Genomic DNA, 72,089 nt, shown 5'->3' on the forward strand with positions numbered 1-72,089 from the left:
TGGTCAATTACTATTTCAGTGTGTTCCTGTTCTCTGGAAGTGGTTGGAGTCACTGGTTCATTTGGAACTGTTGACTCAAGATTGTGTGAAATGAAATCAACAGTTCGTGAATGTATTTTTTCATATGTGGTGTCTGTTCTCTCCACAGGTGTTTTATCTTCTGGTGTTGATAAGTGGATTTCTGTTGTCACTCCTGTTTCTTGGTCAATTACTATTTCAGTGTGTTCCTGTTCTCTGGAAGTGGTTGGAGTCACTGGTTCATTTGGAACTGTTGACTCAAGATTGTGTGAAATGAAATCAACAGTTTCTGACTGTCTTTCTTCATATGTGGTGTCTGTTCTCTCCACAGCTGTTTTGTCTTCTGGTGTTGATAAGTGGATTTCTGTTGTCACTCCTGTTTCTTGGTCAATTACTATTTCAGTGTGTTCCTGTTCTCTGGAAGTGGTTGGAGTCGCTGGTTCATTTGCGACTGTTGACACAGTATTATCTGAAATAAAATCAACAGTTTCTGACTGTCTTTCTTCATATGTGGTGTCTGTTCTCTCCACAGCTGTTTTGTCTTCTGGTGTTGATAAGTGGATTTCTGTTGTCACTCCTGTTTCTTGGTCAATTACTATTTCAGTGTGTTCCTGTTCTCTGGAAGTGGTTGGAGTCACTGGTTCATTTGGAACTGTTGACTCAAGATTGTGTGAAATGAAATCAACAGTTCGTGAATGTATTTTTTCATATGTGGTGTCTGTTCTCTCCACAGGTGTTTTATCTTCTGGTGTTGATAAGTGGATTTCTGTTGTCACTCCTGTTTCTTGGTCAATTACTATTTCAGTGTGTTCCTGTTCTCTGGAAGTGGTTGGAGTCACTGGTTCATTTGGAACTGTTGACTCAAGATTGTGTGAAATGAAATCAACAGTTTCTGACTGTCTTTCTTCATATGTGGTGTCTGTTCTCTCCACAGCTGTTTTGTCTTCTGGTGTTGATAAGTGGATTTCTGTTGTCACTCCTGTTTCTTGGTCAATTACTATTTCAGTGTGTTCCTGTTCTCTGGAAGTGGTTGGAGTCACTGGTTCATTTGGAACTGTTGACTCAAGATTGTGTGAAATGAAATCAACAGTTTCTGACTGTCTTTCTTCATATGTGGTGTCTGTTCTCTCCACAGCTGTTTTGTCTTCTGGTGTTGATAAGTGGATTTCTGTTGTCACTCCTGTTTCTTGGTCAATTACTATTTCAGTGTGTTCCTGTTCTCTGGAAGTGGTTGGAGTCACTGGTTCATTTGCGACTGTTGACACAGTATTATCTGAAATAAAATCAACAGTTTCTGACTGTCTTTCTTCATATGTGGTGTCTGTTCTCTCCACAGCTGTTTTGTCTTCTGGTGTTGATAAGTGGATTTCTGTTGTCACTCCTGTTTCTTGGTCAATTACTATTTCAGTGTGTTCCTGTTCTCTGGAAGTGGTTGGAGTCACTGGTTCATTTGGAACTGTTGACTCAAGATTGTGTGAAATGAAATCAACAGTTTCTGACTGTCTTTCTTCATATGTGGTGTCTGTTCTCTCCACAGCTGTTTTGTCTTCTGGTGTTGATAAGTGGATTTCTGTTGTCACTCCTGTTTCTTGGTCAATTACTATTTCAGTGTGTTCCTGTTCTCTGGAAGTGGTTGGAGTCACTGGTTCATTTGGAACTGTTGACTCAAGATTGTGTGAAATGAAATCAACAGTTTGTGAATGTATTTTTTCATATGTGGTGTCTGTTCTCTCCACAGGTGTTTTATCTTCTGGTGTTGATAAGTGGATTTCTGTTGTCACTCCTGTTTCTTGGTCAATTACTATTTCAGTGTGTTCCTGTTCTCTGGAAGTGGTTGGAGTCACTGGTTCATTTGGAACTGTTGACTCAAGATTGTGTGAAATGAAATCAACAGTTTCTGACTGTCTTTCTTCATATGTGGTGTCTGTTCTCTCCACAGCTGTTTTGTCTTCTGGTGTTGATAAGTGGATTTCTGTTGTCACTCCTGTTACTTGGTCAATTACTATTTCAGTGTGTTCATGTTCTCTGGAAGTGGTTGGAGTCACTGGTTCATTTGGGACTGTTGACTCAAGATTGTGTGAAATGAAATCAACAGTTTCTGACTGTCTTTCTTCATATGTGGTGTCTGTTCTCTCCACAGCTGTTTTGTCTTCTGGTGTTTGTAACTCAATTTCTGTTGTACATTCTGTTTCGAGAGACTCAGTTGTCATTATTGTCTCTTGTCTGGTCTCTGCGAAATCTTCTGCATATTTTGTGGAAGTTGTTGGAGTCACTGGTTCATTTGGAACTGTTGACTCAAGATTGTGTGAAATGAAATCAACAGTTTCTGACTGTCTTTCTTCATATGTGGTGTCTGTTCTCTCCACAGCTGTATTGTCTTCTGGTGTTTGTAACTCAATTTCTGTTGTACATTCTGTTTCGAGAGACTCAGTTGTCATTATTGTCATTGGTCTGGTCACTGTAAAATCTTCTGCATATTTTGTGGAAGTGGTTGGAGTCACTGGTTCATTTGCGACTGTTGACACAGTATTATCTGAAATAAAATCAACAGTTTCTGACTGTCTTTCTTCATATGTGGTGTCTGTTCTCTCCACAGGTGTTTTGTCTTCTGGTGTTGATAAGTGGATTTCTGTTGTCACTCCTGTTTCTTGGTCAATCACTATTTCAGTGTGTTCCTGTTCTCTGGAAGTGGTTGGAGTCACTGGTTCATTTGGAACTGTTGACTCAAGATTGTGTGAAATGAAATCAACAGTTTCTGACTGTCTTTCTTCATATGTGGTGTCTGTTCTCTCCACAGCTGTCTGGTGTTGATAAGTGGATTTCTGTTGTCACTCCTGTTTCTTGGTCAATTACTATTTCAGTGTGTTCCTGTTCTCTGGAAGTGGTTGGAGTCACTGGTTCATTTGCGACTGTTGACACAGTATTATCTGAAATAAAATCAACAGTTTCTGACTGTCTTTCTTCATATGTGGTGTCTGTTCTCTCCACAGCTGTTTTGTCTTCTGGTGTTGATAAGTGGATTTCTGTTGTCACTCCTGTTTCTTGGTCAATTACTATTTCAGTGTGTTCCTGTTCTCTGGAAGTGGTTGGAGTCACTGGTTCATTTGGAACTGTTGACTCAAGATTGTGTGAAATGAAATCAACAGTTTCTGACTGTCTTTCTTCATATGTGGTGTCTGTTCTCTCCACAGCTGTTTTGTCTTCTGGTGTTGATAAGTGGATTTCTGTTGTCACTCCTGTTTCTTGGTCAATTACTATTTCAGTGTGTTCCTGTTCTCTGGAAGTGGTTGGAGTCACTGGTTCATTTGCGACTGTTGACACAGTATTATCTGAAATAAAATCAACAGTTTCTGACTGTCTTTCTTCATATGTGGTGTCTGTTCTCTCCACAGCTGTTTTGTCTTCTGGTGTTGATAAGTGGATTTCTGTTGTCACTCCTGTTTCTTGGTCAATTACTATTTCAGTGTGTTCCTGTTCTCTGGAAGTGGTTGGAGTCACTGGTTCATTTGGAACTGTTGACTCAAGATTGTGTGAAATGAAATCAACAGTTTCTGACTGTCTTTCTTCATATGTGGTGTCTGTTCTCTCCACAGCTGTTTTGTCTTCTGGTGTTGATAAGTGGATTTCTGTTGTCACTCCTGTTTCTTGGTCAATTACTATTTCAGTGTGTTCCTGTTCTCTGGAAGAGGTTGGAGTCACTGGTTCATTTGGAACTGTTGACTCAAGATTGTGTGAAATGAAATCAACAGTTTGTGAAAGTATTTTTTCATATGTGGTGTCTGTTCTCTCCACAGGTGTTTTATCTTCTGGTGTTGATAAGTGGATTTCTGTTGTCACTCCTGTTTCTTGGTCAATTACTATTTCAGTGTGTTCCTGTTCTCTGGAAGTGGTTGGAGTCACTGGTTCATTTGGAACTGTTGACTCAAGATTGTGTGAAATGAAATCAACAGTTTCTGACTGTCTTTCTTCATATGTGGTGTCTGTTCTCTCCACAGCTGTTTTGTCTTCTGGTGTTGATAAGTGGATTTCTGTTGTCACTCCTGTTTCTTGGTCAATTACTATTTCAGTGTGTTCCTGTTCTCTGGAAGTGGTTGGAGTCACTGGTTCATTTGGAACTGTTGACTCAAGATTGTGTGAAATGAAATCAACAGTTTCTGACTGTCTTTCTTCATATGTGGTGTCTGTTCTCTCCACAGCTGTTTTGTCTTCTGGTGTTGATAAGTGGATTTCTGTTGTCACTCCTGTTTCTTGGTCAATTACTATTTCAGTGTGTTCCTGTTCTCTGGAAGTGGTTGGAGTCACTGGTTCATTTGCGACTGTTGACACAGTATTATCTGAAATAAAATCAACAGTTTCTGACTGTCTTTCTTCATATGTGGTGTCTGTTCTCTCCACAGCTGTTTTGTCTTCTGGTGTTGATAAGTGGATTTCTGTTGTCACTCCTGTTTCTTGGTCAATTACTATTTCAGTGTGTTCCTGTTCTCTGGAAGTGGTTGGAGTCACTGGTTCATTTGGAACTGTTGACTCAAGATTGTGTGAAATGAAATCAACAGTTTCTGACTGTCTTTCTTCATATGTGGTGTCTGTTCTCTCCACAGCTGTTTTGTCTTCTGGTGTTGATAAGTGGATTTCTGTTGTCACTCCTGTTTCTTGGTCAATTACTATTTCAGTGTGTTCCTGTTCTCTGGAAGAGGTTGGAGTCACTGGTTCATTTGGAACTGTTGACTCAAGATTGTGTGAAATGAAATCAACAGTTTGTGAAAGTATTTTTTCATATGTGGTGTCTGTTCTCTCCACAGGTGTTTTATCTTCTGGTGTTGATAAGTGGATTTCTGTTGTCACTCCTGTTTCTTGGTCAATTACTATTTCAGTGTGTTCCTGTTCTCTGGAAGTGGTTGGAGTCACTGGTTCATTTGGAACTGTTGACTCAAGATTGTGTGAAATGAAATCAACAGTTTCTGACTGTCTTTCTTCATATGTGGTGTCTGTTCTCTCCACAGCTGTTTTGTCTTCTGGTGTTGATAAGTGGATTTCTGTTGTCACTCCTGTTTCTTGGTCAATTACTATTTCAGTGTGTTCCTGTTCTCTGGAAGTGGTTGGAGTCACTGGTTCATTTGGAACTGTTGACTCAAGATTGTGTGAAATGAAATCAACAGTTTCTGACTGTCTTTCTTCATATGTGGTGTCTGTTCTCTCCACAGCTGTTTTGTCTTCTGGTGTTGATAAGTGGATTTCTGTTGTCACTCCTGTTTCTTGGTCAATTACTATTTCAGTGTGTTCCTGTTCTCTGGAAGTGGTTGGAGTCACTGGTTCATTTGGAACTGTTGACTCAAGATTGTGTGAAATGAAATCAACAGTTTCTGACTGTCTTTCTTCATATGTGGTGTCTGTTCTCTCCACAGCTGTTTTGTCTTCTGGTGTTGATAAGTGGATTTCTGTTGTCACTCCTGTTTCTTGGTCAATTACTATTTCAGTGTGTTCCTGTTCTCTGGAAGTGGTTGGAGTCACTGGTTCATTTGGAACTGTTGACTCAAGATTGTGTGAAATGAAATCAACAGTTCGTGAATGTATTTTTTCATATGTGGTGTCTGTTCTCTCCACAGGTGTTTTATCTTCTGGTGTTGATAAGTGGATTTCTGTTGTCACTCCTGTTTCTTGGTCAATTACTATTTCAGTGTGTTCCTGTTCTCTGGAAGTGGTTGGAGTCACTGGTTCATTTGGAACTGTTGACTCAAGATTGTGTGAAATGAAATCAACAGTTTCTGACTGTCTTTCTTCATATGTGGTGTCTGTTCTCTCCACAGCTGTTTTGTCTTCTGGTGTTGATAAGTGGATTTCTGTTGTCACTCCTGTTTCTTGGTCAATTACTATTTCAGTGTGTTCCTGTTCTCTGGAAGTGGTTGGAGTCACTGGTTCATTTGGAACTGTTGACTCAAGATTGTGTGAAATGAAATCAACAGTTCGTGAATGTATTTTTTCATATGTGGTGTCTGTTCTCTCCACAGGTGTTTTATCTTCTGGTGTTGATAAGTGGATTTCTGTTGTCACTCCTGTTTCTTGGTCAATTACTATTTCAGTGTGTTCCTGTTCTCTGGAAGTGGTTGGAGTCACTGGTTCATTTGGAACTGTTGACTCAAGATTGTGTGAAATGAAATCAACAGTTTCTGACTGTCTTTCTTCATATGTGGTGTCTGTTCTCTCCACAGCTGTTTTGTCTTCTGGTGTTGATAAGTGGATTTCTGTTGTCACTCCTGTTTCTTGGTCAATTACTATTTCAGTGTGTTCCTGTTCTCTGGAAGTGGTTGGAGTCACTGGTTCATTTGGAACTGTTGACTCAAGATTGTGTGAAATGAAATCAACAGTTTCTGACTGTCTTTCTTCATATGTGGTGTCTGTTCTCTCCACAGCTGTTTTGTCTTCTGGTGTTGATAAGTGGATTTCTGTTGTCACTCCTGTTTCTTGGTCAATTACTATTTCAGTGTGTTCCTGTTCTCTGGAAGTGGTTGGAGTCACTGGTTCATTTGGAACTGTTGACTCAAGATTGTGTGAAATGAAATCAACAGTTCGTGAATGTATTTTTTCATATGTGGTGTCTGTTCTCTCCACAGGTGTTTTGTCTTCTGGTGTTGATAAGTGGATTTCTGTTGTCACTCCTGTTTCTTGGTCAATTACTATTTCAGTGTGTTCATGTTCTCTGGAAGTTGTTGGAGTCACTGGTTCATTTGGGACTGTTGACTCAAGATTGTGTGAAATGAAATCAACAGTTTCTGACTGTCTTTCTTCATATGTGGTGTCTGTTCTCTCCACAGCTGTTTTGTCTTCTGGTGTTGATAAGTGGATTTCTGTTGTCACTCCTGTTTCTTGGTCAATTACTATTTCAGTGTGTTCCTGTTCTCTGGAAGTGGTTGGAGTCACTGGTTCATTTGCGACTGTTGACACAGTATTATCTGAAATAAAATCAACAGTTTCTGACTGTCTTTCTTCATATGTGGTGTCTGTTCTCTCCACAGCTGTTTTGTCTTCTGGTGTTGATAAGTGGATTTCTGTTGTCACTCCTGTTTCTTGGTCAATTACTATTTCAGTGTGTTCATGTTCTCTGGAAGTTGTTGGAGTCACTGGTTCATTTGGGACTGTTGACTCAAGATTGTGTGAAATGAAATCAACAGTTTCTGACTGTCTTTCTTCATATGTGGTGTCTGTTCTCTCCACAGCTGTTTTGTCTTCTGGTGTTGATAAGTGGATTTCTGTTGTCACTCCTGTTTCTTGGTCAATTACTATTTCAGTGTGTTCCTGTTCTCTGGAAGTGGTTGGAGTCACTGGTTCATTTGCGACTGTTGACACAGTATTATCTGAAATAAAATCAACAGTTTCTGACTGTCTTTCTTCATATGTGGTGTCTGTTCTCTCCACAGCTGTTTTGTCTTCTGGTGTTGATAAGTGGATTTCTGTTGTCACTCCTGTTTCTTGGTCAATTACTATTTCAGTGTGTTCCTGTTCTCTGGAAGTGGTTGGAGTCACTGGTTCATTTGGAACTGTTGACTCAAGATTGTGTGAAATGAAATCAACAGTTCGTGAATGTATTTTTTCATATGTGGTGTCTGTTCTCTCCACAGGTGTTTTATCTACTGGTGTTGATAAGTGGATTTCTGTTGTCACTCCTGTTTCTTGGTCAATTACTATTTCAGTGTGTTCCTGTTCTCTGGAAGTGGTTGGAGTCACTGGTTCATTTGGAACTGTTGACTCAAGATTGTGTGAAATGAAATCAACAGTTTCTGACTGTCTTTCTTCATATGTGGTGTCTGTTCTCTCCACAGCTGTTTTGTCTTCTGGTGTTGATAAGTGGATTTCTGTTGTCACTCCTGTTTCTTGGTCAATTACTATTTCAGTGTGTTCATGTTCTCTGGAAGTTGTTGGAGTCACTGGTTCATTTGGGACTGTTGACTCAAGATTGTGTGAAATGAAATCAACAGTTTCTGACTGTCTTTCTTCATATGTGGTGTCTGTTCTCTCCACAGCTGTTTTGTCTTCTGGTGTTTGTAACTCAATTTCTGTTGTACATTCTGTTTCGAGAGACTCAGTTGTCATTATTGTCATTGGTCTGGTCACTGTAAAATCTTCTGCATATTTTGTGGAAGTGGTTGGAGTCACTGGTTCATTTGCGACTGTTGACACAGTATTATCTGAAATAAAATCAACAGTTTCTGACTGTCTTTCTTCATATGTGGTGTCTGTTCTCTCCACAGGTGTTTTGTCTTCTGGTGTTGATAAGTGGATTTCTGTTGTCACTCCTGTTTCTTGGTCAATTACTATTTCAGTGTGTTCCTGTTCTCTGGAAGTGGTTGGAGTCACTGGTTCATTTGGAACTGTTGACTCAAGATTGTGTGAAATGAAATCAACAGTTTCTGACTGTCTTTCTTCATATGTGGTGTCTGTTCTCTCCACAGCTGTTTTGTCTTCTGGTGTTGATAAGTGGATTTCTGTTGTCACTCCTGTTTCTTGGTCAATTACTATTTCAGTGTGTTCCTGTTCTCTGGAAGTGGTTGGAGTCACTGGTCCATTTGGAACTGTTGACTCAAGATTGTGTGAAATGAAATCAACAGTTCGTGAATGTATTTTTTCATATGTGGTGTCTGTTCTCTCCACAGGTGTTTTATCTTCTGGTGTTGATAAGTGGATTTCTGTTGTCACTCCTGTTTCTTGGTCAATTACTATTTCAGTGTGTTCCTGTTCTCTGGAAGTGGTTGGAGTCACTGGTTCATTTGGAACTGTTGACTCAAGATTGTGTGAAATGAAATCAACAGTTTCTGACTGTCTTTCTTCATATGTGGTGTCTGTTCTCTCCACAGCTGTTTTGTCTTCTGGTGTTGATAAGTGGATTTCTGTTGTCACTCCTGTTTCTTGGTCAATTACTATTTCAGTGTGTTCATGTTCTCTGGAAGTTGTTGGAGTCACTGGTTCATTTGGGACTGTTGACTCAAGATTGTGTGAAATGAAATCAACAGTTTCTGACTGTCTTTCTTCATATGTGGTGTCTGTTCTCTCCACAGCTGTATTGTCTTCTGGTGTTTGTAACTCAATTTCTGTTGTACATTCTGTTTCGAGAGACTCAGTTGTCATTATTGTCATTGGTCTGGTCACTGTAAAATCTTCTGCATATTTTGTGGAAGTGGTTGGAGTCACTGGTTCATTTGCGACTGTTGACACAGTATTATCTGAAATAAAATCAACAGTTTCTGACTGTCTTTCTTCATATGTGGTGTCTGTTCTCTCCACAGGTGTTTTGTCTTCTGGTGTTGATAAGTGGATTTCTGTTGTCACTCCTGTTTCTTGGTCAATTACTATTTCAGTGTGTTCCTGTTCTCTGGAAGTGGTTGGAGTCACTGGTTCATTTGGAACTGTTGACTCAAGATTGTGTGACATGAAATCAACCGTTTCTGACTGTCTTTCTTCATATGTGGTGTCTGTTCTCTCCACAGCTGTTTTGTCTTCTGGTGTTGATAAGTGGATTTCTGTTGTCACTCCTGTTTCTTGGTCAATTACTATTTCAGTGTGTTCCTGTTCTCTGGAAGTGGTTGGAGTCACTGGTTCATTTGGAACTGTTGACTCAAGATTGTGTGAAATAAAATCAACGGTTTCTGACTGTCTTTCTTCATATGTGGTGTCTGTTCTCTCCACAGGTGTTTTATCTTCTGATGTTGATAAGTGGATTTCTGTTGTCACTCCTGTTACTTGGTCAATTACTATTTCAGTGTGTTCCTGTTCTCTGGAAGTGGTTGGAGTCACTGGTTCATTTGGAACTGTTGACTCAAGATTGTGTGAAATGAAATCAACAGTTTCTGACTGTCTTTCTTCATATGTGGTGTCTGTTCTCTCCACAGCTGTTTTGTCTTCTGGTGTTGATAAGTGGATTTCTGTTGTCACTCCTGTTTCTTGGTCAATTAATATTTCAGTGTGTTCCTGTTCTCTGGAAGTGGTTGGAGTCACTGGTTCAATTGGAACTGTTGACTCAAGATTGTGTGAAATGAAATCAACAGTTTCTGACTGTCTTTCTTCATATGTGGTGTCTGTTCTCTCCACAGCTGTATTGTCTTCTGGTGTTTGTAACTCAATTTCTGTTGTACATTCTGTTTCGAGAGACTCAGTTGTCATTATTGTCATTGGTCTGGTCACTGTAAAATCTTCTGCATATTTTGTGGAAGTGGTTGGAGTCACTGGTTCATTTGCGACTGTTGACACAGTATTATCTGAAATAAAATCAACAGTTTCTGACTGTCTTTCTTCATATGTGGTGTCTGTTCTCTCCACAGGTGTTTTGTCTTCTGGTGTTGATAAGTGGATTTCTGTTGTCACTCCTGTTTCTTGGTCAATTACTATTTCAGTGTGTTCCTGTTCTCTGGAAGTGGTTGGAGTCACTGGTTCATTTGGAACTGTTGACTCAAGATTGTGTGAAATGAAATCAACAGTTTCTGACTGTCTTTCTTCATATGTGGTGTCTGTTCTCTCCACAGCTGTTTTGTCTTCTGGTGTTGATAAGTGGATTTCTGTTGTCACTCCTGTTTCTTGGTCAATTACTATTTCAGTGTGTTCCTGTTCTCTGGAAGTGGTTGGAGTCACTGGTTCATTTGGAACTGTTGACTCAAGATTGTGTGAAATGAAATCAACAGTTTCTGACTGTCTTTCTTCATATGTGGTGTCTGTTCTCTCCACAGCTGTTTTGTCTTCTGGTGTTGATAAGTGGATTTCTGTTGTCACTCCTGTTTCTTGGTCAATTACTATTTCAGTGTGTTCCTGTTCTCTGGAAGTGGTTGGAGTCACTGGTTCATTTGGGACTGTTGACTCAAGATTGTGTGAAATGAAATCAACAGTTTCTGACTGTCTTTCTTCATATGTGGTGTCTGTTCTCTCCACAGCTGTTTTGTCTTCTGGTGTTGATAAGTGGATTTCTGTTGTACATTCTGTTTCGAGAGACTCAGTTGTCATTATTGTCATTGGTCTGGTCACTGTAAAATCTTCTGCATATTTTGTGGAAGTGGTTGGAGTCACTGGTTCATTTGCGACTGTTGACACAGTATTATCTGAAATAAAATCAACAGTTTCTGACTGTCTTTCTTCATATGTGGTGTCTGTTCTCTCCACAGGTGTTTTGTCTTCTGGTGTTTGTAACTCAATTTCTGTTGTACATTCTGTTTCGAGAGACTCAGCTGTCATTATTGTCTCTTGTCTGGTCTCTGCGAAATCTTCTGCATATTTTGTGGAAGTTGTTGGAGTCACTGGTTCATTTGCGACTGTTGACTCAATATTGTGTGAAATAAAATCAACAGTTTCTGACTGTCTTTCTTCATATGTGGTGTCTGTTCTCTCCACAGCTGTTTTATCTTCTGATGTTGATAAGTGGATTTCTGTTGTCACTCCTGTTACTTGGTCAATTACTATTTCAGTGTGTTCCTGTTCTCTGGAAGTGGTTGGAGTCACTGGTTCATTTCGGACTGTTGACTCAAGATTGTGTGAAATGAAATCAACAGTTTCTGACTGTCTTTCTTCATATGTGGTGTCTGTTCTCTCCACAGCTGTTTTGTCTTCTGATGTTTGTAACTCAATTTCTGTTGTACATTCTGTTTCGAGAGACTCAGTTGTCATTATTGTCATTGGTCTGGTCACTGTAAAATCTTCTGCATATTTTGTGGAAGTGGTTGGAGTCACTGGTTCATTTGCGACTGTTGACACAGTATTATCTGAAATAAAATCAACCGTTTCTGACTGTCTTTCTTCATATGTGGTGTCTGTTCTCTCCACAGCTGTTTTGTCTTCTGATGTTGATAAGTGGATTTCTGTTGTCACTCCTGTTTCTTGGTCAATTACTATTTCAGTGTGTTCCTGTTCTCTGGAAGTGGTTGGAGTCACTGGTTCATTTGGGACTGTTGACTCAAGATTGTGTGAAATGAAATCAACAGTTCGTGAATGTATTTCTTCATATGTGGTGTCTGTTCTCTTCACAGGTGTTTTATCTTCTGGTGTTTGTAACTCAATTTCTGTTGTACATTCTGTTTCGAGAGACTCAGTTGTCATTATTGTCTCTTGTCTGGTCTCTGCGAAATCTGCATAATTTGTGGAAGTTGTTGGAGTCACTGGTTCATTTGCGAATGTTGATTCAATATTGTGTGAAATGAAATCAACAGTTTCTGACTGTCTTTCTTCATATGTGGTGTCTGTTCTCTCCACAGCTGTTTTGTCTTCTGGTGTTGATAAGTGGATTTCTGTTGTCACTCCTGTTTCTTGGTCAATTACTATTTCAGTGTGTTCATGTTCTCTGGAAATTGTTGGAGTCACTGGTTCATTTGGGACTGTTGACTCAAGATTGTGTGAAATGAAATCAACAGTTCGTGAATGTGTTTCTTCATATGTGGTGTCTGTTCTCTCCACAGGTGTTTTATCTTCTGGTGTTTGTAACTCAATTTCTGTTGTACATTCTGTTTCGAGAGACTCAGTTGTCATTATTGTCTCTTGTCTGGTCTCTGCGAAATCTTCTGCATATTTTGTGGAAGTTGTTGGTGTCACTGGTTCATTTGCGACTGTTGACACAGTATTATCTGAAATAAAATCAACAGTTTCTGACTGTCTTTCTTCATATGTGGTGTCTGTTCTCTCCACAGGTGTTTTGTCTTCTGGTGTTGATAAGTGGATTTCTGTTGTCACTCCTGTTTCTTGGTCAATTACTATTTCAGTGTGTTCCTGTTCTCTGGAAGTGGTTGGAGTCACTGGTTCATTTGGGACTGTTGACTCAAGATTGTGTGAAATGAAATCAACAGTTTCTGACTGTCTTTCTTCATATGTGGTGTCTGTTCTCTCCACAGCTGTTTTGTCTTCTGGTGTTGATAAGTGGATTTCTGTTGTCACTCCTGTTTCTTGGTCAATTACTATTTCAGTGTGTTCATGTTCTCTGGAAATTGTTGGAGTCACTGGTTCATTTGGGACTGTTGACTCAAGATTGTGTGAAATGAAATCAACAGTTTCTGACTGTCTTTCTTCATATGTGGTGTCTGTTCTCTCCACAGCTGTTTTGTCTTCTGGTGTTTGTAACTCAATTTCTGTTGTACATTCTGTTTCGAGAGACTCAGTTGTCATTATTGTCTCTTGTCTGGTCTCTGCGAAATCTTCTGCATATTTTGTGGAAGTTGTTGGAGTCACTGGTTCATTTGCGACTGTTGACTCAATATTGTGTGAAATAAAATCAACGGTTTCTGACTGTCTTTCTTCATATGTGGTGTCTGTTCTCTCCACAGGTGTTTTATCTTCTGATGTTGATAAGTGGATTTCTGTTGTCACTCCTGTTACTTGGTCAATTACTATTTCAGTGTGTTCATGTTCTCTGGAAGTGGTTGGAGTCACTGGTTCATTTGGGACTGTTGACTCAAGATTGTGTGAAATGAAATCAACAGTTTCTGACTGTCTTTCTTCATATGTGGTGTCTGTTCTCTCCACAGCTGTTTTGTCTTCTGGTGTTTGTAACTCAATTTCTGTTGTACATTCTGTTTCGAGAGACTCAGTTGTCATTATTGTCATTGGTCTGGTCACTGTAAAATCTTCTGCATATTTTGTGGAAGTGGTTGGAGTCACTGGTTCATTTGGAACTGTTGACTCAAGATTGTGTGAAATGAAATCAACAGTTTCTGACTGTCTTTCTTCATATGTGGTGTCTGTTCTCTCCACAGCTGTTTTGTCTTCTGGTGTTGATAAGTGGATTTCTGTTGTCACTCCTGTTTCTTGGTCAATTACTATTTCAGTGTGTTCATGTTCTCTGGAAATTGTTGGAGTCACTGGTTCATTTGGGACTGTTGACTCAAGATTGTGTGAAATGAAATCAACAGTTCGTGAATGTGTTTCTTCATATGTGGTGTCTGTTCTCTCCACAGGTGTTTTATCTTCTGGTGTTTGTAACTCAATTTCTGTTGTACATTCTGTTTCGAGAGACTCAGTTGTCATTATTGTCTCTTGTCTGGTCTCTGCGAAATCTTCTGCATATTTTGTTGAAGTTGTTGGTGTCACTGGTTCATTTGCGACTGTTGACACAGTATTATCTGAAATAAAATCAACAGTTTCTGACTGTCTTTCTTCATATGTGGTGTCTGTTCTCTCCACAGGTGTTTTGTCTTCTGGTGTTGATAAGTGGATTTCTGTTGTCACTCCTGTTTCTTGGTCAATTACTATTTCAGTGTGTTCCTGTTCTCTGGAAGTGGTTGGAGTCACTGGTTCATTTGGGACTGTTGACTCAAGATTGTGTGAAATGAAATCAACAGTTCGTGAATTTGTTTCTTCATATGTGGTGTCTGTTCTCTCCACAGGTGTTTTATCTTCTGGTGTTGATAAGTCAATTTCTGTTATACATTCTGTATCATGTTGCTCTGATGTCATTCCTGTTTTATGGTCAGTAACTACTTTAGGATGTTCATGTTCTCTGGATGTTGTTGGCATCACTGGTTCATTTGTGAGTGTTGTGACAATTTTGTCTGAAATGAAATCAACAGTTTCTGACTGTCTTTCTTCATATGTGGTGTATGTTTTCTCCAAAGGTAATTTAACTTCTGGTGTTGATAAGTTGATTTCTGTTGTAGATTCTGTTTCAAGAGCCTTTGTTGTCATTCTTCTGTCTTGTTCAGTCTCCATTAAATGTTCTGCATATTTTATGGATGTGGTTGGTATAACTATTTCTTCTGATCTTGCTCCTTCATTTGCAAGATCTTCTGACCTAAAATCATCATATTCTGACTGTATTTTTTTATCTTTATTTGTATTTGTGGTGTCTGTTCTCTCCAACAATGTTTTATCCTCTGGTGTTTGTAACTCGATTTCTGTTGTGCATTCAGTTTCAGGAAACTCTGTTGTCATTCCAGTCTTTTTTTCTTTCCCTCTGGAGGTGGTTGGTGTTACTAGTTTATGTTTTCGTGGTTCACTTTCGTGTTCTGTACTCTCTGTTACACTTGATTCTGTTGTTTTATCCTCTACATTATGTGGTTTTGTAACAGTTTGACTGAGTGACTTGGTCAAAGTCACCTTGTTATCACCTGCTTTATAGTCATCATCTGTTAAGACAACCGTTGCACTTGGTTTCCATTTGCTTCTTCTTCGCCTAAATGTTTTCAGTGGAGCTTGTTTTCTGTGTTTTGATTCATTTGCTGATGCCATGATACTGTTTTGAACTGAGGCGTTTGTTAGCATTCCATCTGTCACTAACATCTTAGCATCTGACTTATCGTCTAATGTATCTGTGCTGTCCTTTGCTTTCGCTTGGAAAATGTATTCTTTTCTGAGAAGTCCCATTCTTAAAAACTGCAGTATTTTTTCCATATGGACGACAGCATCATTACTGGAATTGGATGCAATTTTCATAGCACTTTCCACTAACTCGTTCATTTTGATTTCTGCTCCCATGTGCTGTGGTGAATATCTTGTAGACTGATGTATGGGACAGATGGTTGAAGCCTTTTGATTAAAAAACACTCTCAACCGTGTGGCAGATGGGAAAGTATTCCTTAGCATCTTAGCTAGATCTGACACCTGTTCGCATAAACTTTTTTCAGGGGCGTTCCCTGGAAATTCATCTGTGGTTTGAACTGAATGATGGTCACTAGTCCAGTAAATAGGTTTTTCTTTTGACTGCTTGTTCAGTTTTGTGACGGTTTTTCTTTTAACATGGAATACACCAATTATAAGACAATTTTTTGAAGTGATGATGCCTTGCTTAGATGAATGTATCTTCCCTCTTAGCAAGCTCCTAATAATCTGTCAGGAAAATTTGAAAATATAGTGTGAGTTGGAATCTTTTTTTCTTTTTCTTTTTGCTCAATAGAAGCATTGAGAAAACCTTATGTAACTGCATAACAAAAATGAATTCCAATCTCATGTTAATAGATGGCGGTAACACTTTAGAATACTGTTCCTTCATTAATGAATAACTACACAGGAACAAATGAGTAATGCATTAGTAACACTCTAGTAACTACTATTAACTAACAAGAAACTCTGATTAACGAATTAGTAAGTAATAGTGCACAGTCGAATGTAGTAGTTCATTATTAGCTAATCAATAACTACTATTTTTCATACCTCACTGAAGACTATAAGAACTACTATATACAGGTTAATAATTAATATTTATAATGCACAATGTTTAATATAAGGTAATGGTAGCCCATTAGTAATGAATCAATTGTTACTACATCCTTCTAAAGGAACTACTAATAATTTGGATCAGTATTCTAGTGAAAAACATGATAAATACCTAATATTGACTGAAGTCATTGTAAGTTTTAAGGCTTTTGTAAGGTTTTGGATAGTAATGAATCAAGTGTTACTACATCTTTCTAAAGGAACTACTAGTTATTTGGATCAGTATTCTAAAGTGAAGATCATGGGAACACACTAGTAATGACTAAAGTGTTACCAAATCCACTGGAAGGAATTACTATTCAAAATCTTACAAAAATCTCAAAAGCTTACAATGACTTCAGTCAATAGTAAGTTGTTATCATGTTTTTCACTTTAGAATACTGATCCAAATAATTAGTAGTTCATTTAGAATGATGTAGTAATACTTGAGTCATTACTAGTGGGTTACCATTACCTTTTATTATAAATTATGCATTATTCATGTTAATTATGAACTTGTAGATAGTTGTTCTCTGGGAGGTATGAAAAAAATAGTAGTTCCCTTTCGAGGGAACTCGAACTGCGTCGGTGACGACACTAGGGGAACGCCCTTCAGCGTAGCGCGTCTGAATTTATGAATGAAACTAGTCCAATCCTATTGGCGTTGCGTGATGACGTAGCGTGTGACGGCATATACGGATGTGTACATAAGCACGCCGGCACACAGAGAAGTCAGCTTTTTGCTATTCAGCAAGCGCTCTGTGTGTGTGTGAGAAGTCTGTTCTATTTGGTGTTGTATTGTCTGTTGCAAAGCATTATAATGGCAAGTGAGCAATTTAAAAAATGTGTGTTTCCCTGCCCGCGCTTCATTACGGCTGGGGACACACACGAGATGTGTGTGTCTTGTCTGGGAATGCAGCATGCCCAGGCAGCTCTCGAGGGAGCTGCTTGTGGTCATTGCGAGAGACGACACACTGTCCCCTGTGGTTCTCCCTCACGCATCCAGCCCCGCTGGGGTTGGATGCCATGGTACAGACGTGGCCGAGGCTACGTCTGTATGCTTTTCCCCCGATTGCTCTGCTCCCGGGAGTTCTGGAAAGGGTCCGTCGAGACGGTGTCAGCCTACTATTAGTAGCCCCGTTGTGGCCGGCCCGAGTATGGTTTTCAGACATAATATCACTCCTGGCAGGCCCGCCATGGCAGATCCCTCTGAGGAGGGACCTGCTGTCCCAGGCAGGGGGCTCAGTTCTCCACCCTCGGCCCGAGCTGTGGAAACTGTGGGTCTGGCCCCTGAGGGGGCACAGTACCTAGGAGCCGGCCTGTCTGCAGGAGTAGTTGAGACTATTCTCAGTTCCAGAGCTCCCTCCACGAGGAAGTTGTACGGCCTGAAGAGGAATGTTTTTTCCATTTGGTGCAGAGAGCGTGGATTGGACCCAGTTAACTGCCCGGTGGCTTCAGTACTGGAGTTTCTCCATGACCGCTTTTCTGCTGGACTTACCCTGTCCACACTCAAGGTTTATGTGGCTGTCATTGCGGCTTTCCACGCTCCTCTGAGTGATGGGCCTCTGGGGAGGCATCAGCTGGTCGTACGCTTTCTACGTGGGGCCTGGAGGATGAGACCTGTGACTCGCACCAGGGTTCCCACCTGGGACCTGGCAGTGGTCCTCGAAGCGTTGGTTGAGGCCCCCTTCGAGCCGCTGGAGTCGGCTGAGGCCAAGAACCTGACTTTCAAGGTGGCTTTTCTCCTTGCCATCACCTCTCTTAAGAGGGTGGGAGACCTCCAGGCACTCTCGGTATCTCCTCAGTGCCTGGAGTTTGCTCCTGGGAGAGTCAAGGCCATCCTGCACCCCAGTTTGGGCTATGTCCCTAAGGTACCAACCAGTATGGCTAGGTCTACGGTTCTGCAGGCGTTTCATCCCCCACCTCATGTGACGGCAGAGGATGGAAGACTTCATCTGCTCTGCCTTGTCAGAGCATTAGACATTTATGTTCAGAGGTCTTCACAGTGGAGGAAGGCGGACCAGTTGCTGGTGTGTTTCGGGTCCCCCAAGAAGGGGCTCCCCGCCTCTAAGCAAACCATCAGCAACTGGATCGTTCAGACTATTTCCCTGGCCTATCAGGTGCGCAATCTGCCTTCACCTATGGCCGTGAGGGCTCACTCTACTAGAGGCATGGCATCCTCCAAAGCCCTCCTTTCAGGGACTCCTATCCATGACATATGTGAGGCGGCTGGCTGGGCCACTCCGCACACATTCATGAGATTCTACAGTCTGGACCTTCCCTCTACACCCGGTGCACGAGTGCTCTCGTCCTAAGTGTGCCTGGAGACAGCTTCACACTGGGGCAGGCGGGTTTCGTCGTGGTATAGTGGGTATCTCGTTCCCCTAGTGTCATCACCGACGCAGTTCGAGTTCCCTCGAAAGGGAACGTCTCGGGTTACGTATGTAACCCTTGTTCCCTGAGAAAGGGAACGAGACACTGCGTCGGTGATGACACTAGGGGAACGAGATACCCACTATACCACGACGAAACCCGCCTGCCCCAGTGTGAAGCTGTCTCCAGGCACACTTAGGACGAGAGCAGGTTCGCCACGCCTTATCCCGCCTGGAGCGACTTGCTTCATAGCAAAGCTGACTTTTCTGTGTGCCGGCGTGCTTATGTACACATCCGTATATGCCGTCACACGCTACGTCATCACGCAACGCCAATAGGATTGGACTAGTTTCATTCATAAATTCAGACGCGCTACGCTGAAGGGCGTTCCCCTAGTGTCGTCACCGACGCAGCGTCTCGTTCCCTTTCTCAGGGAACAAGGGTTACATACGTAACCTGAGACGTTATTGATTAGCTAATAATGAACTACTACATTCATCTGAGCACTATTACTTACTAATTTGTTAATCAGAGTTTCTTGTTAGTTAATAGTAGTTACTAGAATGTTAATAATACGTTACTCGTTTGTTCCTGTGTAATTATTCATTAATGAAGGAACAGTATTCTAAAGTGTTACCTAGATGGCTTGTAAGTATCTGGGTGTATCAGTATGTTTAGAATAATATAATATAGCATACATCATATCAAAACCAATTTTAAAATAAATAAATGTTTTCAATCAGCATTTCAGCTAACTTTTGAATTTGCAGACCTCAACAGAAAACTATGGTGAGTGCTAAATGTTGAATGTTTTCTAATTACTGTTTTCTCAAAGACAGCAAAAAAAAAAAAAAAAAAAAAATCCATTTGTAACCAGAATTGAGAATATTGAATCTCCTAACTCCACTAAACAGAAACTATTCAAATAACTATTGCTTAATTGCTAAATGGTGAAATATTGTAAAACAACATTACCTTTGGTGGTAAAACTGCAGTATTTATATTCTCTTTATGGTGTCCTCTGTAAACCCAAGTGCATGGCATATGATTGATCCTGCGCACTTCTGCAATGTAGACACACTTCACTATAAAGCATCTGCACATGTAACCATGTTTTTTAAGAGCAGACTGAAGTCGAGCCCAATCCTGGCACAGTAATTCTTGACATGGAGTCCTAACAGAAGTCTTAAATGTTTTCTGCAGTTGTAAAGACATAGAAACTACAATAAGCAGAGACAAAGGCAACCACCATAACTTCATCACTCCATAGGCTCCAGCAACATTTCATTTACTGTTTCAAACTGTTAGACAGGACGGTCACATCATTTCCTTATCACTGTTTAATTTGAGTCTCTGACTTTTACTACGTACATATGATAAGACACAAAATGTTCGCTGCAGCTGCAAATGGTGACTATAATGTTACACGTACCATCACCTTCCTCGCCCTTTAAAGGAATTACAGTCCCAACTTATTTTAATGTACACATTTATTATAGGCCATGCAAACTAAGCAAAGAACTAAAAGCACAAGCACAATTACTGAGACACACACACATGACAAATCCTAACAAATTCACTTTGTAAATTGTAATGTAAAGAGCATCATTCTCAGCGTAACCAATGCCGTGAAAATGACCTTCAATCCTTCTTAAATGTTAAAGTCAACATGAAATGTCAATTACAACTTGGCTTGCTTCGGTAGTCAGTGTTACCGGTGTTATATGATGTTCAGCCGTACACACTGCATGAAAAGGGTCAAATCTGGTAATATCTGGCCTTGGTAAACTGCTGGGTAATTTCAGGTTTGCCGGATGTATGCGGAAAATACCTGAGCCAAGTTACACAAAACAGTGAATTTCCAGAAATACCAAGATACTTGGCGTACACGGACATATACAGGAATCTATGTACAGTAATTTCATAGACATACACAGCTGAAACACTGCAGGCTGTCAGGTGTGAAGACCTTTCATATATTAATGTGTCATGAAACCTCCCTGTTTTAGCCTGGTTGTTCACAGCTCTGAATAAGACTCAAAAAATGCAAGTTGGCAAGTCCATGACCTCAACCCCATCGATCACCTTTGGGAAGAACTGGAACAGACTTTGGAAAGCCTTTCCAAAAGAGTGGAAGCTGTTATAGCTGCAAAAGGGGGGGACCCACTCCATATTAATGTCTATGTATTTAGATGTCATTACAGTCCATGTTGGTGTAATGGTCAGGTGTCCCAATACTTTTGTCCATATAGTGTACATAAATCAATCTATAAATCAAAATAAAGCAAAACAAGAAAAAGGGAAAATTGAGCAAGATTTTGGTTGGTTTGGTTTGGTTTGGTTCTATTGTTTCTTTTTTTTTTTTTTTTTCTCCATTGGCAGATGTATCTTTTTAAAGCATAAACCTTACTAAAGCACAAATAACTCATTTTATTACATTTATCCTTCAAATAAGAAAAACACATTTTTATTGGGAAAATAATGATTTAAATTTAAGTAAATTTATTGATTTTAAGGATGCTTAAATTTATACAGTGTATTTATTTATTTACAAGACAATAAACACTGATTTATAAACAAGGCAAAAATGATTTTTGATGTTATTAGACATGATATAATTGATTGGCCCCTATGACTTTTCAAAGGAATAATTTGCTGTATATAAATACATATATGACCAGCACAAGAGAGTCATTGGAATTCACAAAGTTTAATTTTGGTATAATTGTCCTTCACATTTTTGGCCTCTGATATATGATGTATTTTTATCCATTGTCTCTGGGAAAAAAAATCTCTGTGCTTCTTCATACACGTTATTTATTTTATACTGCAGGTCCAAAGTGGTTCATTGTACGTTTAATCTTGCCATTGAAATAGTAAAAATGATCATTCTCCTCACTGAGTTCAACAATGTTTTGTGGCTTTTGTGTGATATATTTTCTGTGATTAATGATTTCATGTAGTTGAAGAGCGCTCTGGGTCTTGTGGTCTGACCTGGCATTACGTAGTTTGCTAGTGACAGAGGTGGTGTAGTTTACTTTGTCTAACATCATCCTTTCAAGGCATCTCTTTAAACCGCTGCTAGTACGGTGAATAAGCGAAGAGCACAGGCCTGTAATCATATCTGATGTAAGGAGGGGATTGCTGTTTTTTGTATTTTGTGTAAAGCCACGTTCTGCTTCTTTGACTTGTATTGTTGTTGCCGTCACACATGGCATTACGGTGTCTTGGTAATCCTCTATCTTTTCAGCTTCAGAAAAGCTGTATGGAATTTCATCTAAGCTGTTCAGGTTTAAAGGTCCCATGTTATGATGACTGAAGAGGGTTTGCATGGGTTTGGCCAAAAAGACTCCAGAAAGGATGTCGACCAGTTGCTTCACCATCATCCATTTCCACTTACATTTCTCCTGACTGTTTTGGATAACCGCTCCTTCAAAACTAACCCCTTTTGCGTTTGTGTGGTGGTATGCAATCCAGCGAATATAGACTTTGTTCTGCCAGTTCCTCACTTGCATGTGTTTTGCATTGGGATCAAACACACCACTTAAAATATGTGTGGTTGATGGGAAGGTTCTTGAGGTGACTTGAGGTGGGAGTGAGTGCAACTTTCCTCTGAGCAGATCATCAACAGCCTGTCAGAAGCAAAAGGAACAATGGCGGAAATAAGAAATATGAATGAAAAAACAATAGAGACATTCTGCTGTCACTATATAAGTCTTATTTTAAGCTCTTTTTTGTGTTTAACAAAGATTGTACTTAAATAATTCTAGACTGTATTAATTATTAAATTAATAATTCATTCATAATGAAATATTCAGTGAGCAAGGATCAAAGGTTTCTTTTTGTTCACTTTCATCGCTTTGAATTCTTTTAATATAATTCATTGACAACTTTAAATATGCATATGAGATTCTTTTTAATACTGACTATGTGCTTTTTTCTGCCAAATGGCAGATATTTTCATAAATTGTTAATAGAAAACACTTTGTTGTAAAGAAAAGAAAATCAAAAAATAATATAGTCAAAAGAAACATTCAGCCAAATCTTGCTTGTATGGAATACAAAAGGAGTTATAAATCCATGAAAGTGAATTTAGGATTTTAAACGTATTAAATGTGTTAATAGACATGCATAACTGCAGAACATTTCAGAAGAAACTTTTCTATTATTCAAGACATTATCAGAGGATAAAAATACGACCTTACCGATGGTGATATATACCAAGTCTTGATATTCTTCAAGAGATCCTGTTCTGAAAAATCAGAGAACCCTATATGGCCTAATTTATATGCCCAAACAAATGGCACATGTCTTAAGGTTGGAAAAATAGCAATGGAAATACATTTTTCTTCATGGCATCTACAACAGAAGTCCACAGAAGCTTTTTTAAGAAGCAGTCGAAGATGGGCCCATCCCTTGTAGAAGTGTCCTTCACAGTGGTTCCACTTTTCATTGTGTTGATCCGGCTGAAAAATTGTACCCCAAACATACAAGCACATTGAAGTGAAGCCGAGGAGCCTTTGTAGCCTCATTGTGTCTCTATCTCAACAGCTGTGTGGAAGCAGTTGAGCTTTTGCGACAAGCTCTTATCTTTGTTTGATACTCGTGCCACACATGACTCACTGTGTTCTGCCACAGGATACTAGTCCTCTTAAAACTCATTAACACTGGAAGCCTGACTATGCAAAGTGTTTTTGTTGTTGTGGTTAAAGCCAAACATTCAGCACCCATTACTCCAGTCTTCATTGTCATGTCCTTCAGAAATCATATATATGTATATGTATATGTATATGTATATATATATATATATATATATATATATATATATATATATATATATATATATATATATATATATATATATATATATATATATATATATATGATTTCTTATGTGTGTACTAATGATCATTTATAGCTCTATAGTAATGCTCAGTCTCAGCTAGTAGAGCATGTCACTAGTAATGACAAGGTCATGTGTTAGATTCATGATGTCTTATTAACACGGGAGGAGCACATTCAGTTAATCAACTCAATTAACGAGATAAGAGGTGTATATACTGTATACAGTAGACTTACCTCTGTTCCATGACAGTTTTCCAGAATTTGGCACTGCCCTAAGTCCCCAACAAGAAAAATCTTTTGTCCTTGAGGAATCTTTGCCGCAATCTTTCGGCCTAAGGAGTGATTCCTCTGCATTATCTCGCGGGCGTCAGCCCAAACAAACAGGTCCCCACACGCCGAGACGCCGAGGCCTACCCTCGCCACCACGGGTGAAACATCCTTCTGCATATTTCTTTAATCTAGCCCACTCAATCATTCCTGTCATAGACAAATGGACAGTAAGGTCCGTCGAGCACTAAGCTTGCGTGGCAATACCGTCCTCTTCCCACAAAGGAATAGAGCTAGGTTGCCTCCTAACCCGTCGGATCTAACTTGCTTTCACTGCTATAGCATTGTTATATCTTATGGTCCCGCAGGAGCTCCATTTCTCCGTCCAGCTGGCTTTCACTGCCGCAGTAGTGTTATACTCCACTCCCGCAGGAGCTCTATTTCTCCGTGTAACCTTGCTTTCACTGCCACAGCAGTCCCCAGACAACTACCAACGAGGCTTGCCCATCCGGTGCCATGAGTATTGAACTCCTGTCGGATGCTGTGATAACTCTCCCGATCGAGGAACTATGTCTTTCTCCGTCCGACTGCCGATGAGACTTACCTGTCCGATGCCGTAAAGCTACGCCGCAAGCTGCTCCTGTCAAGACGCGGCATAAGCCCTCCCGATCAGGCGTTCCAAATTACACTGCTCATCGTTCATCAACCGATAGGGCCCGTCCGCCCGTGAGTTACTCCCGTCAAGGAGCTCCTGGGAGGACCACGTTTAAAGGTCCCGTATTATGCACCTTTTCACAAGATGTAAAATAAGTCTCTGATGTCCCCAGAGTGTGTATGTGAAGTTTCAGCTCAAAATACCCAACAGATCATTTTTTACAGCATGTTTAAATTGTCATTTTTTGGGGCTCAGAAAAACGCGCTGTTTTAGTGTGTGCCCTTTAAATGCAAATAAGCTGCTGCTGGACGACCCAGGGGGCGGAGCTTCATGAGCTCATGCTCAGTCTCTCAGTCTCAAGGACAATTTCATCTCACGGAATGATGATAATATCAGAAACTCTCAGTAACGGTGTTCATTTCGGGTCGGACAATAATGCCTACAGAGTCAGAGTGCTGTATAGAGATGGAACAGGTATAGTTTAGTAGTTTAATTACGGTTATTATAACGTATTTGTCATCTGCTTGTATGTATCCATTATTTATTAATAGCCTACAAGTCTGCTGTTTCGGACCAGGTCCGAATGATGATCAAACATATACTGATGAGTTTAATAAAGTTTATTGTACATCACACAAAAGATGAAGCGTCAGTTTTACTTCAGAAAATCACCGTAAGAGCTGAGTAAACACAGTAAGTTATAAGAAGTGCGCAAGTACATAAACGAATTTCGGTAGAGTTGAGGGAGCATTCCTGTGGGCAGAGGTTAGTCAAAAAACTGTTCTACTTACGTCATTAAAGAAGGAAGTAGAGGGATGTAGTCCAAACGGGCCGTTCAATGTAGGCGACTTCTGTTAAATAAAATATCTCGCTTGGCATTGAACTTTATAATTTTACAGATATTATTTATACTCTAACAACAACATTACACACTAACTAAAGTTTGAAACATGGGATCACGAAGAACGGGACCTTTAAATAATTAACCTAATTAACATGGGAGGAGCACATTCAGTTAATCAACTCAATTAACGAGATAAGAGGTGTATGTACAGCAGACTTACTTCTGTTCCATGACAGTTTTCCAGCATCCCTCCACCACCCCATCTCCTCACTTCTAACTATTACTACTATCCCAACCTGGGATGGGGGGAGTACTCTGGGTTCGGGCCAAATTCCGAGCTCGGAGCCCTCCCCTCAGACAGCATGTTAAATACGCATAAACTTTACTCTATTTAATTATACAATATATACCTTTAATGAATTTTATGTCACTTAGGATAAAGGTCTAAAATGTGCTTCAATGGAAGACTAATGGAGTCAAATTGGACTGTTGTCTTTTTTTCTTTCAAAATGAAAGGTCTTTCTGAGCATGTGACAGAATGAAGTGTGCATTGACATTTGCATGTCATTATGAAAGCGTGCAGATGATCTCTGTTCAAAGTCTCCCAGGGCTCTGACACATTTGATATCTAACCTGAACACAGGAAAGAAAGCGCACCTGAAACTTTACACCCACGGAGGTAGGAATGATGTTATTCTGATTTGGAGCACACATTTATAGACCAAATACATGTCTATTCTTTTAGTTTTCTTCATACTTGTGCTAATTTAAAAATATAAACATTTGAATTGTTAGTGACCCTGAAAAACAAAAATTATGTTTGATTAAAATTTGATTCAGGACCACAGCTTTTTATAATGACCCTATGAACACCGTATTCGATCAGAGAAATATTGTTGTCTTTCGGTTTGTGACGACAGCACAAAAGAAAGAACGCACTTTCATTTGAGGTACCGTTTCCTTTGCGATCAAAGTCAAAGATCACTTATAACAGAGAGGAAAGGTGGTAGTGTGAGGACAAATAACAATGAGAAACCGATGGAAAAACACATGGTATGCAAAGCATACACTTCAGTTATAGCCAGAAAAATGTCAAAGAATAGAAGCCAATCCATCTCACAGATGGAGGTCAGACCATCATTAGCAGTGGTCACATATGGGGTCCTTTCGATCCTTACCGTGAAGGTTGCGTAACGTAAAGTCCAAAGCCACAGCTAAGTCAGCAGGGACTTTTAGGTCTTATATAATTGCTATTATATCATGTTTTTAGAAGCTCAACTTCTAAATGATCATCTAAAACACTTATTCTTTCATTCTTATTTTCATGATTATGAAGACATTATTTCACTAATGAGGGGTCACAAAAACTAAAATGAAAGTTTTGTTTCAGATTTTAATAACTCAGTCAAATATTCAAATGAAGAGTTCAGATGCAAAAGCCTCTAAGAGCCATCTGAAATTTTCTTCTAGAATGATCATTTTTATCAAGCTTGTATATTTCAGTTCAATAATTTCACTTAAATGGCAATGCAAATTACCTATTAATTGTCATTTAAGTGAAATTACTGAACTTAAATATACAAGCTTTATAAAATTATCATTCTAGAAGAAAATTTCAGATGGCTCTTAGAGACTCTTCAAATGTTTACAGCAAATTCATAATTAATACAATTAATAAGTTTCATCCATCCATCCTGTCTATTTATCTTTCTGACTGCCTAAACCTTAAAAAAAAAAATCATAAAATACTTTGTTAAATTGACATTCAAAGTTGTCTTGACAAACTTTTCTTTTGTAGTTAAAAATTTCTTTGAATTTCAGTTATTTCTAATTCCTTACATTCAAATTTGAATCACAATCCTGCATACTGTTTGCCACCTCATATTCAGGAATTGAATTGGAATTTAAAAGGCATTCTCAGTTCAGTTCTGAAACCCTGGTTGACTGTACTTACTTACACTGTACTGCTGATGCTGTTATATTTTATGTTTGCACTACATATTTGTATTCTACTATCATCAGGCATAATTGAAGACATTGAAGACATTGCCACTGAAGACGATGGGCAACGAAATCGCTAAAACAAACGTGTTAAACAGAAGCAGCAGGAATGTGCGAGTCTTTATAAGCAAAGAGCAGCTGGATGTTGAAGCCTTCATTACAAAATACACCGGCCAAGTTTTGATGGACACTGTGCTGCCGCATACTCCAATGAAGAAGTTCTGCTTTCGGCCCGACATCCCAAACTACCGTATCCTAGTTTCTGAAAACGGTGAGCTTCCTTGGGAAGAGAACCAGTATATTTCACTGTTTATTGAGGATGAGGACAATAAGGAAGTCTGTATTAAGCACGTCTGTCTCTGTGTGCCTTTACCTTCCGGAACGTCCATTTTAATATATGATATATGATCAGTTAGACATACTATGTCTGTTAATCGACGCCTCCAGTAAATGACATATAAATCCTCCTTTGTTGTATTCTGCCATTTAATTTTATATATCTTTGATAAATGCATCCGAAATGGTTCCTTTTCAGAATGAGTAAATAAATATATCTGAACAATGTAGATCTTTGTACATCTTGTGTTTTGAAAGCATATTTCATGACCATGAAAGCACACCATGTGACTTTTGGCAGACTCAGTTTTTTGGTCTGACTGAGAAGATGGCAATTTCTTTAATTTGATAAGTGAGTAAACGGCCAGTGGTATTTGAATGAAGCAAGCACACTGTCATTCCCTTACATGGGTTGGTTTCCTGATAATGTGAGTACAATAAGTGACTGGCAGATGAAGGCCACCTAAGACATTGCACTTTTATTATTAATACATTCATCTCCTTCTGAATTCGTTAGGTCAGTTCCTGGACAATGCCAGTCATTTAGTTCATGTCCCTTGTCCAACGTAGATAATACGTGCCATTTAGATAAAGGTTGAGTGAGATAATTAACTCCTAAAAGACATATCATATCATATTTGCATTTTATCTGCTCTCACGATGGCTTGTGTGAAAGAACATCTAGCGAGACAAAAATTCTGAAGACACGCTTCATCACAGTGACACTAACGCCTTTGTGGTGCTTTCACGGCTAAATGACACAGCAAAAAAGGAAATTTGCAGTGTGCTCTGTGTTTAGAACTTCAGTGGTATAGTGGCATTTGCCATTTACTAGCATAGTTGTGGGTATTTGGTGACGGATGCTTGTATGGTTTAGTGCCTGAAGCAATGGCCTAAAGAACAGGAAGGTGATTTATTCAGTACTCAAGCCACAGAAATTCATTTGTAAAAGAACATTTTAAGTTTTTGGACAACAGATATTTCACCTTTGTAAGAGTCTAATTCATTTCTATATATAAAATCCCTCAAATAATACATCACAAAGGCTTGGCACCCATTGAGTCTCCACTATAGTTATGTAGACATGAGACAAGCAGAACTGTTCAAACTTTTTTTTAGCTTTCAAGGAGAATGAGTTAACAGCACGACCATGACTTGCAAAACATCTCTCAAAATTCTGGGGTTGGACACATAAAAGAAAGTTGCAGAGAAAAACAGAGGAGAAAATATGTCCATTGAATGTCTGGAACATAAAAGCAAGGTAAGACTATAGGATATTTCATTTATGTGACTATATAAGCTAACATTTCAAGACATTCTATGCTGGATCTTTTGTAGTTACAGAATTAAAGTATAAGCTTATAAACGTTTGTCACTTAACAGCTTTATCAGACATTTCAGTTACACTTTATTTCTGTGTTACAGTGTAATTATTTATTATATAAATACTGAGTAACAATAATTAACTACATATACTTACTACAGTATATGGTTATCAGAGGTGGACAGAAACAAAGTACATTTACTTGAGTACTGTACTTAAGGACACTTTTTGAGTATCTGTACTTTACTTAAGTATTATTTTTTCTGGAAACTTTTTACTTTAACTTCACTATGAAAGATAAATATTGTAGTTTTTAGTCCACTACATTTCTGTCAAGGTCCTTGAGTAGAAAGTAGTAATGTCAGTCAGGGGATGATTTTGGTTGGAAATGAAAGTCGAGTTGAAATTATAACCCGACGTCGGTTTGACATGGATTTTGGTTGGAAAGTCGGGTTGACATCAGAAACCAACATCAGTCGGGTCCTGACGTCAACCTGGTTTTCATTTTCAACCACAATACAACGTCTGTCCAACGTTGGAGATTAACGTCAATCTGACGTTGGATTCTGACATCAACCTGATTTTCATTTTCAACGTTGGGTTTGGTCTTCTAAATGCGAATTTTGTCATTGTTTTGGAGCACACTAGCTTATAGATAACAGTAAGGCTGACATATTCATACTTAAAGCAAAAAAACTTTAAATAGGGCACTATTTGAGGGAACAGCCATTTGGGTGTCCGAAACCATTGTGGACGTTATTGAGTGCACTTATTCAATCTCACATTCAATCCCACTACTGGAACTGTGTTCTAGAAATAAATTTGATATTGATATGAGGGTATAGTAGGCAGGCATAGATTCAGAGGCATAAGGTACTGTAAGTATTACATACAACAATGCAACAATAATAAAACAATGCATTGACACTTACTTTTTACTTTTGATACTGAATTTTGATACTTTTAAAAACGAGTACTTTTAGTAAAAATACTTTTAGTAAAAATCGGTCTTTACAACTTTTACTTGTACGGAGTAATATTTGACCAGTAGTATCTATACTTTCACTCAAGTAAGGAAGTTGTGTACTTTGTCCACCTCTGATGGTTAGGGTTATAATTAGGTTTAGGGTTAGGTTTAAGGTTAGTTCCATAAGCACAATTTATAGTAATTTATATAGTAACTACAAGTAACATGTAACAAAAACACTGTAAAATAGTGTTACCGACATTTCTGTTATTTGCTGAGCAATAATAAAGATATTGAAGATGTCTCTATTGAAGATGATAACCTTAAATAAAGAATTAAATGTTTGTTTTGCTTTGAAATTATTGGTTTATCCAATCAGTCCAATGTTTCTTTACACACAGATGCGTTTGCCTGTGTCTTTCTATGTGCTGAGCGTGTGGCTCGGGTTTTTGTGTGTGATAATCGTGTTTCTGTGGAGTGGAACCTGGAGAGGAGGGTTTGCTTGGGATGGTTCATTTCTGCAGTTTAACTGGCACCCGGTCCTCATGGTGACGAGTCTTGTGGTGTTATATGGAAATGGTGAGAAGTCTCTTTCTCTCACATGTAAACACTTTTTCTATTCCTCTCTTGTTTTAAGTGGCAGACCTCTTCTCTTCTCTTTCCTTTTCTGGTTAATGGTCTTGCTCCACAGACAGTCCTATAAGAAAAAAAATCACTAATGATTTCTGTTTAATAACGCAATTGTTTCTCCGAGATGGCAGTGAGATTAAATGGAGAGCAAATCGAGATTTGGCTTAAAGATATAGTTCACAGAAAAAGGATAATTCTGTCATATTTTAATTTATAACTTAAGCTATGTCATTCCAAACCTGTATGACTTTCTTTATTGTGGAACACGAAATGTGATCTGTCACACGTGTATGACAAAATCAGTGCTGAACAAGTGCCCTAAGTGTGTGAGTAATATTTTCCACCACATTTAACGACAAAATGTTAGGTAAATGTGTAATGATATAACAAGGATTTAATTAAACACAAACAGCTGTGCTCGTCTAATGGACAGTCTTTCAAGCTGTATTTGCTATAGTGAGTGAGAAAAGCTGTTTGTTTGTGAAGCATAGATGTGGAGAAGAGGGAGGATATTCAATAACCATTTTATTCTTAGTTTTAGCAGTGAACTTTTGTTTTGAAACTCACATGGGAGAAAGGTTAACAATTATAAAAGAAAAATGGAGGGATCAGTTTTAGATAGTAATACTGTTACTTTAATTTGCCATGATACTGATTACCACTTTCATAATTCATAGTATTATTTAGACTACCGTTCAAAAAAAGTTTAAAAGTTGATTAATAATATATTAAACAGTACGGTACTGGGGCTAAAGGCACACCTTAAGAAAAAAATACTTTTCACAACACCCATAGTGTATGATTGCAGAAAATATATAGACTATGTTTATATTTAACATTGATGGAACGACAGATTTTGTGTGAAAATTAATCATAAAAGTGGTTTATTTTGTTTTAAAAATCGTATAAATGTATGAGGCACACAGCATGGGGCAAAAGGCACAAAGTATTGATACAAATACTTTAGCTAAATAATATTTAGTAATAGATTTACAGTAGTAACAATAAATTATATTTTATTATATGATAAGATTAATATCATATTTTTTAAATATGTAGATTTCATTATAAATATGGTAATTATCTCTGAGGTGGACACCCAACTTAATGATATTTACCATCTGAATCTAACCATGTCATGAATTTTTTTTATTTTTTTTAAGTCAGACAGCTGTTAATTATCATGTTAATTAAGAATATGTAAAAGTATGGTTTTTGTGCCTTTTGCCCCAACAGCAGAAATACCATACTTTTACATAATCTTCCGTTATTGAAAAACTGTTGCTTTAATTAGATTAGGACTAAACTGAAAATCATTAAGAAGACCTTTGTCTCGAAATATATTCAATAATTTTAGCGATTCTTATTTGCTATTTAAATCTACAACATTTAAAAAAAACATCAATACTAGATCAAATTAGCACAGAATCAACTTTGCTTTGCTGTTTGCGATCACGTCAAGGATCAGCCGAATTTCCACATGCATCTTGAAAAGCGGTTGTTTTGGAAAGTTTTGTGCTATTTAGTGGTTTAGAGGAGAATAAAATCAAAGGCGCCTATATTGTGAAATATTATTACAGTTTAAAATAACTGTTTTCTATTTTAATATAATTAAAAAAGACTGGATGGCAAAGCTGAACTTTCAGCATCATAACTCCAGTCATCAGTGTCACATGATCCTCCAAAAACCATTCTATGATTATTTGGTGCGCAATAAACATTTCTTATTATTATCAATGTTATGCTGCTTAATATTTTTGTGGAATATTTTTTTCAAGATTCTTTGATGAATTGAAACTTGAACAGCGTTAATATGAAATATTTTTTGTAACATTATAAAAATCTTATACTGTCGCATTTGATCAATTTTATGTATCCTTTATGCAAAGAATTAATATCTTTAAAAAACATTTTACTAACCCAAAACTTTTGAGCGATAGTGTACATGGTATCTTCCAAAGAAATGACTTCCAGGGATATTACAATGGGACCATAAAAACACATGGTACCACCATGTTCATACCATGTCCAAAAAAACACTTACTGTGAATGATATTTTTATCATATAGTTTTCTCTTTTCTCTGTGTCTGTCTGTCTCTCTCTTAGCCATAGTCCTGTACCGTGTTCCTCTCACCTGGAGCAGGTGGTGGTGTAAGTTGGCCCATGCAGGGCTGTTGTTCATGGCAGTGGTGTTGGCTGTGCTAGGCTTGTGTGCTGCCTTTGATTTCCACAGTGCCAACAACATCCCTCATCTGTATTCATTACACAGCTGGACTGGAATCTCCACAGTGGCTCTATTCACTTTGCAGGTATACCACACGAGATAGCCTGATGAATGACTTGACACATTATTTTCACTGCTTCATGCATGGTAAAGTTTCTGCTCCATCAAATTTCAATGGAATGATGGTTGACATCTCCTCCTCTGCCTTTGTCCTCTGATTGAATAGTGGTTTGTGGGTCTTTGCGCTTTCTTGTTGCCCTGGACCCCTTTGGCTATTAGAGCCCGCCTGAAACCTCTCCACATCTGGATGGGCATGGCCATCTTCATCCTGAGTCTCATCACCAGCCTGTCTGGGATCAATGAGAAACTACTACTGACGCTGTGAGTGACAATCCTATAATCACACCCATGTAGCTACAAGAAATGGCTGCAATTTATTATTCAGATAAATAATAACATTTCCCTTTGAACTAGTGTAGCTTATTATGGTGAAACCACCCATCTAATGATTTTAATTTTCATTCATTGTGTGTTTTGTTGACGGCTGAGTTGTTTGGATCTGTTTCAATATTCCCGACCAATTATGTCTCTGCAGAAACGGGAGAAATGGGAGCAATACAGAACCATATACGGCGCTGCCTGCTGAAGCTCTGTTTGCAAACTCATTAGGTGTTTTAGTTGTTGTTTTTGGATTGGTAGTGCTGAAAATACTGTCCAATCCGAAATGGAAGAATCCAGAGCTTGAGAATGAAACTGACAGGGTGAGTATGATGACATTCACTTTAAGATGCCAAAAATGAATTATAAGAATATATTTATTTTTTTATTTTTTTATTTTTTAAGAAATTTGCACTTTTATTCAGCAAGAATCCACTGAATTGTTCAAAAGTGACAGCAAAGACATTTATAATGTTACAAAAGATTTATATTTCAAATAAATGCTTTTCATTTTTCTTTTATCAAAGAATCATGAAAAAGGTATCATGGTTTCCACAAAATATTAATCAACACAACTGTTTTCAGCATTGATAATAAAATAAATGTTTCTTGAGCAGCAAATCAGCATATTGGAATGATTTCTGAAGGATCATGTGACACTGAAGACTGGAGTAATGATGCTGAAAATTCAGCTTTGCCATCACAGCAGATTATGTTTTAAAATAGTTTAAAATAGAAAACATTATCAAAATTATCTATATAGACCGAAACATTTGCACGGTAGTATGTGTTGTCTGCATTTAATAAGGTTTTTTATTTTATTTTTATTTTTTACATTTGTGGCATTAAAAGTGCTGAACAGAGAGGTGATGGCTGATTTTATTCTTTTCTTTTTAATTTCATTTGTAGCCTTTGCTGACAGATGCCAGATGACGATTGGAGTAAACAAGATAAAAGAAGAAACACACTTTGGGTCACAATTATATAAATCATGTTTTGATTACTCTGTGGCATCTGATTGTTTTTATGTCTTGTTCATCTACTCATCCAAAACATCCGAATGCCAATTGATTGACATGTAACCTTATCAATGTTAGAGACAGACCTCTTGTGGTTATCAAAAATATTGCAAGAAAAATCTCAATAAATTTACCAGTGTACAAGTAGACTACTATATATCATGTCTTTTACGTTATATTTTTCATTTTATTTGTTTAATTTTTTTTTTTTTTATTGTAAAGTTGTTGAACTGTACAGTATTCCTGAGGAAAAGTGGAGATGCCGGGGATTGAACCCGGGGCCTCATACATGCAAAGCATGCGCTCTACCACTGAGCTACATCCCCTTGTAGAGCTAATCGGTGTGGGTTGCTACCATAGCTTTGTAGAAGACCATTTATGAAATTAAATATTATTTTTAGTATATATAAAATGTGATATTGCCAATTTAGGAAAACATTTTGTATCAGCTAAATTGTTAAAAACCTCCGTAGCTATATTCTAATAATTAGTTGAAATAAAATAAATTAATTAAGAATTTTATTATAAGTACAGGAGTGCAATAAATTAGATAAGATAATTAACGTTTCTGACTGCATTACATATTTCTAGATATTTAATATGATGGATTTTTCCTCTTATACCAGTGTACGTGCAGCCTTCGTTGTGGTGGCACCGGCGACATCCCTTACTCATCGATTACGGTGCTGATTGGTTTAAAATTTCAACCAAGCTGACGGTGGCCAATGAAAATAATTTACGTTGAGTTCTAATAATGACATCTCGTCATTTCGTTCATCGGTGTTGTGTGGCTGGAAACTCGCAGGTGAATGTGTGTACACGCAGATGACGAACCACACACAAGCGCTCTGAAATGGGATGTTTCATAGGCTAAAGACTACGACAAACGCCGGGCGGACTGCTGAATTTGAAGCGGATTTTTATTCTATATCAAAGGCATGTCCACTTTTGTGGTGAGTGAAAGTTTAAACGTAAAATGCTGTGGTTTTTGTGTTAGCTTGCTAAAGTTGTTAGCTTGATTAAGTGTGCAAAATCTGCGTGCAGCTTTTAAATTTCTGGACAATTGTGATTCAGTACAGTAGTCAAGATTTGCATTATCAACCTGGTATCGTTTTATAACTAACGTTACCCATTATTTTATTATAACGTTAGTTGCAGGCCTTCTGAAAAATATATTAATGTAACGTTAAACGGTTAGTGATGCATTAGGCCCATTTAAGCATGTGTATTACATCTACAACATTTACATGAATAATAGCATTTTGCAAACAAGAGTTTTTTGGAGTATCTTAGATCGTGGTTGTAATAATTTCTCATATTGTTGACAAACTTGCCGCCGGGCCAAGTTTCATTGGTTTTCGGCGGCGATGCTTACGATTACCACAAGGGGGTCTTAAAGAAATGCATAGTAAAACAATACGTGAAATATCTGCAATTCACTTAAACAACGACGAGTAGATACATTTTGCATGTTGATTCAGTTTAAACGAAATAATCTGTTTGTGGAAGTTTTTGTGTGTGCAGAACAGGAGGTAACAGATTTCAGGAAGCTCTAATGATGTCTTGTCAGATTTGGTGCTCCTACTGTAAATCTGTAGCTGTTTACATCAGAGCAAAATGCCTTCTAGGTCGGATATAAAATAATTTTAGACATCGCCAAAGTGAACTTGAGAAGCATTACACAGTCTATATGATAATATAGTAATGATGATAATAATATAATGTAAAGTAAGAATTTAAACACTGTAGCGCCCGGATGGACTGGACCATTTTATGCATGTCATTTTATTAATCTGATGCATCATTTGAATAATCTGAAGCATAGTTTTATTAATTTGATCCATAAATAACAATCAGGCTTTTATTCACATATAAACATTCATCAACTCACATGTTATGATAAACGGAAGCTCAAGCATGTTCGCTTGACATGTGAGAGAACCAATGAGGTTTGTTCTCTCGCTTCAACCATGTTCGGTTGAGCTTCTGTTTATGTTTGCTGATCAATGTTTATATGTGAATAAAAGCCTAAATTAAATCTGTTCCGCGTATAAAGCGACTGTGTCTTTAGAAACTTTTTGAAGTGTCAAAGTGGTAGTTGCGTGGACTGTCAATAAAGGGACAGAAATCTTTCAGATTTCATTACAAATATCTTAATTTGTGTTGCTGCAACATGGATGAACTAAAGTCTTAGGGGTTTGGATCGACATGAGGGTGAGCAAATGATGACAGAATTTAATTTTGGGGTGAAATAACCCTTTATTGTACAGCGACCTCCATTTACAGATTTCTCCTAGTTAGAACTAAATAAAAATGACTTCTTTATGTATTCAGATCAGAACAATAAAGTATGTTTTTTACTATGCCAGCCCTAAACAGCTGTCAGCACAGTAATAGGGCTACTTATTCAATACAATGTCTCTTTTAGAGTTGCATTCACAAGGCTGTCTGCAATTGTTTTTCTAGGCCCATCCCTCAGTTCGTGTCAGAGGAACAGAGCACGCATACACACCTGTGCTGTGTCAGGATGAGAAGTGTTTAGGGCAGGAGAAAGGAGTGCACATGCACTGCCCCCTCTGTTCTGTGGCCGAGGCTTACCAAGATCCCATCATCCTGCGAGCTCACTTCCGCATCAAACACGTGGACAAAGGCATTGACTTTGCAGGTGAGGAACATAAAATGTAGCTTTTATGACTGATGCTCTTTGAAATCAGTCTCTCTCTTACACTTATTTTTTATGGACAGGCTTGAAGGTGCTGCGCTGCTGTATCCATTGCGAGATTGTGGGAACTATTAAAGGAGAAAAGAGGTTTAAAGGTGCTCATTGGCACTGTTACCGCTGTAGAAATGGTTTCAACAGGCGGGACGAGGCCATCAAACACTACAAAACACACTTCCGAAATCCCCACACCACATTCCAGATCCAAGTCACTCAGGTAAAGGTGGATAACATTGGGCTAAAGGTCCATTCACACCAAGAACTATAACTACAAAGATAACTGTATTAGCGACCACACCAATGTATGGTAATGTTCTGTTTATAATAAGTGCACACTATAGTTATATTGTCTGCCACTTTGAATGCTCTAGCTCTTTAAAGTCATGTGGATTTCTGATTGGCTGATGCTTTTATCATTAAAAAAATGTACAACGATATCATTCCTCTCTGTCATTAACGTAATGACAGTTATAGTTGTGGTGTTGACTTGCCTATTTTTTCATCAAGTTAGAATATTTTTTTTAAATGTTATAGTTATCGTCCTTAGTGTGAACAGCCTTTTTTTTCGCATTGGATCGCTCTTTTTGAACCCAATAATGTTTGCATGATTCCTCTCCCAGAATGTGAACTGCCGACAGTATTATGGGGAGAGCTCAGAGGCTCATGGTAAAGCATATGAAGGGCTGGCAGTGAGTCTTGGACCAGGTGGAGATGGCACAAGCATTGGATCCATATTAACTCAGCCCATCCTGACCACTGGCACTGAAACCCTATTGACTGTGGAGCCAAAGGTAGACTTGTTTTATTAAAGTTTTATTAAGTCCTGTCTCTATGAAGCCCCTCCTTCCGAAAAGCACAATATGCTCTGATTGGTGTGTTGTGATTGGTCAACCCCTTCAAGCGTGTTTGGGAAGTGTCACGACCTTTAGCATAACCGTGAATTTCAGCAGACTTGGGCGGGAATTATTTAAATACATTTAAATTGACGTGTACATTCTCAGAAGAAAACTCAAGATTACAATAGTGTGTTAGCTTAGCTTAGTGTTTGATTTGAAATATTGTTGTCAACCTTTCCTTTGTGTTTGAAGGAAGACGGTGAGAGGAATGGGATCCCACTGGGTGCTGAGGAGGAAGTGGGGTCTTCCCAGAATTCATCTGATGGGACACAGACTCTTGTTCTTATGGACCCTGATGGACAGGGAAACAGTGTGATCTATGACATGGCTACTGGTATCATAACTGAACAGGTCATTGATAACAGAACATATTACTGTTTTATGGTATTTAATGATGAATGCTCTGTGAAAAAAAACTTCTAAATATATATATAAATATAGCTGCGAGCAGCGATTACGGGCCCAAGCCAGTGGCACCGCAACCCCGGTGCCTTTAGTTACCTAAAGCCACCGGGGTGGCGGTGCTGCCGGCTTTGGCCCTTCATCGCTGCTCGCAGCTATATTTATATATATACAGTGAGGAAAATAAGTATTTGAACACCCTGCTATTTTCCAAGTTCTCCCACTTGGAAATCATGGAGGGGTCTGAAATTGTCATCGTAGGTGCACGTCCACTGTGAGAGACATAATCTAAAAAAAAAATCCAGAAATCACAATATATGATTTTTTAACTATTTATTTGTATGATACAGCTGCAAATAAGTATTTGAACACCTGTCTATCAGCTAGAATTCTGACCCTCAAAGACCTGTTAGTCTGCCTTTAAAATGTCCACCTCCACTCCATTTATTATCCTAAATTAGATGCACCTGTTTGAGGTTGTTAGCTGCATAAAGACACCTGTCCACCCCATACAATCAGTAAGAATCCAACTACTAACATGGCCAAGACCAAAGAGCTGTCCAAAGACACTAGAGACAAAATTGTACACCTCCACAAGGCTGGAAAGGGCTACGGGGAAATTGCCAAGCAGCTTGGTGAAAAAAGGTCCACTGTTGGAGCAATCATTAGAAAATGGAAGAAGCTAAACATGACTGTCAGTCTCCCTCGGACTGGGGCTCCATGCAAGATCTCACCTCGTGGGGTCTCAGTGATCCTAAGAAAGGTGAGAAATCAGCCCAGAACTACACGGGAGGAGCTGGTCAATGACCTGAAAAGAGCTGGGACCACCGTTTCCAAGGTTACTGCTGGTAATACACTAAGACGTCATGGTTTGAAATCATGCATGGCACGGAAGGTTCCCCTGCTTAAACCAGCACATGTCAAGGCCCGTCTTAAGTTTGCCAATGACCATTTGGATGATCCAGAGGAGTCATGGGAGAAAGTCATGTGGTCAGATGAGACCAAAATAGAACTTTTTGGTCATAATTCCACTAAACGTGTTTGGAGGAAGAAGAATGATGAGTACCATCCCAAGAACACCATCCCTACTGTGAAGCATGGAGGTGGTAGCATCATGCTTTGGGGGTGTTTTTCTGCACATGGGACAGGGCGACTGCACTGTATTAAGGAGAGGATGACCGGGGCCATGTATTGCGAGATTTTGGGGAACAACCTCCTTCCCTCAGTTAGAGCATTGAAGATGGGTCGAGGCTGGGTCTTCCAACATGACAATGACCCGAAGCACACAGCCAGGATAACCAAGGAGTGGCTCTGTAAGAAGCATATCAAGGTTCTGGCGTGGCCTAGCCAGTCTCCAGACCTAAACCCAATAGAGAATCTTTGGAGGGAGCTCAAACTCCGTGTTTCTCAGCGACAGCCCAGAAACCTGACTGATCTAGAGAAGATCTGTGTGGAGGAGTGGGCCAAAATCCCTCCTGCAGTGTGTGCAAACCTGGTGAAAAACTACAGGAAACGTTTGACCTCTGTAATTGCAAACAAAGGCTACTGTACCAAATATTAACATTGATTTTCTCAGGTGTTCAAATACTTATTTGCAGCTGTATCATACAAATAAATAGTTTAAAAATCATACATTGTGATTTCTGGATTTTTTTTTTTAGATTATGTCTCTCACAGTGGACATACACCTACGATGACAATTTCAGACCCCTCCATGATTTCTAAGTGGGAGAACTTGCAAAATAGCAGGGTGTTCAAATACTTATTTTCCTCACTGTATATTTATATATATATATATATATATATATATATATATATATATATATATATATATATATTAAGTGTGCAAAATATTCCACAACATTGATTAACGTTGATTAACCCGTTGATTAACTGGTGGTAAAATATTCTCACCAAAATAAATTCTTCTCCAAAATAAATATTCTCCAAAAAATAAATAAATCATGTCATTCATAGTGCTATACTGCCCTCTTGTGTTCAAAATCAGGTAGGACTATTGTATGTATATAAAAATATACTAGGTATGTGGCATACCTAGTATATTTTTATATACATACAATAGTCCTACTTGATTTTGAACACAAGAGGGCAGTATAGCACTATGAATGACATGATTTATTTATTTTTTGGACTAAAAAAACATTCTGGCTGTTTTTATACTTAAACAATTATTAAATTGAAAAAAAAGTGTTTCCATTTTTGACATTACTTTAATCCCTCGCCATAGCAAAACCGTTTGAGATATGTATTATCTGTTCACAATTTAGCATCTTTAATGTATTTTCATCATGTTGAAAAAGTTTGGTGGGAATAAAATAAACCACTTAAGAGGAGTGGGTAAAAATTCAGAGGCTGATTTTGCAAAGAAATCCACATTCAAACCAAAATATCTGACTTCCTGTTGGTCGGAGCTAATGACTGTAAATTAGAAAGTTGTCCGGCTCGATGAGACGAATATACGTATTGATTTTTTAAACTGTAGGTAAAACTAACCCCCCCCACTTTTGTCAAAAGCATTTTGAAAGTGACACACTTCCTGCTGCCAGTTGGTGGCGCTATAACTTTGACTCACAATAGTTGCATCCATCTGATCGGCCTCTTACCACGAACACGATGCTGAAGTTTCATCAAGATCAGTTAATGTATGCAGAAGTTATACCACTACGTGTTTCTCTTTTCTCGCCATAAATTCATTTCCTCACCACGGCCAAACCGTTCGAGATATCAAAAATCCGTCCGCAATTTAGCATCCTCAATGTCTTGACTTCATGCACACCGAGTTTGGTGGGGATCGGATGAATTCTCTAGGAGGAGGACATCAAATTCCACAGCAAGCGTTTTCCAAACAACCCATAATAGCCGACTTCCTGTTGGGCTGACGTAAAACTTGACGAGGGAAAGTTGTTCGGCCTGATGAGATCTATATGTGTAACGAGTTTCATATTAATTCATGCAAGCGTGTTTGATATATGGACCAAGTTTTCAGACCCCGTTCAAGGGGGCGCTGTTGAGCCCCCCTTGAGGAGGAGTGTTTCAAATTCCAGAGCGTACGTTTTTCAAACAACCCATAATAGCTGATTTCCTGTTGGGCGGAGCTAATAACATAGAGTGCGGAAGTTGTTCGGCCTGATGAGATCTATATGTGTACCGAGTTTCATACTAATACGTTCTTGTATGTGTCCAAGATTTCAGATTGTGTTCTAGGGGCGCTGTCGAGCCCCCCTGCCACGCCCGGGTACCAGCTTCAGCCCGGGTTCTGACCTATTTTTTACAGTCTATGGTTCTGACCTGTGTGCAAAGTTTCAAGAGTTTTTGAGAACGTTAAGGGCCCCAAAAGTGCCTGAAAGGCAAAAAAAAAAAAAAATAATAGAAAAAAATAATCCTACCGAAAACAATAGGGCCTTCGTCCTTTCAGGGCTTGGACCCTAATTAGATTTGTCCATTTATCTATCATTATTGATGCAGCTAGACGTTTTTGAAGCTTTTTTAAAAATTTGGGGTTAATAATTATGTTTTTTTTTTTTTTTTACGGAGTGATCTAAAAGCTTTGTCACTGTAATTTCAGGACGCAGAAGGTTTGGAACAGACCCTGCTACAGAAACGACTCCTGGAGCTCCACCAGCAGATGTACACACTCCGTCAGGAGAAAGAGAATATGGAGAAGACACTACAAGCTGAGATTAAACAGCTCAAAGAACAGGTATACCTGCAATTAGTTTATATTTAGCCTTTTTTTGTAAAATGTCATTAAAGTTATATTCTATATTTATTTTTTTCTCTATGTAGTCTTCTTTTGTATTTCTTCTATTTTACTTTTAGGTTGCAAGTCTGGTTCAATCTAATGTTAGGATGTTTGAGGAACTGCAAGCATATCAATGTCCAGATCACAGCCAGCAGAAGGTGGCCAAGCTTGTAAGTGTTTAGAATGTATTGGCTTGGGCTACTTCAAATTGATATTTCTCCTGGGGAAAACTGTCTTACTTTTTTATTGTTAGATGGAAAACCTTGAAGCGCAGCACAAGGAGCTCCTGCAGGCCCAGTTGGCCTCACTCAGGAGAGAGATCCTGTCAGGAGCAGATAACATGCCAATCAATGGACACAAGGGTGCACTGCAGCTCAATGTGGATCTAGAAGAGCCACAAACTGAAGTTATCAGTGGCACTTTAACAGGACTGGAGGATATGGATGTACAATTACAAACTGAGCAGCATGAGGCACTAAGACCCACAGAGCTCGAACTAGTGCCAACCGATACAATCCCCTGTTTGGAGAGCCCCGGCTTGGACTTAGATTTGCCAAACACTGGCTTGACTACATCTAAGGTTTTAGAGGATAAACAGGAAGTGTCATTGTCCCTTGTGTCGTCTAAGAAGCGCAGCTCAGCGGATGACTCAGACACAGTTGAAAGCAAAGTACAAAGAGTCAGCTGAGAATGACTTGACATTAGAAACACTCGTCTCCATTCCTTTTTCTCAACACTTTTAAAATTTGCTGTTACCTTAGCCACACATTTCCAGGTCAGAAATCATGTCTGTATTCTGTCAATTAACGTAATATACATATACATTTCCATGATGCAATATGTTTGACCTTAAATGCTGCTTTGGCATTGGCAATGCTTTTTGATGGACTCATATGCTCTTGTCACTCAAAAAATGTCTGCATTGAATTTCAGTTAGCTTCTGTTGTTCTTTGAGCATAAATAGAAGCATGTTACTGATGTTGAATTCATAAACATTTTGTGATGAGCTGTGGAAAAACGTTTTATGTTGGGTTGCTAAATCTTGATGGTCTTGTCGGCATAACAGTACATTATTATCTTACTCTGGTTTTTCATATGCATTTTCCAATCCAATGCCACTAAAATAAGTGTATTTTATGGAGTTAAATTGTTTAACCGGTGCATTACTTTTACCATGTGTTCCGAACTGTTACTTTTCACAACGCTGATCCAGATGGACCAGATCAGCCCTTTGTGATTACATATAAAACACATTTTATAATTTGTACGTAGATGGATGTGGTATATGTCAGGTTTCATTATGTTATAATGTTTAGTATATGAATTTATCCACTGAGATAAACATAGTTCTGGGATTTGAATGCGGCTCATGGAGGATTCAGGGATTTACTCAACTTTTACTTTTTAACATTCAGCGAATGACCAACATCAGTGTGACACTGGGTAACACATGGGCAGCAGATGCATTTATACATCTCTAAATAATAATAAATAAAAAAAAATGTCTCTCTCCCTCTTTTTACGGTGGATTTTCAATTTAATGGCTTTGAAATATTCTCAGTATCGTAAATTATCACCAAATGCCACCTCCGTGCTGTTGACCAGTAGGCTATCACAGTCCTTTATTATCACTTAATTTTGTACTTTTTTAATCCTATCTTTTATGTTATGGTTTTCAAAATTAAATTAAATTATTTAAACAATTATTCGTCCTACTACACAGGTTAAAATTTCGAATGAATGCTCAATGGGGGAAATTAGTTTTCTGACCCACCAAGCGCCCCCTGGAGGAAGACAACCACCAACGCCTTCTCCAGACCTGACGGTGGCAGCACATGCTGGTTGGCGTTATCAAGCAAGAAAAAAATAATACCGGAAGAAGGACGCGGGCATTTCACTAGTACACTGTGAGTATTATATTATACTTTAACGTCCTATTTAAAACCTAAACAACATTTCTGTGTATAATATAAACATGAAGGGAACAGCAATATGTAATTATCGAATTCAGTAATTAATGTGGCAACTAGGCTGTTATACGTGCACAATCACTTTAAATGTATAAAGCTTGGTTGTTTTTGTGCAACATTTATAATAATGTATTATTATTCAAAGTTAATTTACCAAGGCAAGACACCCCACGCATCACGTTTGGCGTTCACGAGAGGAGATTAGTGTGTTCAGCAGAACTTACACAGGAATGCGCGCTTGTTTTGTGGTTTCATGTGTTTTTATAGTGTTTAGGTGGTGCATATGTCACAGTCAGCACAGCCCGGGACGATGCCCACAGCCCCGGATTCCCCCTCTCTGAGCGTCACCGTCAGCGGGAATGTCCAGAAATACAGCATCAAGAAGAAAAAGGTCTTAAATGCGGAGGAGACTGAGCTGTTCGAGCTCACTCAGGCTGCTGGGATAGTCATTGATCAAGAGGTGTTTAAGTGAGTCACACAAAATCAAACGGATAGTGCCAGTAGTAGGGTTTTTCTTTTAGGGATAGTTCACCCAAAAATGAAAATTCTGTCATCATTTACTCACCCTCAAGTTGGCCAAACCTGTATGAATTTCTTTCTTCTGCCAAACACAAAGGAGGATATTTTTAAGATATTTCCATAGTATTTCACCCCCATACTGTGGAAGTCAATGGTGCCCCACCACGACTGTTTGGTTACCAACATTCTTCAAAATATCTTCAAATTTTCATTTTTGGGTGAACTATCCCAGACAGGAACATAGTGTCGGCCCACATCCGGCCCGTGTGGTATCCACATGTATCAGATGTGGGCCAACACTATGTTGTTGTCTGGGATCCCTTCAAAGCAAAACACTACAGGTGAATAAGATAAAAATAGATATCACCATACTTCCCCAGTTGATGAATGACAGTAAATGTAGACTATTGTTTTTGGAAATGTTGTTTAAATATGCAAATGATTCATTGTATAATAATTAAATATGCTCTAATTTGCATACACTTCCAGCGGCCAGTTGCATAAACTTAGCCATGTTAAGACTGTGTCTTAAGAAATAGTTTGACCAACTAGCAGTTAAATAAGAGATAATCAGCCTTACATTTCCCATTGAAATTAGACAGATCTACCTTTTAATGTAACTGACTTGTGTTGAAGAAGAAAAATGAGATGACTAACTTTTAAGAAACCAGTTACCTGACCAGAAATCTAAACATTGGATAAAGCCAGGTTCAAAATTATTGTTTTGTTTTGGTGACATATTAAAGTTAAATGTTTTTACTGAGGGGATTTTGAATATTTCTTTTTATCACACCATAAATCAGAAAATACTGTCAACAGCCAGAAAAAAATAAGATAAATTAGGCAAATGATACATGAACAAACTTCTGTAAAAACCTTCAGAAAATAGCTTGGAATAAAACTGTAAAGTTGGCGTAAGTGCTACTGAAGTGGAGATTTCTGGCTCCGTGCAGGAGAGAAAACAACTGTAAAAGATACATTTTCTAGTTGAAATCTACTGATGCAAATAGTTAAAATGTAATAAAACTAACACTTAAATGTGTATTTTGGATGTTTTCTTTACACTAAACCGAAAGAGGAAAAGTTATGAAAGCAAAATAGTCCAAAATCTCAAAATTGACTGAATCGGTTCAAGCTGTTAAACTGAGAACCGGTTTAAAAAAAAAAAAAAATTGTGTCTGACTCAAATTGAGCCGGGTTAACAGCTCACCGACTCAAACAAAAACTTTCTCTTTCATGTATGTCTGTTTGAAAGAACCGGTTCATGAAAATAATTCCATATTTTTAAGCTTGGATTTGGTGAGCCATGTGCGAAGCAGGGTTATTATAGTTAACTAAAACTGAAACCATTAAAAACATTTTTATTACTTAAAATAAATGTAAATAAAATGTAATTTTTTTAGCTAGTTTCCAAGGCAACATTTCTCATTTATTTAACTTGATGTACTAAAATAACTAAAACTGAAATAAAAATGAATAAAAACTATATAGACATATTACAAAAACCCGAAACACACAACAAAATTGATAAACCTGTAACTAAAATGAAAACTATAAAAATAATAACAAATTCAAGATATTAATAAAAACTACAATAGTGTTTTAATGATACTAAAATAACATTAGTGTGAATTGTAACTGGCAGTGGCAATTATGAACTACCTAATGAACTTTAAGACCATGTAGAATTGTTAGTTAATAGAAATATTAATTTATTGAAGACTGTCATCTTTAATTCCATTGCTGATGCCACTTCCATAAAAACAATATGAACATTATCCCCCGGATTCACAGACAAGGCTTAAATAGTCCCAGACTAAAATGCATATTTGAGCTGTTTTAACTGAAAGCAACTTGCACTGACATATCTTAAAATATCTCAGTGCCATTGTTTTGTCTCAAGATGCACACCAGTAATGCTTTTTTTCTAAGGCACATTTATAAATGCTACTTAAATGCCCTAATTAAACTAAGGCCTAATCCTGGCTTAATGTCTGTGAAACTGGGCCTTTGCATCTGTAATAAAATCTCTGAGACACGTAACCTCTTTTACTGAGTTTGCACTTTTTGTCTGTTAATGTGTCTTGAGATTCTAAACGAACTCTTCTCGCTCTACCACAGGATCATAGTGGACCTGCTGAAGATGAACGTTGCTCCTCTGGCAGTCTTTCAGACCCTAAAGACCATGTGTGCGGGGCAGAAGGTCTCTGAAGCGTCCACCGGTGACACATCCACAGCGTCCCACACCACCGCTGCACCTTCAGAGTCTAGAGGTGAGTGGTACCAAAGCATAATGTGCCACAGTATTACATGAGCTGGAAAATAGCAGATGTCCAACACAAAACAACATCTCTGCTGTTCTGGTAGTAGCTTTAAACTCCGACTTTGTCCTTTGATCACTTTCTCCGTGTTTTGTGCTAGCATTGTTTAATTGAATTTGTGTGACTTCCTTTAGAAGAAGAATGTGTGGTCTCAGGAAAAAGCTCTAAAGCTGCAGCCCCTCCCTCTGCACCGGTGTCCCGCCCACCTAGGGGAGGGGCTAAGATAGTGGTCTACAGCAGTGGTGACACAAGCGCTCCTATCTCTCAAGGTTTTTCTTCTCTCTGTCTTTTAGCTTGGAACCTTCATCCTTGTTTTAATTCCGATGTTTGCGAGTTCAAGGTCTTCTCTTCACTCCCATGAACTATTGCAGCACATTTCTCATGCTGACATAACTAATTCCTGCCTCAGCTTCATAGTGCCGTATATCTGTTCTCATTCTCATGCCTCGCCGATTGTGCCTGTGATTTGCGGGCTCGATGCTCCGAATATGGGGGTGAAATGCCCCAGATCGGCTTCTTTCATGTGTCTCATGGACTCTGTGACTCTCATCCGGCTATAAAGTCCTCTGGTTCTCATGGTAAATGAATGTCTGTTAATGGCGTGTGTCGAATGTGACACTGTAATGCACTAGTAAACCAGCATCCTGCAAAATTGTCTGCCACCAACTTTGAAAAGCATGCATGTGACTGTTAACTTCATAAACGGATGGCATAAATTCATCACTAATATCTAACCTCATTGCAACTGTAAACCATCTTGGATAGGTGTCGCCTGATTTTCCAAATCATTATAATGTCTTTTATACCCTAACATGTGACCTGCTCTATCATTTTGAGTCATTTTGACCCAGAAATACACAATTTATGCACTAAATAATAAACAGAAAGTCTCAACACTCTCTAATTATGTAATTCTATTTTTTCTTGTTTAAATTGGGCTCTTTAAATATGTTAAATAATTAAGACATCAATATCAGGTTAAAATATACTGATTTTATAAAATATTTTAGAGATATGCTATTCTCTAATTGTTTCCATACCTAATGATCTGTGCATATGAAGTTTGCCATTTGGGACAAGGCCCATGTAAGTCTCTCTACACTATCAAACTACTTAAAAATGTGTTTTTGTTTTGCAATAATTGTAAAATAAGTTGTTTCTATATACATAATCAACCTCTTTAAATAAATAGTTTTATATAGATCCATATTTTTTTATTTGATTGTTGTTCACAATGCTTCACTGGATTATAGTTCTCTACCTCATTACAGCTTTTAAGTGCACAAACTTGTAAGTTTTGTCCGATTTTCAAATACGTTTTTGCGTCAAATCAAAGTTTGCAATGTGATTCACCTAGTATCTGGTTGGTTTGGATCATGGCTTATGTCTCTTTAATTAATACTTTTTTTTGTTGAAATCCCTATGGAAAAAATACTTCCAGAACCCAAAAAATGGGTTGGCACTGTTGCACTCTAAAACTAGTAGTTAATGTAGAAATGATGATGGGTTCACATGCGCTCCATGCGATAAAGAAGTCTTTCAAATTAACAAGAGTCTAAATTCATGTTTTATGATAGTGTTCCTCCACAAACGTTTTGTTGCGACTTCTGACTCAAAATGATAGAGCGTGTTGCATTAATGTGTTTTAATTATATTAACATGCTTTTCTTCTGTGTGTATTTGTGCAGTGCGCAGTAAAACAAGTACAGGGCAAGGGGAGAAATCAGCGAGAGACGGTTCTAGCCAGCGAGTGCCACGGCAGGTCAGTGCCACCAGGGGGCAGAAGAGCGCCAAGAGCTCTGGCAGCAGCAGCTCGTCTTCTCAGCTCACCTCCAACTGAAGTTCTTCACCGATTAAACAACACATACTAAATTTGCTTGAATTACACTCTTATGTTCTGTTGAAGAAGATTCCTGTACGATTGGCAGAAACTTTTCAACTGTAAACGATCTCCTCTTTGGGGATGTCTTTTGTGTTGTCTGAAAAACACTTGCTTTGCATCAAATTTGCATCTCGCCCAGAGATACTGTAGCTGAAGCACTTGTATGGAATTTTGTATGCCAGTTTAGTTTACACTTTCACACCAAGACAATTTGAGAAAAACAAAGAAAATCTTTTTCCATCTTTAAAACTTCCTCTTCTGAAATTCAGTAGCTTTGAGGCTGCTGTGAACCAGATCTGTTTTAAGTTGTTCTTGTGTAAGACACTTTAAATGTCTTGATAGACTGTGATGAGATGGAAGTTAGTCATTATTTTCTGTTATTTTCGTTTGTGAAATGTGCTGGGTTTTTTACATTATTTATTTTTCTTTTATCCAATATTTTCCAAGTACATCTCTGTATTTTTCAGTAAAAATATAAAACAATTATTGTATTTTACACTTTAATTCTGTATGTGATGTAGCAGTGTTAGTATACTATGCATCAATCTATTATAAAGCAAAATAAGAGAGTCTGATTATTGTCTATAGACAATAATATAGTCTAATTATGCAGTTACGTTGACTGTAGGAACTATGACTGCTGTCTTCATTCATTCTGACCTGAACTTCATATTCTATGTTGAATGAGTTTATTTGATTCCCTGCCTTTCTCTATAAAAGCTGGAAAGGGCCAGGGTCAATGCAAGCACTTGTGTGTTCGTACACTGAACTTTCTTAAAGTGTGGTCACACTTGATGGCATGTGTAAGCCAAGGAAAGACCTCTTCACCTCTGAGACATGCACAATAGTTAAAGAACGTCTCTTCAGTAATGAGCTGCAGGCATATGAAAATGTTTAGTTTCTAAGTGAACAAGTAGTTCCAGGCAGGTCTTGACCGCATTGCATGTCCATATCACTTCGCCAAATGATTTCAGTCATTTCCAGCTTCAAAGGTCCTTGCAGCCTACAACAGCAAAAAAAAAAAACACGACACTGATCAAGCAAAAAATATATAGTAAACAATACGATTTAAAAAAAAAATATTTGCATGTTTTTTTTTTGCCACAGAATTATATTTTAGTATGTACGGAAAGCATACCCTCTTTCTCCCGCTCTCTCTCCCAGTCCCACTCAAACGCGCGCACTCATACAGTATGGACACACACTGGTGTTGTCAGCACTGCTCTGACGATTTTATCAGTAAAATAATTTAGCGGCTTAAAAACTACATGACATTTCTCATTATCGAGGTAACAACGTTGCTATCATTGAAGCAGATAAAAGTAGTTTCGCTTTTAGCAGAAACGTTGCTACCGAACACTGTTGAGATGCATAGAGACTCAGGTAATTCACACACACTTAATCTCTCTCTCTCTCTCTCTCTCCGTTTTGAGGACAACCTGACAATGTCTTGAAAAACAAGTAGTACTAGTACCCGTAGTACAAGAAATACTAGTAACCGTAGTATATCTGCAGTAATCTTAAGAATATCCTATGTAGTGTGTGATGCGCCACGATTTTCAAATCTTGTAGTGTGTGAAGATTCTCCTAATGTGCGTGATGCAACCAGATTTCACATTCGGTTAAGATTTAAAAACTCCTGTAGTCTGAGCCAGGCTTTAGGTAAAACCTTAAAGAGCTGATATCCTGTGTCTGTCCAAACTGGGCCTCGGATGTCAAGTGTTTTTTTTCATCATTTGATATCAGTCCTAAGGACTTTTTTAACTGGCAAAACCACGTTACATACAACTACCATTCAAAAGTTTTTGGGCCCGATTTAAGAAAGAAAGAAAAAGAAATTAGCAAGGACTTAAAATGGACTTTGTTACAAAGACAAATCTATTTCAAATAAATGCTGTTCTTTTTAACTTTTTATTCATCAAAGAATACGGATAAAATCTTCACGGTTTCCACAAAAAGATTAAGCACTGGTTTCCACAAGAAACCACAACTGGTTTCTACATTGATAATAATAAGAAATGTTTCTTGAGTAACAAATAAGCATATTAGAATGATTTCTGAAGTATCATGTGACACTAAAGACTGGACTACCCTAATAATGCTGAAAATTCTGCTTTAACATCACATTAATATATTACATTTTAATTCAAGGATATTACTGGGTTTATTTCTGTATTTTTAAATAAATTCTGAGAAAATGTGTCCCCCCCCCCCCCAAAAAAAAAAACATAAAAAAAATCTGCAACCCCAAACTTTTAAAGGATAGTAAAAAAAAAATACAGGAATTTCAGTTATAATTCCAATTCCAATAATTGATATAATTCCAATAGCACTGTTTAAGGATTTTAAATATAAAAGTAAATAATACATGTTCAAACCAGTTTGACTCAACCTCAACGCAAAGAAATTTAACAGTTCAAAGTAACAAAACTTTTCCAGACGTTTCCATTGGAGAGACAAACTGCTATCTATCCATGCATGTATATGACCCAACAAAGCTCTGACAGATGAACACAGTCACTTGTATATGCTCTACTTTTCATTTATGAATGCCAGACAGACAGTCTTTTCTCTTTCAAGGTCAGTGTATGAAAGTGAATTCTTTCAGATGGCACAAATATGGCCATAAAGACACATCTCATTGCACAAGGATGTGTAGGTAAGTCTTTCAACAGTTTTCTTATTCTTTATTTGTCACTTGTGAAAGTTTCTGTATCCGAAAGATTAGTTGGGTTCTTTCCCCAACTTCCCTCCCCCCAACAGGCTTCTTAAACACCAGTCTTCCTCTGGTCGGTCAGATGTTGTTGTGTATTGATCTGAGTATGTATTGATCTCTGTGTGTATGTGTATGCAGTGAGCAGACCGTGACGAGTTGGTTGGAGTGGATGTTTATGGTACGCCAATCCAATGATGGTATCGCTGGACTTTTGAAGGGTATGGGCCATAAGTAAAAAACAGAACACTGCTCACGAGGGGAGTAGAAAAGAAAAGCTTTTGTTTGCCAGACTGAGAGGGATGAGGACAAAGACATACACTTGTGGAGAAAACAAAAAAAGAAAAGCGCTTGAGGGGCTTGAGCTAAAGAAAATAGGTGTGTGTGTGAGCTGGGAAGGAAGAGAGAGAGGGTGAAAGAGGTGAGCTAGAGGTTTTAATGTGGCCGTTTGTCGTGTTTATGTGGCTGTGCCGCTGCTCTCCTGCTCTCTGTATTGATGGCAGTGCAGCCAGGCTGTAATTGATGGCGGCATATTGCTGTACTCCGGCAAGTGTAATGGGCCGAGACACAGAAGCAGAGAGCACAGCAGGAACCCTCTTTAACCCTTTATGTGCTCACACACACTCACTCTCCCCAAATATGTGTGTGTTTGTGTCTCTGTATGGAAGGAGACGTGTGCCACATTTCTACTACAGGTAGATTAACTTCTCTTCTTATTTTGTAACCCCACATTGTGCTCCCTGCATTGTGCAAGCTTTCAAGTTGCACACAAAAGATGCATATTTATAAAAATAAAGGCTCTAAAAGTGGGTTTTTGCAGTGGTGCCGTAGAACCACTATTTTTGCTTCCCCAAAGAACCTTTCAGTAAGCATTTCTTAAAATATTTTTTTTCTTACACTATGAAAATAAAGGTTCTTTATTGGCATCTATGGTCAATGAAGAACCTTTTACACCCAACCTTTCCATTACACAAAAGGTTCTTTATAGTGGAAAAAGGGTTCTTCAGATTAATGTTCTATACATTAAGAATACAAATGGTTCTTTTAAGACCTGTTCACTTAAAGGTTCTTTGGCAAGCCAAAAAAATGTATTCTATGGCATTGCTGTGAAAACCCCTGTTTGGGACCTTTATTTTTTGTAGAGTGTAGTGTAAAGAAAACCTTTTTTTCCACTATAAAGAACATTTTGTGTAATGGAAAATTTCCATTGATGGAAAAGGTTCTTCATGGAACCATAGATGCTAAAATGAACCTTTATTTTGAAGAGTGCCGTTCGTCCCTTCCGTAGAGTTCCGCTTCCATTCCTGAAAACAAAATGCAGACGACAAGTATTGTGTTTGTCGTTATATTGTTTAGTTTGCTTGTCTGCTTTGTTTAGATGTACTTTTTAAAGTGCTCTGAGTACTGGAACGCTATTTAAATCAAACCTAACTTGGTCAAGCAGCAGGAAACAGTTGGTCATGTGATCGTAACATAGCGGCATGGAGAGGCAACCAACTTTTATTAGGCTACTGATATGACAGAATTGAATTTGAAGTATCATTTTGACGATATAGTTATTGAGGGGTAAAACTTTTTTCAGTGCGGAAAGAATGACCGAGTGCACCTGTAAAGACATATTCTGGGTTAAACGTGAACTGAGATCTCTACATCTGCTAAAATCAAAAAAGAAAGTAGAAAATAATTTACCTCAGTTTGTAACAGTGGACGTCTATGGGGTAAATAAATGTATACCATATTTAACCCAGAATGAGATTTATTGCCAAATATGCTTGCGCAGCGCACACAAGGAAATTTTCTTGAAGAGAAAAACAAAACAACACATGTTAAAGGGCCGCTATTATGCTTTTTCAGATACCTTTCATGTCGTGTGTAATATAGCTTATTGTGAATGTAAAAGGTCTGCAAAGTTTTAAAGATCAAATTGCACGACAAATAAAGTCTCCCAAAAGAAAACTGCCTAAAAGAGTTCACCTCGAACTGCATCTTGTTTGGGTGGTTACTTGCATTTCCAAATCGCCAATAGGGGGCAGTGTGTCTCTACTGCCACTTCAGTGCTTCAGATGCTGAGATTGTTGGTACCCCCCACCCCCACCCCCCACATATGCCCTGCCTGTGGCATCATGCTTCTATGTGCGAACATCTTTGGCAGCGTGGAGCGGGAAGGGCTTGTAAGCCAGCACGCTCCCACTGCTTGTGAACATATTTGTTTTCGTGACTGTTTGTTTCTATTTCTGAGAATTTGACTTAACCTTAGTCATTAGCAGGGCAGATTTATGATAATTTTCATTCATTTATTTGCATGTTTATTCATGGCACTGTATGCTTCCATAGTGGTGACAGTGATCATTTATTCTGAGAGCCAATATCACTTAAAATGTATCATATATTATACATCCTTAAAACTTAACATTGATAATACTTGAATTCCAACAACTAACAGTGCAGCTAATTATAAAACAAATATCCTTTGAATATATATATTAGTTTCCTGTCACATAACTGTACACATAGAATATTATGTCTGGAGAACAATAGTGCTTTCTTCAACCTCTTAAAATTAGCAAGAGAGGAAAATAATCACGTGACACTTGACAATGTCCAGGTGTGAACCAGCAACAATGAAACGTATGTCTATAGCCACACACAGGATAAGGAAAATTAAACTAGCCGTCCATTTCAATATCCAGCTGACATCCTCATCGAACAAACATATTTACTGTACAAGACTCCATTTCCACAGTCGGAATACTACAAAACAATATTGTGCTCGGTGTATCTCAGAGCACACAAACTAATCAAAAATACTCCATGTGTTCTCCAGAAATGACTCTGGTGAATAGATCTGCTCATCTAGCACAGTGTGTTATTTACACAGTACCCTAACATTCCTTTCCAGCTCTATTTGCAACAGATCATAGTTGTGTTGGATAATGATTTGACATTTTAACAAATCAGAACTGTGCAAAAAATGATAGACTTGAACCCATTAATGCATTCATTGACGAAATCACTTTATTGTGCGGTTCATTCAACATTGCATATAATTAGATTATATTTAATATTCCTGCCAACAGCAGTTTTTTTTTTTAAGTTTAATAAACAAGAAGTTAATAGACTAACTTTTTTATTTTAAAAACAATATTACTAATTTCGTTGCCTGTTTTAAGTAGTGTTTTCTTTGTAGCAAATCAATTCGGTCAAGTGAATGATTCAATGATAGTGTGGCTGCATCCAAATATGCCTATAGAAGAAAAACAGTATGCTATGTGAAAAGAGTAGTATGTCATAATTTACAGAAGGCTATTCATAAAATTGTAGGCAAAAAGAAGCCTTCCTGAATGTCATACTACTTCCAGCGGGATTCTGAAGTGCATATCCAGTGGACACTTTACTATCCCTTGAGGCCACTGGAGAGGATTTGTGAATGGCAGTGAAGCGACGCAGCTGATGCCGGCAGGTCCCTATGGTACGTTCGATTTACGTTCATATTACACATATTCAGCGTATTTTTTGGTTGCAAATTAATTATTCAGAAGTACATAATCAGAGAGTATGCGATTTTGGAAAGAGCATTTTGTTTCTGAATAGCATACTAGCATTCAACAGTTACTATTTCCACCATGCAAACACATGGCAGAAATAGTACGAGTAGTATGCTAGTATTCTATTTTGAATTCTGCAAGTCAATTGTTTAGTTCTTGAATGAATCATGTTTTTTAGTTCATGTTTTTTAACCATTTGATTCGATTGAGTGAATGATTCATTTTAGATTCTAGTCATAAGTCCAATTCCTGAATGAATCAGTGTTTTTGAACAAATCGTTTCAGTGAATGATTCAAATGACTTACCACCTATTGATGTAACCTGCAGAAAAAGTCCTGCACTGAAAAATCCCCATGCACAGATTGACAGTTTTTTCTAGTCGTAATCAAACTTGCTGAGTGCAAACAATTAGAAACCAGCCTCTTGAAATCTTAATGCTGCTCTGTTTTGTCTCTCAATGTGTTTTCCCGCTCCGTCCTTCTCACCCTCATCCACCTTCTGGCATTTCCCCAGGTGTTGAGGCCGAGAGAGGAAGTGCTATTTTTACTAGTCTGATCTCACACCTTTCTCTCGCTCCCTTCCTTCACCCTCCCCCTCTGTGTGAGGAGGCACGGATGGATCTGACGAGAGGCCTGAATTTAATACACACACACACACACGCGCGCATGCTTTCAGTCTTCCGTCAGCTTTTGATTCAAACCTATGAAGGTATTCAGGTGTCTCGGAGCAACTGCACGAAACATCTGTCATAAACTGTTCACCTTTTTTAGTATGACACACGATTTCCTTTAATTTAATCATGGTTTTCTCCCCGTTTTCTTTTTGTTGTACTACCCTGAACATACTAGCTCTTTCTCTCCTCCTGTTTCTCCTCTCCTTCCACTCCCCCTCTCTATTACTGTGCGCCTGTAGATGCAGTTTCTGCACACGCTCTCTGCCGTGCTTATCGGAATGCGAGTGCTGATTGTTGGCCTGTCTCTCAGTTTGACTGACAGCTCCGGCTTTGCAGCGAAACGCCTGATTTTGTCAATGTTTGTCTGCGAGGCCTTATCTCCAAAACCTTATATTAACTGCCTCGACAGTTAGTGTAGCCGGTCTCCCTCCATCTAGCTTTCCCTCTTCTTATTTGGTCCTCCCTTTTCCTCCTTTCTCCATCAACGTCCTCCCTTCTTCCTTTTTTCGTAGCTTGACACTGTGTCAGCAGTTTTTTATTTAAAAGACTCCAGTCCCATTTCTTATGTTTAATATCATGGATATCATGTTCCTGTTTTTATCCAGTCTCATTTTTAAGACGTGATGATGGCTGAATCACGTCTAAGAGCAGGTGAGAAGTGGGTAAATGAGAAGCATTTCCATTGTCTTCTTGTAAAGTAGATCCAGAGGTTAGCAGATCACTTCACACTTAGTGAAATCCAATATGCTTCCAATTCTAGTGTTAGTGCATGTCAGAGTCAATGAGTGGGCAGACACAATCTTACAGTCATCGAGATTAAACAATTACATCCAGTTAACACTCTCTTTCTCTCTTTTACACGCTCGCATATGTATGTGGGTTGTTCATGCATGTCCCCGTGATTTTAAGACAACATTCCTGTCCTAACCCTATCCCTACCCCTAAACCAAACCCTACCCATAATTTAGCCCTAAAATCAGAGAGAAATGATAGATGAATAACACTGATGCAGAAGCACCTAACCCTTGTTGTAAGCCTAAACTAGACATAAACTGTAAACTTGTCCCTCAAATCTGATTGGTTGATTGGAATGTTGTTCCAGGATCAACAAAGATGTTGATCCAGACACATGTACTTGGTGAAATCACTTTTCACCAGTTGATGCATATATATTTTCAGGATTTTTGGTAAAAATATATATTAGAGGAAATTATTATCTTAGACTCTTTAACTGGTAATTGTTTCTCAAAAATACAGTAAAAAGGTAATGTGTAATATTGCCATTTAAAATAGCTGTTTTCTATTCAAAATGGTATATTATTCCTGTGATGGCAAAACTGAATTTTCAGCATAGTTACTCCAGTCTTTAGTGTCACATGATCCTCCAGAAATCATTGTAATATGCTGATTTGGTCCTCAAGTGTAACAAATGTCCACTTTAAACAGTATAATATTATTATTAAGGAGTAGTTCACTTTAAAATAAAAATGACCCCATGATTTACTCACCCTCAAGCCATCCTTGGAGTATATGACTTTCTTCTTTCAGACAAATACAATCAGAGTTATATTAATAAATGTCCGGGCTCTTCCAAGCTTTATGCTAATGGCGGTGGATTGCAACCAACAGATTGAAGTTCAAAAAAGTGCATCCATCCATCATAAACTTATTCCAAATGGCTCCGGGGGGTTAATAAAGACCTTCTGAAGCAAAGCGATGAGTTTGTGTAAGAAAAAATATTCATATTTAAAACTTTATAAAGTAAAATGAACATACGGATCTGACTAAAGTTAAAGCGCAACTTATGCGAGTAATATGACGTACTGCTGATATTTACGCTATGCCATGATGCACTATGCTACTTCCAACGTTTTAAGTTGCGCATTATGCGTAAGTAGACTGTGTATGGCCGTTTAGCCGGAAGCTAGAATTTTACTTTGTAACGTGTTAAATATTAATATTTTTCTTACACAAACTCATCGCTTTGCTTCAGAGGGACATTATTAACTCACCAGAGCCATTTGGAGTTTGTTTATGATGGATGGATGCACTTTTTTGAGCTTCAATCTGTTGGTTGCAATCTAGGATGGCTTGAGGGTGAGTAAATCATGGGATAATTTTCATTTTAAAGTGAACTACTCCTTTAAATACTGCTTTTTGTAGAAACTGTGACACTTCAAGTTAAAAAGAACAGTATTTATTTGAAACAGATTTTTTTTTTTGTTACAATGTAAAAATAAGTCTAAATGTGCCCTGTCCAAAATTCCTGTTTCACTATAAATACGTTAACACAGGAAAAAAAGATGTGCCCGTCACGCCATTTTTTGGGGTTTTCATAATTTTGAATCATCTTTACAAGTTTGTCCTGAAGTCTAAGTGACAAATGTATTTTTATGAATATGTATAGTCTCTAATAGACGTTCATAAGCTGCATGCTTAATAGTTGTAAAAGAACTGTTCAGAATGACAATCAACATATAATTAAAGGGAGATCTTGGTACTTTTGAGAAACATCCTGAAGTGTGTCTTCAAACACATCAGTTTCACTAAGACCACAAAGCTGTGATTGAGTAAAATGCATTTACACTGTTTTAAATAAACAGTGATTTAAAGATTTCTTCACACTCACACACTGTCACTTCTTAAAGACTTCTTAATGGACAGTTGTCTAATATAATGTTCACAGTCTCACACAATGTGCTTATGTTTGTTGACTTGTTGCATCTGCTTTCAGAGTATCATTTTAAAATTTAAAATGGAATTTTTACTATGCAGCTGTCTGGAATACAGGATTCTGATCAATAGTCAATAGCAGCAACTGCCATTACAACTCGGCCCAGGTAAATGATTTTTGTGCTAGTTGCAGGTCTCTTTTTATTCTCTTTATGACTAAATAATATGTCCATTTCTTTCTTTGTTTGGCAAATAGCAGTTCAATAAGTGGGATAATGAGCATTCAGCTGGACATTATTGCAAATAACCCCTTCAGGGTAATAAAAGACCCCTTTATTTTGTGCCGAGGTCCTGATCACCCTGTCAAGGTTCTTACGTATAAATGAACAGCAATGAAACAACTCTTCTGACATTCTATTTTGTTCTCTGCAGCCCTTAATGTTGATCAGTGCTTCTCCTGTGAAAGCGGTGGTTTGGTTTGACCTGGGTTTCTCAGCTAAATCAGAACAAAGAGAACTGACAGTCTGTATTCAAGTCCAGTTTGTTGCATTCAGATTCTTTCAAATACCATACGTCAAGGACATAAAAGACTAAGCAACTTTGTGTTACGATTCTCAGCGATTATCCATACTGAAAAATTTTCCTTTAAAAAAAATGCATGAATTTGTTTGAGGTAGCAGAGATTTCATTGTCTTTATTCATTTCACACAATCTATGCTCACAAATATATTTTATAAAATGTGTATGAGGATTTTCTAGGAATCAAACCTGTGACCTTGGCATTTCTAGACCTGTCTGTGTGTCTGTCTGTCTGTTTTATCTTTCAAATGAACTAATTCTGTAACTCATTCAATATACAATTAAAAGAACATAAAACAGTAAAATAAATAGAACAATGGGTTCACAAGCTACTGATTATAAGGAGCTTATAAACAAGGTGGAAAAGTAGGAATTTAATCACCCTGTAATTAAAAAAATGAAAAGGTGTTTAGAGACCCTGCATTAAAAGACTTTAATTCATTAACTAGGTGAGAGTGTAAGTCTATTTTTGTCCTAATTATATTTTCAGGGCATGTTTCTGATTTTAAATCTGTATGCACTTTAATTTATCCAATGCGTACTTATTACACTGCTTATTGAACAGTGATGATGCATGTAGTGCGGTCTATGCAAACTGAGGTGTAAATCTAAAACATTGCGTGGGATAAATGAATAGGGAAATAGAGATATTTGAAAAATAACTTTTGAGATATTGTCACATTGGTTGAAGCAGAGGAGGAAGCAGGATCCGTGCAGCAGTCTTTTATTACAGACACTCAAAACTTCTCAAATTCAGACTCAAGAACAAGACTCGGGAGCAGAACAACATAGTACAGCATTAAGAACTAACAAAGACTGAACTAGACACAGGGCTTAAATACACAAACAAACCAAACAAGATAAGACGAGACACACCTGAACAGAACTAACTAATCAATATGTAACCATAGAAACAAACAGGCAGGGGCAGAGGAAGACTAAACTGAACTAATAAACAGATAACCAGACACCGACAAGAACAGAAATCAAAACAGATTATACAGTATCTGTTGTGCCATTTGTGCCTGATGAATTCGTCTCATTTGTCTCAACGTTTTATTTGAAAGTAATACTTTTGCACCTCAATTCCAAAGTATATTCAGTTTCAGATTCAGATTAGTGGTCAACACATATCCGATCCTTAAATTAGCCACAATAGTTCATTGCTACTAAACCTAAAGTGCTACATTTCAACCAATCAGATTTGGAACACATATACTTGTTCACACTCACATATAATAAAAAAAAATTTGGAGTAAATTTTGTTTGTTCCAGTTTTCACATTCCTTATTAAATTACAGGTACTATACAGTTATCCGGACCACACCTGACCACACGTGACCACAACCGCTCTTGGTTGGTCGTAACCCCAGTGACGGGTAGGTTTAGGGGCGGGGCTGGGGTAGGTCATCACATGTGGTCCGGATAACCGTATAGTACCAAATTACATATTAAAATGGAAAAAGACTTGTTATTGATTGACCCATGGCATTATTTAAAAAAAACAAAAACATGTTTAGATGCTTTTTTAGGGGTATTAATGGAGGTTGAAGGTCAATGCAAAAAACACCAACAACAAAACCAGCAGATGTGATCTCTATAATATTTTTGCTCTGTGCCAAGATGGTATTTTTCCTCATAACAGATATGGAATATAGAGCTCAATGAGGCTGTTAAATGTAAACATATTGAAATAAGCACTTGAACCATGTGGTGTTTTGATCATTATGTCACTCCTGCAAAAACCATGTCAGAAAAAATCAACCCATTATGTCACAGCATAATGATGTTGAACAAAGAAAGTTCATGGACAAAACAAACTGCATTTTCTCAGAAAAAAAAACTACTTAGTGAAAACGTTCTAAATCAAAATAATTAGATTTCATATATATTCTATAGGCTATAACCCATTAAAATGAATTGCCATGATGATGAATTGGTACATGCAAATTAGCTGATATTCTGATGAAAGAAAAAAACATTAAAATAAACAAAATTATGGTTTATTTTTAAAATTTAATTTAATTAGTATATAAATTAATATTCAATCAATTTTAGTTGTGGGAACACAAATGTCACAGAATAACCCATTTCACATCACACTCATTATTTTTGTGTGCTCTGTATGTATGTTTGTGTAATCAGAAATAGAGAACCCTACAGTCAGTGTATGTTTGAGAATGTGTGTGTAAGTGTGATGGTGTGAGGCACTGTGTCAGTAGAGATATGCTTACATGCCTGCTTCATTGTGCTGGTGATGCTGTTCTTTGAGTCTGAATGAATAGAGCTTGTGTCTTTGCAGCGAGAAACATGTCAGTCAGCCCTGTCTCCCTGACCTATACCACCCCTCACTAAACCTCTCGCAGACTCGCACTTCTCCGCATTCTCGCACGCAAAACCAGCAAATAATAATGAAGCACTGATCCTGTGAACTCTCCTTCTAACCAGTCGCCACGTTTCCCTCAAATCTTTCTTCCGAACTGGATATGCAATGGAGTCAGACTATGTTCCAGTCTGATATTAACCACCTCAGCAAAGCACAGGCTTTGTGTTGGTTTACCATTCAATGTTTTGCTTGAGGTGCCTCCATCCGTGACCCTGTACTGACCTAAGATCAACACATAAACTAAATTTTAAAGGCCTCTCCTGAATCACAGTGTGCACTTGTGTTGGCCTTGAGACTCCTGTAGATCACAGGGTGGTCGCCTCCTCTTGGCGGTTTGTGAATGCATTTCTAAAGGTGCCCTCATTACAGTCACCCCAAGTTTATTGTATTGGTGACTCTGGCCATTTCTTTTCATAGACTGTAGAGGACATGTTTTCTAATTTGCTTATAGTTTACAGAAGGCTCTGTGCATCAAAGTTTATCTCTCGCTCTTTTTATTTACCCTGCTCTTGCTTCTGTTTTTTCTTTTCAACGCAACAAATTTATATTTATTTATATATTCATGTATAAATGATATAGTTTATAACACTTATTTATTTAATTTTACAGTAAACAATATTCTGTCATAATTTGAGGTGCTGGGGGTAACGCATTACAAGTAATTACGTAATCAGATTACTTTTTTCAAGTAACGTATTACTATTTACAACAAAATATCTGAGTTACTTTTTCAAATATAAGTAACTCAAGTAACTTTGTTTTGCCATTTATTGACTGACACCTCGCCTGTTCCCATGTTGAGAGAAATCGGGAGTAATGCTGCCTGTAATGCCACTTGTTTAGTTGTGATTACGAGCTCATCGCTTTTAAATTTTGACTTGAGAGGGAATTCATGTCAAATTTTTTAACTAGGAAACTAGTATTTATGATAATTCCGATAGCACAGGCGTTGAATGCGCTGTGTGAACATGACTGGTATTGTAGTTCCCGACTAAATGTGAGCATGTATTTACTCATATCACTTGCAAAAAAACTGATTTAGTATTCCTCAAAATAAATAAAAACAATGACCTGTCAAAAAATCTGAATATTACACAAACCTGCAATAATTAAACATGTCAAATTACACAAATATACCGTACTTTATGCATTTAATCTCACTTTATTAACCAATTTCTTAATGCTGACCTTCGATGATCCAATTCAATCGTACTAAGCAAAAACGACTTTAGATAAACCTCACATGTTTCTTTCTTTTTTTATTGCTGAAGTAAGAGTGTTGAACTTTCTTCTCCTGCATCCTATTCTTCTTCAATCCAGAATGGCAGCACAGCTGAAAGCTTTGTTTGAGCTGCGCCCTCTACTGCACAGACGTGAATTTGCATTTCCTGATTTTACAAACAAGAAAGCCCAGCCTACATGAGAAAAAAATACATCAAAAGTAATGTAACGCATTACTTTACATAAAAAGCAACTGACGCAAGTAGTTCATCTTTTAGGGAGTAACGCAATATTGTAATGCATTAGTTTTAAAAGTAACTTTCCCCAGTCCCCAACAGTGCTCATATATGGTGCCTTTGCATTCAGTTTGAGCTTGAAAGCTATAGTCACCATTCATTTTAATTGCAATGGAAAGTGCAACCAGAATATTAATTCAAAATTCCTCCATTTTCATTTTTGAGTGAACTTCCTGGTCTGTCTGTATCCATTTCCATTTTTCTCTTCCGCTTCCTGTTTTTCTCCTGCACTCTGTATTCATCTCTCCTCTCACCTTTTTCCCTCTGCTGCATCTTTTTCCCTCCCTTGTCTTCCCTCCCTCCCTCTTTTTCTCTCGTTTCATGGCTTGGTAGTGATTGACACTTACAAATTACCCCGCGGTGGAGGCATTGTGTGTGACCCTTCTCTCTCTCATCTCCAGCGAGCCTGCCGTTTTGTCATCTAATTACTGTGAATCCCCGGCCTGTTCCCTGCTGCTGAATTTTTAATGGGCCTGCCTGCCTGCCAGCCGGGTTGTCCACTCCCCAAACTCAAACACCCCTAACCCCCCCCTCCTCTTCTCCCTCTTCATCCTTCTCTCTCCTCACCTGACAGCCTGGTGCTCCTCTCTCTCTCTCTCTCTCTCTCATTCTCTCTCTCTCTCTCTCTCTCTCTCTCTCTCTCTCTCTCTCTCTCTCTCTCTCTCTCTGTCTCTTAACTTGTGTGTCCTCATTCAGTCTCCTCTATCAGTCTTTCTCCAAGGTGTGTCCTCTCAGCCCTGGTCAACCTCTCAGCGCTGACTGAGCCGTCCACTTGACAAATCTGCCAACTTCCTGTTTCCTCTCTTTCTTTTCAGCTGTGCTGACTTATTTCATCCATCTATCCACCCATCCAAATTGGACTCTAACCATCTAACTATTTCCATTTAACCATCTATCTATCTATCTATCTATCTATCTATCTATCTATCTATCTATCTATCTATCTATCTATCTATCCATCAAAATTGGACTCTAACCATCTATTTCGATTTAACCATCTGTCTATCTATCTATCCATCCATCCATTCGTCCATCCATCCATCCATCCATCCATCCATCCATCCATCCATCCATCCATCCATCCATCAATCGATCAGTCTATCTAAATCCATCTATCTATCTAATCCATCCATCCATCCATCTATCCATCCACCCATCCATCCAAATTGGACTCTAACCATCTAACTATTTCCATTTAACCATCTATCTATCTATCTATCTATCTATCTATCTATCTATCTATCTATCTATCTATCTATCTATCTATCTATCTATCTATCTATCTATCTATCTATCTATCCAAATTGGACTCTAACCATCTATTTCCATTTAACCATCTGTCTATCCATCCATCCATCCATCCATCCATCCATCCATCCATCCATCCATCCATCCATCCATCCATCCATCCATCCATCCATCCATCCATCCATCCATCCATCCATCCATCCATCCATCCATCCATCTTAGACTCTAACCATCCATCCATCCCACAGTTTGTCCTCTCACAAAAAGCATACTATTGCATCACATCAGACAGGCTACAGTATCAGACAGGCCTAATAAACACAATCTGCAACAGTATGCTGTATCTTACTGGAGCAGCAGACAGCTCTTCTGTGATCTACAGCCCTAGTGTGGCTGTAGCTCTGTGGCAGAGATGTGAGATCAAGAAGATGAAGCATGGTGCTCTGATTCGGCCCAGGACTTCCCAATATCCCTTTTTTCACCCTAGAGACACCCACACTCAGCATACAGCACAGAAACCAGGACCCTGTGTGAGAAGCCAGCAGGAAGGCAAAAAAAATCAAGGAAAAATCAGAGCTCCCACAATCCCTAGCAGTGTGTCACTGGGCGCCTGGGCTGTAGCCGGCAGGAAGTCCCCTGTCGCTGGCATAGAGTAGCTAGAAATCATCAGACCTTATCGGCTTGATACTAGAGGGAGAGAGGGAGGGGGGGGGGCAGGAGGGAAGGGAGATGAAAAGTGATCGAGAGACTGTACAGAAAGAAAGATTAATGTGTGGAGGTTGGAAGGAAGTAAAAGGGGAAGGGTTAGCATAAGGGAAAGGAGGGGAAAAGGCAGGAAACAAAATTGTGATGCATATTCAAAGTCCCATGGTACTGTAAGTGAGGTGAACATCAGAGATACACTGTCCTAAAACACATCAGAATATACATAAAAATGCATTGAGGAAATTTTCTAAATTGGAAACAATAATAACAGATTAATTTTAACAGTGGCTGTGTATGACAACACCATATGCAGACATGCATCGAAAATCACACACTGTCTGAGTAGGTATTGAACGAATGTCACAACTGTTAATGTTCTATGTGATTAATGTTAGAGAGTCAGTTTCTTCGCTCACAATTCCTCTCCTGTAGCCTCATGAGATAGTAAAAGTGTCCATCAGATGCGGAGTTCACCTGCTGTTTTTCACCCACTAGCTAGTAAGTAGGCATATTCAGACACAGGGAGTGTGACAGTGATGTCAGCAAGTTGGTGTACACCAAATGTTTGGTATTGTAATGTGTGGCACTGAGTCTGTTTAAAACAGTTTATGGGCCCTATCATACACCCGGCGCAATGCAGCTCCAGGGGTGACGCAAGTGTTTTTTGCTAGTTTTAGCCCGACGCAGTTATCATTTCCACGTCCTGCTAGTTGTTTAAATAGCAAATGCATTTGTGCACCCATGGGCGTGCTGGTCTGAAAACGAGGTGTTTTGTTGCATTGTTGGGGCGTTGCTATTTTGAGGCAACAGAAATAGACTGCGCCATTGACCAACTGAAACCTGGTCTAAAGTCAATGGCGCAATATTTTTTTTGTTATTTAAAGAGCGCGTTAGCGTTAGGGTCCACAACGCGCGTACACTCTGCTTATTACACACACAGGGACGCGCAACAGCACACAAATTAGCCAAATATTAAAAATAAAAGGATTACAATGTAAAAGATTATTATTGTGCACATAAAGATATGGTGGAATCCGGCTTGTCCCATAGATGGTCTGCTTAATGCACGCTTTAACCTCGCACACGAGCAGATCCATTTGCTCTCTGAAGAAGCGTTCAGTTTTTCCACTTGCAAATTCCGCCATGTAAATAGCAATCCGCCATGGCGCAAGCACAACTGTCTTTTAAAAGGGATGGGAGATGAGACTCTGATTGGTTTATTTCACGTTACGCCCAAAACACACCCTTTACTCATTAAGAGAACAGGAACAACCCTTTTAGACAATGTGCCGCGATTTTTGCTCGTTAAACTAGCAAAAGTGGATTCGGACACGCCCTAAATGCACTTGCGCCATGCGCTTTAGACCATGTGCTTAGATCGTTAATATAGGGCCCTATGGATGTATTTCAATAAACTTTTTGCATCTGGAAAAAAGATTGTTATGCAGGGTTACATATAAGAAGGAAAAAAACAGTGAAACAAAAAAAAATATCCGAAGGAAATGTGTCTAGTCAGAATGTTCTGTTCATCCGCGATAGTGACCTGTAGTGGCATCAGCATCCATAACACCCGTCAAATCTTCATTAACAGACAACGCCATTTGCATTCCTTTTTATGGAATTTGATGTGCAGCATTTGGACCACAAACTAATAGGAATGGCTCCAGGAAAAACAGCGACTGGATCTAAAACCTTCGAATGACAGCTCATATTTGCTTTTCTGTGAGTTTTAAAAACATATGAAAGCACGCAAGGAGACACAGGAGACACGCGACCGATCTTCCACTACACAACCTGTCTAGTTCCGTTCACAAAACACAGGTTTTCAGCTATACAATTAGGTTGTCACTCTCGGGCTTGTCATAACCGAAACTGTGTGTGAACGCAACCGTATTTAACAGAACCGACAATCATATTGTGCTGCGTAAAGGTGGCTTATGATATTCTCGCTCCTAAATATGATTTAAATAAAATCTAACCATAAATTTGAGCAGTAAGAATAGTAATTGTCTATAGAAAGATTCCCTAATGAAAAAGCAAGGAGAAGAGGAATAAACAAACAAATAGATAAAGAGAAGGATAAAGAATTGCAGTGTGGTCTGGGTGACCTGTTATGGTGGCCAATATTTCTGATTAAATTGTTATAAAGCACTTCCTACATAATGTTCAATGTGTGTTTGAGAGATAGGCGAGAGAATGCGACAGTGGCTTGGAGTCTGTTTACCCTGTTTATCAGGTCTGTGGTGGGCAATAACATCATAATGCTTCGTTTGACCGCTCTATGGCCTCCTGAAAAATAAATAACTCGCACTGCCAGGGGTGTTAGATTGAGTTCATGTTTAACGGGGCACCCTGCCCCATGGCCCCCTGGGAAAAGGGATGGGGCGTGGCCGCCAGGCGCAGAGCGAGCTCATTACTGTGTCACGGGTGAGGAGAAATATTGGCCTCGTAAATGACTGAATGAGAGTGAGAAAGTAGGATGGAGAGGTATTGGACGTGGAGTGATAGAGAGAGAAAAGGAAAGGAGGGAGGAGGGAAGGAGAGGGGAAACAAATGACTTAGCCTGGAGAGATAGCAGTCAATCAATCATCTTTAAACAAAAGCAATGCTGCCCCAGAGAGCATTTAAGAAGTGCTTATTTAATTAAAAGTCCTTCTCTCCATATTTATGGCCATCCACCTTCAAATATTAACCTTTTGGGCTGGGACAGGTCCTTACGAGTGAAAGGGGGGGTTGAAGAGGGGTCCTTTAACTGCCTATTCACAATAGATGTGGATGTTTTGTCAGCTCTGTTATAGACTAATGTGTAACTGGGTGCTGAGATGGCTGTCTGGGGACATTTTGACTCGATTATGCTTCAGTTTGTTTTTGTTTATGTATTATCTGAGTTCTCATTGGGTGTTTGTAATATTTCTAAGATATATTTTGAAAGAAACCCAACAGAGTAGAAAAGGAAAGTAAAAACCAAAATGATTGACATTGGCCAATTATATGTTCGCCCATCTTTGTTTAAAAATATAAAATAAGACTACAGACAGACAGTCTTAGCAAGGTTATTATCGTTAACGAATGCTAAAACTGAAGTTAAAACTTAAGTTGAAGTACTAAAATAACAAACTAATTAGTTTAACTACATAAAAAAACACAACACAATTACTAAAACTTTAACTAAAATGAAAACAGGAAATATAAAAATAAAATCTAATTCAAAATATTCACAAAAACGATATGGTATATCAATGATTTTAAAAGAACACTGGTCAATAGATAATGCACATTTAGATATTTTTGTGTGAATTTTTAGTAAATATTGTGTAAATTAGTTTGCAAGCTTGTGTCTTTTAATATTAATATTAAATTGGATTATGTCATACTGTATATTGGAAGTATCGTAGCAGGAATTCAGTTGCCTGGGAAAACACTAAATTTTAACAATGATTATACAAAGTGTTTACTTGGTTCTGTGAAATACTTGATTGGTCAAACACATAATTTAGGAGTCAGATGTTTCGTAATATTCTTGTCAGCCATGGCAACACTGTATTTCGAACAGTTCGTCTGGGTAATTGAAACTGGCGCCTTTTTTGTGTCTCTTGCATCACTAGGTGGACTGGACTCTGCTCTGGACTCTGTTTTGTTACGTCTCAGTTATCAAATATAGTGAAATTGACTTAATGTAATTTTGTTGCAGTATTCATGTTGTTGTTTTTTCTTAGTGGAAGATTTTAAAATAATATATAACGCTAGCTTTGTACACTGTAAAAAGTTGATTAATATGTTATGCCAACATATGTTTTTACATTGCTTTAATTCATCAAAATAAGTTTAACAATTTTTTACTTTTTTTTAAATAATTTATACGAGATTCAAGTTTTTTTTTTTTTTTTACTCAGTTTAATGTCATTTAAGTTTAAATTAATTAAACATTCAAGTTGATTGGACTTAAAAATTTAAGACAGCAACTTTTTTTATTATTATTTTTATTTTATTTATTTTTTTACAGTGTAGGCAGGATAATGTAGCAGCAGTTCTCAACCAGGGGGCCGGGGCTCACTAGATGGCCTCAGTGTAACTTAATGATTTGAAATAAGAAAAAAATTGTATTTAAAAATTTCTTCACCTTAGAAACTTTTTTTTATTTTTCTTCAAAGAGCCAGGTCTTTAGCCTAGAATTAGTAAGCCGCTCTGGTTGCTTTCTGAGCGGATGCTGCTAGCAGAACTTTGATTCACTCTGATCCCAAGACAAGCCAAACTGCACACACACACACATTACCAGCAAAATCAGCCAGACTGAACTTGGTCCAATACAAAAGAGCAGCTTCACCTGTCTGGCATCAAAGTGGAGTGCCGGCCTGCCGGGTATCAAACCTCTTTTGAAGCTGGAGGTTTCGGTGACTTTGCTCTGTCACGCACCATATGTTTGCACCTTCTGTACCCTCTCAATACACCCTGCGTGCCATCTGCACACGTCCCCCTGTGTTTCAGCCTATGTGTGTGTGTTGTTTGCAACTTAATATATCTTAGCACAACTCTTTACAAACTGTTTTCATATACATGTACACAGGTGTGTAGACAGCTACACTAATAGGTGGTATTTAATGATCATCAGCATAGGAATCAGCAGCATCCTCATGGTAATAAAAAAACAAAACCCTCAGAAAAGCACAGGTCCAAACAAACATACTGGTGGTTAACTAATTAGCTATTCAATTTGTTGCGTTTTTACCTTGAACTATTATCGACACAGAAAATTACTAAATATAGTGGTCCCCAAAAAGGACACCTGTCATTAACATGTGCTTCTAATGTATAATGACAACCAGAAAGCTGTTCATTTTGAACAGTATACATATTGTTTTATCATGTAAAACCCTTTTTGGATTACTTTATTCGATATTTTGTTTAATATTTTTGCGTAGATACTACTATTTTAAAATACATGACCATGTCCAAAAAAGCATTTTAGCATCATTGCTTCAGTCTTCTGCATCACATGATCCTTCAGAAATCATTCTAATATGATAATTTGGTGCTCAAGAAACTTTCTTTGAAATTTGAAAAAGAAGCATTTATTTGAAATACAAGTTTATGACAATGTAAAAGTGTCTACTGTCAATGCATCCTTCCTGAATAAAAATCTTATTGACCCCAAACTTTCAAACACAAGAATATTTAGATTTTATAGCTGAGCTTTGACAAAAGTTTATTACAAATTAAAAATCTAATTTAAATTATATTAATATGATTGCTTGTTGATTAAATTAGCCTTACCATTCCATAAACTCAGAGAGGTTACCGTTTTAAATTTGTTTTAACCACAAAACAGCTCATTGTGTCTGAGAATCATTGCCTGATGAATCACACATTTCCTTTCAGCCCTTCATTTGTTACTTTCCCCTGTTAACCGGGTAGCTCCTTTGCACAGACAGGTCTTTAAATTATCTCTACATCCCAAACAGGGTCATTTATGGTTGTGCGCATCTGATTTGACTTGCCAAGAGAAAAGAAAATTATGCAACAAACAAGCGAGAAAAGGAACATGATATCCCAGGGTTTGAATTCGACAGCCAGGAAATTAAGTGGTACATCTAACACATTTCCAGAGGCCTAAAAAATGAACAGCTGCCTCACTCTAAGAGTGCAATAATTGGGTGAGCCTCTTTGACGTGTTCCCACCTAGCGCTGTGCTGTTAAGCCACCACATTCTTTATGAATCATATTTACTATGACAATATTCACAGCCTTCCTTGCTTGGTGCTAATGCATTCAGCTCACTCCTCTCTAGCTGGCACCGGATTCACACACACGCACAAAAAACACAGACACACACACTTTCAGAAACCACAAAGGACACACTTTCATGAATATAAAAGTATACACAAACGTATATCGAGCGGCATACACAGAAAAACAGATTGTATCATCTGTCAACACTTTAGAGGTGAGTGGAGGCCACACGTTACAAAGTGGGAATGTTCTCTTGAAACCTAGTGAACAATTCACAGTGAATTTTGTCACCCTTGCAGATGCTGAGTCTCCTCACATTGTGATATTGATGCCATGAGATCCGTAGACTTAAATTTAGCAGAGACGACGTGTCATTATGGATTTATTTAGTTTGTGTGTAGCCTTCTCATATTACACATAAGAAGAAGATGTGGGTTGTGTTTGCTGTTTTGTTATTATTTTGTAGTTATATTGTAATATATAGGTTTATTTACTTATTTTTAAACATCAAATTTTTTTTATTTTAAGTATTTCAAGGACAAGCTCGCACCAGTCAAGTAGGTAACGTGCTGCTAGAAAAGGAAGAGAGGTGGAGAGTAAAAGAGAAAGAGTGACAGCTAAAAGCTGAAACAACATGCACTTCTGAAATAAACTTTTAGCAAAAGCTGGACTGATATTTTATGGGTGGAGGCACCCAAAGAGGGAGAGAGAGAGAGAGTGAGATGATGGGAACTGTTTCTGTGAATACAAGTGCTAAAAGTGTGATCTCCCATATTACACACATCTCATGGCTTCTCCCTCTCCCATGAGCAATGCGTTTACAGTGTGCAGTATATTCAAATGCACTTTAACCAAGAAATGTGCAAAAAATGAAAAATAAACTAGATTTAGACTGGTGTTTGCCCATGGAAAACGTGCAAAAACAATGCTTTGGTGTTGTGGGTGGATGCTACGTGATTGCTAGGGCTTCTGGGTTGTAACCTTAATACATTTTTCAAATTTTTAAACATTATTATTTATTGGATTAAAGAGTAGAATAAAAATATAGCCATTATATAGGCATATAGGCGTTATTATTCATGAAATAATTTATACTGTAGTATTTACTGAGCACTTTCTCTCTCTCTCTCTCTCTCTCTCTCTCTCTCACTCTCACTCTCACTCTCACTCTCACTCTCACTCTCTCTCTCTCTCTCTCTCTCTCTCTCTCTCTCTCTCTCTCTCTCTCTCTCTCTCTCTCTCTCTCTCTCTCTCTCTCTCTCTCTCTCATACACACACACACACACACACACTTAATCTCTGCATGTGCCAAACTACCTAAAATTATATCTTCGGCCCTTCGAAGGGCACTGAAGTGTTTCATTATTATCAACATATTTTTTATGTATATAAATAACTTCCTAATGGCATTTAAAAAAAAAAAAAAGTAAATAAACACATTTAGCTAGCAAATGCATGTGTGTGCATTGTCACCTCAGTACATTCACTTTCATTAATTCACAGCAACTTTGACAACAATCCGTTATGGAATCAACACGCTTTAGCTATGTTTATTATTCTTTCTAATGTGTCAGGGGAATGTCGTTAAAAACACTAATAATCAAATAAATAGCATACCTTCTGTTCTCTTCTTTTTTTAAAGAACATCAAAAGATGTGCTTGAACCGTTCTCATGGCCATTTTGAACAAGCGCGAATAGTGACGAAAGCTTGCTTGACTGTGCGCATGTTATGTTACAATATTGAGTTCTGATTGGTCAATCGCT

General features: G+C 38.1%; 4 protein-coding genes across 5 annotated transcripts; 3 read left to right on the forward strand and 1 right to left on the reverse strand.

The window, feature by feature from the left end:
- Positions 1-21,017: 21,017 nt before the first annotated feature.
- Positions 21,018-23,091, reverse strand: LOC311097994 (uncharacterized protein). Its single transcript, XM_084137994.1, has 2 exons — positions 22,740-23,091; positions 21,018-22,166 (listed from the first exon to the last, which is right to left on the reverse strand). The coding sequence occupies exons 1-2, from the start codon at positions 23,064-23,066 to the stop codon at positions 21,357-21,359; spliced, it is 1,137 nt and encodes a 378-aa protein (XP_083994120.1). The 5' UTR covers positions 23,067-23,091; the 3' UTR covers positions 21,018-21,356.
- Positions 23,092-30,174: 7,083 nt separating this feature from the next.
- On the forward strand, positions 30,175-34,395 carry LOC311097235 (lysosomal membrane ascorbate-dependent ferrireductase CYB561A3; the record flags this gene model as incomplete). Its single annotated transcript, XM_084136787.1, has 5 exons — positions 30,175-30,352; positions 32,511-32,713; positions 32,855-33,009; positions 33,224-33,389; positions 33,976-34,395. 5 exons carry the CDS (start codon positions 30,175-30,177, stop codon positions 33,997-33,999), a joined length of 726 nt encoding a protein of 241 aa, XP_083992913.1. The 3' UTR covers positions 34,000-34,395.
- A 433-nt stretch (positions 34,396-34,828) lies between these two features.
- LOC311097934 (uncharacterized protein) lies at positions 34,829-43,377 on the forward strand. Its single transcript, XM_084137942.1, has 8 exons — positions 34,829-35,038; positions 36,552-36,750; positions 36,831-37,021; positions 37,425-37,595; positions 37,893-38,051; positions 41,689-41,823; positions 41,943-42,035; positions 42,119-43,377. The coding sequence occupies exons 1-8, from the start codon at positions 35,024-35,026 to the stop codon at positions 42,551-42,553; spliced, it is 1,398 nt and encodes a 465-aa protein (XP_083994068.1). The 5' UTR covers positions 34,829-35,023; the 3' UTR covers positions 42,554-43,377.
- Positions 43,378-43,672: 295 nt separating this feature from the next.
- Positions 43,673-49,053, forward strand: mzt2b (mitotic spindle organizing protein 2B). 2 transcript variants are annotated; one of them, XM_084137943.1, is made up of 5 exons: positions 43,673-43,772; positions 44,103-44,303; positions 46,476-46,627; positions 46,810-46,944; positions 48,364-49,053. In XM_084137943.1, exons 2-5 carry the CDS (start codon positions 44,119-44,121, stop codon positions 48,513-48,515), a joined length of 624 nt encoding a protein of 207 aa, XP_083994069.1. In that variant the 5' UTR covers positions 43,673-43,772; positions 44,103-44,118; the 3' UTR covers positions 48,516-49,053. The 2 variants fall into 2 exon arrangements, with proteins under 2 accessions (XP_083994069.1, XP_083994070.1); XM_084137944.1 differs by lacking the exon at positions 46,810-46,944.
- The last annotated feature ends 23,036 nt before the right edge of the window (positions 49,054-72,089 follow it).

Source organism: Abramis brama, assembly GCF_963993115.1.
Source record: "Abramis brama genome assembly, chromosome: 15".
Lineage (NCBI taxonomy): Eukaryota > Metazoa > Chordata > Actinopteri > Cypriniformes > Leuciscidae > Abramis > Abramis brama.

Excerpts from the sequence above, each read along its gene's own strand:
- LOC311097934 (XM_084137942.1), top strand. Across the intron at positions 38,052-41,688 it reads CTGGTATCATAACTGAACAG|GACGCAGAAGGTTTGGAACA; the intron begins GTCATTGATAAC and ends CTGTAATTTCAG. Across the intron at positions 42,036-42,118 it reads AGCAGAAGGTGGCCAAGCTT|ATGGAAAACCTTGAAGCGCA; the intron begins GTAAGTGTTTAG and ends TTTTATTGTTAG.
- LOC311097994 (XM_084137994.1), bottom strand. The coding sequence starts at position 23,066 with ATGAGGCTACAAAGGCTCCTCGGCTTCACTTCAATGTGCTTGTATGTT. Across the intron at positions 22,167-22,739 it reads CTTGGTATATATCACCATCG|GCTGTTGATGATCTGCTCAG; the intron begins GTAAGGTCGTAT and ends TGCTTCTGACAG.
- mzt2b (XM_084137943.1), top strand. The coding sequence starts at position 44,119 with ATGTCACAGTCAGCACAGCCCGGGACGATGCCCACAGCCCCGGATTCC. Across the intron at positions 44,304-46,475 it reads ATTGATCAAGAGGTGTTTAA|GATCATAGTGGACCTGCTGA; the intron begins GTGAGTCACACA and ends GCTCTACCACAG. Across the intron at positions 46,628-46,809 it reads TGCACCTTCAGAGTCTAGAG|AAGAAGAATGTGTGGTCTCA; the intron begins GTGAGTGGTACC and ends GACTTCCTTTAG.